This window comes from Aquila chrysaetos, chromosome 14, assembly GCF_900496995.4.
Source record: "Aquila chrysaetos chrysaetos chromosome 14, bAquChr1.4, whole genome shotgun sequence".
Lineage (NCBI taxonomy): Eukaryota > Metazoa > Chordata > Aves > Accipitriformes > Accipitridae > Aquila > Aquila chrysaetos.
The window spans coordinates 11,725,019-11,797,107 of NC_044017.1; the positions used below are offsets into that span (position 1 = coordinate 11,725,019).

Sequence of the window (72,089 nt, forward strand, 5' to 3'; positions counted from 1 at the left end):
CTCACTGATATGAACACAATTTCAGAAAACATTATCACACAATTTATTGATCTGAATAAATACCTTTTTATTTCTTGTCAAAGGAAATAAAATTTACGTAAGATACATGTTGCTTGCTTCCAAGTTATAAAGTTGGGATGCTAAGCATGTGTGAAGTTTTGCATCACAAAACAAACAAAAATTCAATTTTCTGTAAGCTGATATTTCTTTAAACTTCTCCTTTCTTTAAAACTGCTGAGTAGTTTAGCTTATTTCTATATCTTAAAATCACCTGTTCCTTTCATTTTTTAAAGATAAATGAATACTAAAAATTGAGTCAGTCAATGATTTTTTTAAAAAAACTCCTTCTCTTAAAAAAGTCCCCTGCATTGGTCGGTCATACTCTTTTACCATTTCTCTCTGCATTCATCTAATATTTGTCTTTTCTAAATTTTTATCATCAGTTCTTTGGACTGTCCACATCCATCAGTGATTTCTTTGTTTTTCTCAGGAATTATTTCCACACACCTATTCATGCTCTCTTCGGCTTTCACCCTCATCTTCAGAATTGACAGTCCCAAGCAAACAGCTATTGACACACTTTAACTGGTTTATTATCGAGGTAGAATAGATGTCCATGAAATGTAAAGGTAAATACCAAAAGCAGGTTTTTAAGTATCATAATATTTCTGCTTTGGTAAATGATACAACACAAAAAGTTTGGAAGTATGGCAAATAGTTGAAGTTCTTCAGACCTCAAAAGTAGTTGGGATTGCAAAAGAAGATGAAAGTCTGTGTCCTGGTTTGATAAAACCAAAACTGAGAGTAATAATAATTAAATGCTTTTCCTCTCTATAGATAATAAAGTCTTTGAAATGAGCCACAGCAACTGGAATACAAACTCATTAGATTCTTGTGCTGGTTTTGACTGGGATAGTGTTAATTTTCTTCATAGTAGCTAATATGAGGCTATGTTTTGGATTTGTGCTGAAAACAGTGTTGATAACACAGGGATGTTTTTGTTACTGCTGAGCAGGGCTTACACAGAGCCAAGGCCTTTTCTGCTTCTCACCCCACCCCACCAGCGAGCAGGCTGGGGGGGCACAAGGAGTTGGGAGGGGACACAGCTGGGACAGCTGACCCCAACTGACCCAAGGGATATCCCACACCATATGACATCATGCTCAGCATATAAAGCTGGGGGAAGAAGACAGAAAGGGGAATGTTCAGAGTGATGGCATTTGTCTTCCCAAGTCACCTTTACATGTGATGGAGCCCTGCTTTCCTGGAGATGGCTGAACACCTGCCTGCTGATGGGAAGCAGTGAATGAATTCCTTGTTTTGCTTTGCTTGTGCATGCAGCTTTTGCTTTCCCTATTAAACTGTCTTTATCTCAAGCCACAAGTTTTCTCACTTTTACCTTTCTGATTCTCTCCCCCATCCTGCTGGGAGAGAGTGAGTGAGCGGCTGTGTGGGGCTTAACTGCCGGCCACGGTTAAACCACGACAATTTTGTAATTGTGCTCACTACGCTTTGTCCTGGTTCATAGGCAACTCTTTCAAACTGAAATGGCCAATTATAGTTCAAGATCAAGTTTAAAAATATAGCTAGCAGAATGTTACTGATTACATGTATGTGAGTAAAGTTTAAAAGTTGCAGCATATGCACAGAAGTGAAACAGATGAATTATCCTTGCTTATCACAATCACCTTATTTCTGGATTACTCATCAGGACTGTTTGGGGATTTTTCTTCGAAAATCTCTGATATTCAGATGAAAATTAAAAGGCATGTAATCATCCTGAAACGTCCTGAAAAGAAACAGTTTTACTTAAAATTAATAATATGGCATTTTTAATGTATATGCCAGAGAGTTTTATATTTGACATATCTATGGCATCTAAACTTGCAAAATTAATAGACAGCTCCCTTTTTTTTATTGTCTTATTTTGTCAGTGGGGTACTTTTACCTGTAGGAGGATGAATGACTTCTGGCAATGTTTAAACATGAGGTAGCTAGAGATACCAATGACTATATCTGGCTGGGGTAGTTTAAGAAGATGCAGAGATGAAGCACTTTTGTTAAGCTGTACAAGCTGAAGCTGGGAATGTGTCAGCATTTTAGTTCTGAGAACTGAGATTTTGAGGAGTGTCCCCTAACCATCCTCTCTTACTGTGCCTTGCTGCAAATCACATGCATTAGTGCATGTAAGCCAAGTTCCTTTCAGATGAAGCGAAGCGTGAACTCTGTTCCAGCCTGAATCAGGACATCGCAGCAGACCCACAGACTTGTTCTTTGGACAACTTTGAACCAAATGTTCAGGCCACACAGCAGACAAAAACTTACCCAAAGTAAAAACCCTAATCATGCACACTGTAGATGCAGACATCTTATATCAAACTTTTGTGATCTGCTTCTGTTTTAAAATTTTAATTGTTAGTGTATACACAGGCTGAGAATACATCTTCCAGTCAATGAGGATATAGTCCTTCCTGTATTCATATCCCCATTTCATCCACCTGCTCTTATCTACCATGCGTATATTTCTTTATTACAGCTGGCAAACTCTTGGAGGATTACACTATTTCCTAGTATTTCATTTCAACCATTCTGTATTGGTCCTCTGAGGTGACATTAAGCCCTATCATAATAAATAGCAGTAAATAAATAATATTAGTGTTAACAGGAGAAAATAAATCAGATTAGATTACTAATTAAGAGTTTGGGCAATTACTAATCCTGCATGCTTTCTAACAACCAAAAGTTCTGCACTTAATTGACGGAAAAAAATTATGCTTGTTTAACTGAAAAAAATCTGCCAACTTCATTCAAATTTTCAGGAAAGTATACATATATATATATACATATATTATGTACATATAATAGACTAAAGTCACAATAACTGAATAATTGAGAACAAATTGTTTTGCTTATCTAAAGTTGTCTGGAGTATATGGTTTGTTGTATTATTTTCAAGGGTAGGAACAGGATTCACAATATGTACTAGAGTTGTACTTCGAGATATTTTGTAAAATATTCTATTAAAATCCAACCTTTTAATGTAAGACATTTGTAGCATCTGCATATTTCAAAGAAAACCAAACGTTTTCAAGAACGTATTTACTTCTAAGCTGCTGAAATCTACTTAAGCTTGTACACTGCGTAGCATAAAATTACTTCATATCAGTTTTTTGCATACCATGATAAAAGTTTTCATCAACTAGCCTGAAACTGGTACATTTAAATAGACTTTTCACGTACATAGTTCTTTTGTTTGTTTGTTTCACAGTGCAAGGTAGGCATTAGAGATTGGAAACAAGTATTTCTGCTAGTACACAAGGACTGAGAATCTATAATTTAAATTTCACTTACACAAAAAAGTTCTTCCAGGAGTCTCATTTCTATACTATAGTAAGATTATTTATTGATTGGCTTTACTAATTCAGAGGAATAATAATGAGTCTTGTCTTTCTCACTCTCCCTCATTCCCTTTTTAATTGTCACCATAATTTAACAAGATGTTATGCTGTCAGAATTTAATTAAGCCTCTCAACAATGCCATCTGGTGGGGTTAAAAATAAATTATTTAGAGCTCGTATCCTACTCCTGACAACAACAGAGAAGAATTATTCGTAGCAACCTCTTTCAAGGAAAAGGCAAAACAAATAAACAAATTTCATTTGGTCAGCTTTACTAGTTTAGCAATACTAATTACCAAGGTAAGATATGCTAAAATTTGGATTTCTTAGGTCATCTAAACCAGAGCTGATTATATGCATAGCTAGTGCCCAGACTGTGTCTTCCTGTTACCATTACCTTCCTACAGAATGACATCCATCATACCCTCCACTTACAGCAGAAGACACTTATATGTCCCTTCTCCATATTCATATATGGTGGCTTTATGATGTTTATGTGACTGTTGTACTGGATTATTTTAAAGCCCGTGTTGATGCAGCAATATACCTAATTAACTTAACTTCACAGGTCTTCCTGGGGTTGTGGGCTCCTGAACATCCCCACAACAACTGTTTTAGTTCCTCAAGGCCTCTCCTTTGCAGCAAATTAAGTCGTACCCTCCAAATGTCATTTCAGAAACTGCTTCCTAAGTGCTTAATCCAGAAAAATCATCACAGTTGGCTACCTCTAGTCTGTATAGATCTCCAACACCATTCTGGAGACCTTGCACTTCAGACAATCCTGGTTACCTTCGTATCACACACTAACATACACCCTTAGACTCACACTATTTAAGTACTGCTTCTCAGGGCTGGGACACTGATTTCATACCATTTATATTTTTGCACTACCACTCCTCCCCAAAACAAGTATAATAATTATTATAAATTCCACAGATGTACCATGTGGCACCCAGAGAAGCTTATGCCAAGTGCTATGTAGAGTGGACACAGGCAGTCCATCCCAGAGAGAGCAATCTAGCAGTGTAGAAGCAAACCACTCTGGAATACTTGGCAAAATGAAGGGGTCTTAGAGAGAAAAAAATCCCCCATCACTGCAAATGTAGCTTGTAAAGTCCTGTTTCACAGCTACTGAGGAACATGAGGGTACCAGCTTCAAATATAAAATATTTTTATATTTTATATCCAAACTGGTCTTAGAATAAATAGAAAAACATATTATTTCATCAAGTATCTTACCTTATACAAGCTGGATGCAAAGAAGCCTTTAGGGACAGTTCTTCAAGCTCTGAGTCTTGCAGAAGAGCAAGAGTGAATAGTCAAGGAGACAAAGTGTGTGTTAACATCCATACTCCTCTCTGGTTCAAAGACACATGAAAAGTAGTTTGAGATAAAATTTACAGCAACTGAAGTCTTTCAAAAAAACCCCAAACATATTAAAACCCCATTTCTATTACTCTTGTATATCTCTTACATCAAATTCCTGAGAGGGACGTTGGTTCATTCAGTCAGCTGAAGAACAGTAACAGTAAGTGATAAGATACAGAGTGCATTCAAAAGCCAATGCTTCACTGCATTTCTGTAGTGGTAATAAAAAAGTGAAGAAGAAAAAATAGTTAAATTTTACATTATATAAATCAGTGGTTAGTAACTGCTGATACTGTTCCAGTAGTGGTGCAGTAGTCTTCTGCTACACCACTGTTTGCCCACCCCTTCTCTGTATTAGTGACAGAACAAGGCATGGTGGTATTAGAATTGCCCTTCTGTTACCATTTGGAAGGACGAAACATGGTATTAACAAAGTGTGCATGAGCCAAACATGAAAAGGTGTGCCAAGCTGCAAACCTAGGAACTGCATACCAGGAATGCACATCAGGCAGCCATGAGAAAAACAGTGTGAAAGTTGTCTGACATTATCTAAAAAAAAACCAGTATGCTGTTAGATCATAGAAATGAAAGCGCTGAAAAGCAGTGCAGGGCATCAAAAATTCTTACTGTCAAAATATTGAGCAGATCCTAAAGCTTACAGATAAAATGAATACTGACAACACATGGGAATGTCTGGATCCCCTCAGGGAAGGTCTCCTAAATGTAGACAAGTGGCAGAAACTGATTGAGAAGTACAGATTAAACTTCTCACTGAACAAAGTTTCATTAGGATATAATAAACAGCTGCAGTGATGGTGAGTAGCCTGTTTTCACCAATGGGTAGCTTTTTGCTGACATCAGTTGAGAAAGAGCTAACCTGCATACCTGAAGTACAGAATTTACTGTATAAGAGCATATTTGAAACACAATGCTCATTACTCGTGCTTCTAAAACAAGTCCAAAATGCTAGGAGAGTTATGATACAAACCTAACTTGGCCAGACTTAAAAGTTATCCGTCAAAAAATCTGTTGTTGTTGTTGTTATGGAAAGCACCCTCAAAAAGACAAAAAGTGCTTTAAAAAAAGTTGTATTTTAGTATATGGTAGAACAAGTAACTGTAAAAAGTAGACGAAACTCAGAGACAAGAATAAACCAAAAAGGATCTTTTGCCTCTTGTGTTCTTGCAGGCTGATCCTTTGCTCCTAGCTTGATTTCAGCCTGGAAATTCAGTTTCTTTTTCCTACGTTGGGTTTTAGGCAGTCCCTTCTGGTTCCTACAAATTCTTTGTTTCTCACACTTTGACCTTCATCCCTGGGGATGTTAAAATGTTGACAGGACAAGTCCCTCAACAACAGCATCCAGATTTGAAATAGGCCCTGCTTTTAGTGGGGTTTGGGCTGATGATCTCTAGACTTCCCTTCCAACCGGAATTATTTTATGATCCTGTGCTCCTTTAAAGAGCAAGTGAGAGTCAGGTGAGCCTTACCAAATGGGGGAGGCTACCCCTTTCTATTGGGAGCAACTGAGCTTGAGGAGAAGGTTCAAGAAGAGTCAACAGTCTGGAGAAGACAGAACTGACAGACATGCAGCAGATGAGGCTGGCACCTGCATCCCAAACAGAGATGCTGAGAGGATTAACGAGCTGTCAGACAGGCCTCAGTGGTGTGGGAAAGGAAAACTTCCTAGGGCCAAAAGAGGATTTTTGGAGTTGGCTGCTAGCCAGGAAGTGGCTCTTTTCATTGATATGAAGCCTAGAAGCAAGAACCTACCCAAAAGGACACTGCAGGTAGGGAAGAGTCTCACTAATGTTAAGCTAGTAGCTTGGAATTGGTTTCTTTTAAAGAATGAATTTTACAGGCTTAACTTATAAAACATTGTTATTATATTTGTTATAATAAAATAATTACTACAGTACAACGTTTTGGGGTTGTGTTGTTTGGTTTTTTTATTCCTTTCTTTTTTCCTTTTGTTTCCTTGTTTTCTGGTTTGTTTTAAGGAAAAAAAATATAGGAATTTCAAGCAAATTGCTCTGAATGAGTTAGGGTATTATCTCCCATGCTGCAGTGCTTCAAAACTGAAAATCCCTTAAAAAGATTCAGTGAAATTGCAGCGCGGCATAATTGAAACTTACTGCATAATATACTGGACATGGAAAATAACCTAATTTGGACGTTTACAAAGTATTTTTTTGGTTTTGAAAGTATAAGTCTGAAGACATGTTGCACAAAAACAGTTCCTCGGAAAAGTTGACTGAATTTTGTAAGCTAAAATAAAATAAGCTAAAATCAATAAGGATTTTATTTCTCAAGTTGTGTTGGGTTTTTTCCCTCCTCTTAAGATGTGAATAAGACATGACCACTAGAGGGCAGAGGTGGATAGCTTTTTAAATACATTAAGCCGAATTCCTTCTAGAAGTACTTTTTTTTTTTTTGTGACAAGTTAGCAATTTTGGACTGGTAATGAATTCCTGAGCTGGCTACAGACTACAAAGGAATGAAAGACAGATTCAAGTTCAAACGTTCATTTGAATACCATTAATTAAGGTATGCGAGTCAAAATAATTTAAAATAATTACTAAGAACAGAATGTAAAATAATTGAAAAATTACTGATGAGACATGCAATCAGTAACAGAACAAGATGGTGGGAAGAAAAAAATATGAGCATGATAAAATAATTGTGAAAGGAAAAAGTGACACTAAATAGGAAAAAGGGAAAGTAATATTTCCTGATGTCTTGGGGGGGGGGGGGGGGGAAGTATTGCTTCAGATTGCTGTACTTGCTGAAAGAAAATACAGTGTTTTAAATTGAATATTTTATATATGACTTATTTCATAGCTTGTTAACAGAACTTATCCATACTAATTGCATTTATATAGCATATCCTTCCAAATATCTTAGGATGATTTTACTATGTATAAATACAATTAATCTTACAAAAGGTAAATATAGAGAAACTGATGTTCAGTTCATTTAAAATTTTCCAAGGTAATACAGTGAGTATTGGGTTTTTTAAGAACCTAGCATACAGGGTTTCACCTTCTACTCCTATTTACTCCCAAATGCCTAAGTGCATACCGTTATCTCTTGTTGGTTTTGTTAAATTTTCTCAGGTGCTAGATTGGGAAGAATGTGACCTTTTAATTACATTTAAAGATGCACTTACTTATTTTCTACTAGCTCAATGATGTCTTTTATAAAGTGTCTAGAAACATATATGAGACAATGCTAAAACTTATTTTGTCATAGTATACGTGAATATTTTTCTGCACTGCCATATTACTCAGTTATACATAGCTAAACAGTCATTTGTTGGCTGAAATTCAGCTCAGGGTTTAAAACATTAAAATATAGTTGTCTAGCCCCCACTTCAATGGAGAGCTGGGATTCAATTCGGTTACCTAAATGCAAACTGTTAATGTTGTATGAGACAACTTAGACTATCTGGGAAATCCAGAAGGGTTTGACAGCTGTGATGGTCAAACTACATGAAAGCTGCACCTTTTGGAAGCCACCTGGAGCCCACAAAGGATATGCTGGGTCACCATGTACATCTACGCAAGCAACAGGACCAGCCCCAGTGCTACACTCAAAATCTTGTTTTGGGGTAAAGAGGAAAGCACACCTTTCAGATACATACAGTCAAGAATTTATTGTTAATATAAATAAAATCTTAAGAGTCTAATCAGTATGAGTCCATATCTAATTGTTGCAGAAGAATAACAAATAACAATGTAGTTAAAACTGTTATACACTTCTTTTATACCCCTTTTCCTGGTGTTATGCTCACCCTTCCCTTGCTCCTTTAAGTGCTAAGGTTGGTGGCTTCATTCAGGTGGTATGTGGGAGGGCATTACATTTTTCAGCCTCTGGAGTCCTTTGTCAAGAAGAATATGATGTTCATGTTGATGGCTCCTAATTCCTTTCTCTCAGACCCAGTTAGGATCATTCTTACGTGCTTGCTAACACACTTTTACATCCTTGCTCTTTTCTCATTGGTCTGCATTTCTGTATTACTTCCAAATATACTATGTACAGTGCCTTCTACCTATCTTAGATATTATTGCTTTGTTCTTTTTGTTACTCCTAAAACTAGTTTTTTTCCAAATCCTGGTCTGTATTTCTTTAACTGACGACCACTGGTGAGTTGTTAACAGCTGTGGGGTCTCCAGTGCCAAGCCTGTGTTCCATCATGTGCCTGAGCTCCTCTACACCACATCACGTGTCTCTACTTCTGAAGGCCTCTGCCATCACACCAGGCCTGCCTTTCTCTGCACTAATGAGTCATTAATAGCTCATTCTACATAGAAAAACTGCTTGTTACTACTATCTCTACAGAATTATGGTTCTACCACAAAGAGATACACAAAAGTAGAACAAATTAGCCCTAGGCATCTGGTCCATTAGAGAAACTGCTGTCACAGCTAAATTAGGTAAAACAAAGCTGCAAGCAGGTCAACGAAGTTCAGAAAGAGCAGACCTGACAAACCTGAGGCCTTGCAAACTGAGTACAAAGCTTATGGCATGTTACTAGCAACAAGCATACCATCTTGCTGTTCTACATAGTTTCATTAGTCAATAAAATCTAGAAAGCTATGCAGCTTTACAGCTAATTAAATGTAGGACCTCACTTCAGCTGTCTCAAAATTGGTGCCTAATGACATTTTAGATGCCCTTGGGATTGCCACTTAGCTCTAGCTACTGTTCTTGCAGGGTGCAGACCTCCCATAAATCCTCTTCTTACGCACGTGCAGATGTTTTAGAGGCTCTAGGATACCTCAAATACTGGACTGACTGTCCAGGCAACTCAGCCCAGCCCAACTCTGTTTTATGATTTCAGGGTGAATTAACAACTCTCTAGGTTCTGCTGACAGTCCCAACCTGTTGCTGCAGTGGGATTGGAGACACTTGATTCACTTGAGCACAGCCAAAGGCAGCAATCTTAAGCTCTGTGCTGCATACTAGAGTGTATACTTTTTTAAAATTTAATTTTCTAAGAAGAAATTTTGTTTAAGCTTTATAATTTTGTGTGTGTGTGTGTGTGTGTGTGTGAAGCAAGTAATTCTATACTCACAGATAGCAATACATGGTGTGGTTTTATAACTCCTATTTCAATTCTAGTTTATAATATGGATTGGGCTTCCTCTGCAATTTTTCCTTCATGGGTACACAAATAACATCTATCCTCCCCACCCAGATATTTATTCTGATGAAAATTATAGAATATTATTGTCTTTGGTGTTCCCATCTCTCTGTTAAAATTGGTTGTAGTTTCCAGTGGATTCAAAAAATTATCCCGCTCTGAAGGCATTAACAATGAAGAAGGCAGTTACATAAATATAGAACATATACAAAAGATGAATGGGAAAAACAGAGATCATGATTACACTTGTCCATGTCCTTACACTAAATACAACCGTCAGAGATAAGATTTAATGTAATTTAATCAATAAATTCATTTTTTCACACATACACTACCTGTAGCAAAATTTCTATTTCCTGGGCTGGAACTTAGTTTAGCTGGGTGTATTCAAATCCGCAAGGCCTGATGGGATCATCCATGGGTACCAAAAGAGCAAGCTGATGTGATTGCAAAAACAATACAAAATATGGAAAACTCTGGTGACTGGGGGAAGATTCCTGAATGGAAAAAAGATCATATGTTATGTTTATCTTTAACAAGGGTGAGAAGGAATACCTGGGGAAAGGTAAGTCGGTTAGCTGCACCTCAGTACATGTAAACATTATGGAGAATGACCTCTTGGAATTAATTTCCAAAGATGCCAGGTAATGACCACTTAAAAATTCCTATCATTAATTTCACATAAGCTCTTTCAACACTGAAAAGAAAATTCCTTTGTCAGGATCTACTTTGAAAAGCTAGCTGCTCTCTTTCAACTTTTGTGCTTGTGGAAAATTAGGCACATATTGATCCAGATTTTCTGGGTGATGTGCAGTAACACAATGTGTCATTCTATATCAAGATGCCTTGTTACAAAGGGTCTGGTAATTTGAATTCATTCATCCATCACAACAAATTCATTTGATTATCATTTTGGGTCAGTTGATCTGTCCATTAAACAGATGAGGTAGACCACCATTTGGTTAGTGAAAGCAATTCTGCTATAAAGTTTGATCCACCAACCTCAGAAATATTACAGAGGTGCATAGTGAAACTACAGCCTGAAAAAAGGGCACAATCCAAAGATCCTTAGACAAACACAAAGTGAAAATTCACAGATAAAGTCAACCCAAGAAGTCCATCAGCAAGTCAGGAACATCAGGAGACAGAGTTGGTCAGAGGCACAGCGACAGCATAGCCCAGGGCAGTACCGGGTACCCAGGCCTGAGCTGAAATGGAGCGCCTGGGTCCACAGGCAGGGCTTTCATGTGAGGCTGGCCAAAGCCAGTAAAGCTTAATGGTGCCCTCGGGGCCCTGACTATATAATGGAGTGTGTAGTTCAATATGGGAATATACATTACGATATCTACAGGAGTTCTAGGGGGAAAATACCTCTTAAATAAATATGTATGTGCTTTTACAATTTTTAAAAACAGACATAAGGTAAATTTCAGGATGCTGACTAATTTGAAGGAGTCTTCCTCCTGTTTATCATTTCCCTGCAAAGTAATTTTTTCACACACTGAAAAAATAGTTATCAAGTTTACAACAAGTAACAGCAAGGTAAGAATGAAAGAGACCACATGGTCCTCAAGACCGCCAGCCGGTAACCACATTGTAGAATGCAATAAACTGAGATCACTGTTTGCTTATGGTGATTCTGAATGCTTTTCCCAGAATTAGAAGTGAAGCGATAGAAGAACGCATGGTCTGAATGAAGATACTACAGCTACTACAGCATGGACCATATCAAGGTGCAGTCAGGACAAAAAAAGACAATGATTTGTAGACTCAAAGTTCTGAAGCCCAAAGAAAAAGAAATAGTCATAAGGAAAGCAAATTTGTTAGGATAGCCAGCATCTGATTAAATGTCTTCTATGTGTTTTAGTCTGAGAACACACGGCTGATCTAAAAACTCACTAAGACAGCAAGAATGATTTTCTGTTCATCCACATTCTAAATTGAATAAACATGTGTTCATTAATGGAAATAAAATAATTCTGTTTCATGTATGATAGCATCTATTTATGGGATGTTTCAACTTTCAAATAATTCAAGATCTGTACAGATTATTACAACAAATTTAAATATCTAATGTGCTTGATTAGTTTCTAGCAAATATAAGAAAACATACACCACGGTCATCTAAAAATGGAAAAAGGAAGGAAAATTCTTGGTGGATTAGCCTAAACTCAGATTATTCAGCAATGGTGCATATAACAGGATATTTAAAATAAAGCAGTAAAGCTTAAACTGGCATTAATCTACTGTTGTACTTATTTGTCACTGTTATTTTTATTATTGGAAAGAGAAGAGCTAACAGGTCGTCAAAGGCTAATAACTGAAGAAACTTTTCTGAAATGCCAGCATTTGCAATATAATGATATAGGAACAGTTTGGAAAAGGTTAAATCAGTGATAATGAACAACTTAAGACAGGTTTGTATTTCACAATGTTTTTCTTACTGGAGGATAAACACAATGCATTTGAAAGTTTATAACTCTTGGCTTTATATTTCAACAACCAAGTCTTATTTTATCATTTATGCTTTTGTAATATTACATCATGTCATATACCAACATTTCATGACATCTCAATGATTTAAGAGTTCATAGGTATTCAAAAGTACATAATGATCATTTATCTGGCTTTGAGGTTTTTCTGTAACCAGTAGTTTACCATGTTTCATTGTTCATTCCTATATTGGATGTATGAAATGAAAGCTATTAATATGTGGGATATCTTAATCAAGGTTTAAGCTGAAGCAGTCTTTAAAAATACAAATTCCACATTCCTCCAGTAGGTTGAACTTGTAAATCAACCAAAACCCAATTAGATTTTTTTTTAGTGAAGTACGTAGAAATTTCGTCAAAAGTTTCATGGGTTTCTTATCTACGAAAAGGTCATTGTTAAGGACTACAGGGCCAGAAAAGATGCCTGATTATCCTTCTTTATCTCCTATTCTGTTGTTCCTCAAGAAAATCTTGAACCCACTGTCTAAGCAGTGGATTACATCAGATATCCTTTTCATCAACACTGGAAACCTCCTTTACAGTGCAAGAACTTGTAGCTAACATTGGATGGAATTCTCAACGGAAAAAGGAATGCAAAAGATAAATAGGTGTATCACTAGGAAGAAAAAGCTGCAAACCCAAATGCAAACCTTTCCTTAAAACAAAAGTACTGTTTTAAAATCACAGACGAAGAAAAATGTAACTGTATATGGTGTCACTAAATGTTGACTGTGGGTAATTCCTTCCTTCTTTTGAAACCGAATATCCTAATGCATCTACACAGGGCACTTTTCATTGAAGCAACTACCACCTTGCAGATAACCTTACTCCCTCATAAGCCAAAAAGCCTAATAGAAGCAAGGAAAGAACAGATTCAGGTACACAAAACCTTGTTCTCTTCCATGAATTCAAGAAATTTAGATTTTACTGTCCCTGACCAGGAAAACTGTAAACTGACAGTTTAGCAAAATTTGCAGGGAAGTTTTCATTCTAACACTACAGGGAATGCAGAAAAGACATTCATGGTCTGTTTTATTGCTGTTTTTACAGATTAGTTAAATGATCTTGGTATTTATATATGATCATTTCTCTCTTTGGGTGGTCATCTTTCGCAGCCACAGATATAAATAACTATTGATAACATTTGAGCTCATTTTTCCCACTCCACTACTGACACACAAGGCAGAAATGCACTTCCATACTTTTGCTGTTTAATGTAAAAATAAATACAGAGAATAATACAGAGATTGCTTTAATTGTAATCAACTGTAATTTTCATAGTTGTCATGCTAATTCCTAGGTGGGTGGTTTTTAATATTTCAGTTTTGTTATTTAATCTGCAGAAACACAAGTAAAAAAAAAAAAATATATATATATATATGAACACCTGGTAACTGGGTGGAGTATTTCTAGCAAACATTGCCAGACTACTATTTCACTGCATTACTGTAACTCTTAAAAAAAATAATCAAAATATTATGAGCATGAATAAGAACACCAAAACTCAGATATGGAAGAGATAAGCAGAAGCATGCATATTTATATTTGCCAAATGAAACTGCTTATTCAGTGAAGTGAATGGCAAAATATCCAATTATTTCAATGGGGCCAAAATTGAAAACATTCTAAACTGTGCTAGATAGTTGCATACAGATATGTATATATATTTCAACAGTTATGTTATTTCATGAAATATGATTATTACTTAAAATTGTAGAGAGAGTGATAGTAATTTCTGATGTTAGTATCAAGCTCCTATTCACTTAAAGGCTTGTTATTTGGCTGCTGTGAAAAACATGTTGAGCCCTGAAAACAAATTCATCCTTGCCTTTCATGCCAGGGGTCATCTATTTTTGATTTACACATTTACATGCTTATTATTTTTGTAATGACTAAAAAGTAAGATGTTAACAGGAATTGATTCCAGGCGACCTTTACGACACCTCTTCTCTTAGGCTTGTCATGACTGGATAGATTTTATTACCTTTACAGTAGTAGTATATTTCTTCAGATAGCTATTGAAATTTTGCCAAAGACACAGTCAGTATTGGAAACTGATTATGATAGGAAACATGTAAGTGCATAAGAAGATGTTCCAAAGAGCTTATGAGGTAAATAGAGAGAAGGAAAATCTGCTATTCCTCAGCAAAGCATAGATCAATTTGGTAAGCTAAATACATTACTTATTGCTCTCCCCAGCATTTCCAGTGGTATTTTCTTCACTTTTTCACATTATATTTGAACTGAAATAAAATTCTGATCTTTTCTTTGATGATACTTTTTCCTTAACATTTTGGTATCCTGGATTAATCAACAGAGGGAACAAATAACAATTTTTGTAAGTGGTTAAAATATAACAGTGTTAACTAAACACGGGTTGGGAACTGTCTGAAGGCTGATCAAGTTGTACAGACCTTTAAATGAATCTAAAATAGAATAGTTTAAATTCATGGTGAGCACATACTAGGACGTTTAACTCCGGTGGATTACAGTTGTCACAAGAGAAAACAGAGAAGATTTTAATTTTCTTCTTCTCCAGTAAGTTAAGCATATTGTTTAAATTAGTAAAAGTGATGTTCATATTTTAAAAACAATACAAAAAGACTTGTAGAATTTTCAGAACTGTCCATTGATGATATTTTAGTTCAGGCATGCTGCCAGGAGAGGGTGATGTTGAACTATAAATCTAAAGCAATCTCGTCTGCCTTCACTGTTAAGTTCAGTCTTCACTTGAATCTATCTACATTATTTTGTACAAGAAAGATTACCAAACTTTTAATTTTGACAAATACTTGGTTCAAAGAAGACAAGGGCACTGTAAGGTTTTCAAATATACTCTATGTAAATTTTCAGAATGAATAGAGAATGAAAAATACCTCTGTGGAATCCCCATCCTTCCAAGCCCGGGACAAACATTTGTAAATGAGTCATAATAATATGATTGTATATTATCAACATATATGTGTATTAAATAAGAGGACATATAATTAGTACCACAGTTTAAAAAGTCGTAACATTCTTATAACATTTTTTTTTCTTTTCCTGTTGAATCACTTTCCTGATGTAAATTCTTATTCAGTTACAAAGGAATTACAGATTGTGAAGGATAAGTGATGACATTTGCTACAGTGGTATGTAAAATACGATGGAAAATTAGTTATAACAGCTTTTTCATATAAACTGGGAAATAAGAAAGCAGAATTGTTGCTGTGGTTTTTATCAACCCCCCCATTCTTTACTTGGTAAAGCAGTAGTCTGTAATATGAAATCATGGTCACAGCCATAAGACTCCTTTGCCTGTGCCACCACCTGACTCTCAAGTCAACCAGACTGTATTTCAGATCCAGCACCTTCATGCTGAGGATCTGCCAGCAGCCTTGTACAGATCGACCACTATTCTCTTTACTAATGAACAAACAGATTTTTGCAGAATTTACATTTGTTTCTCACTGATCTGTACTTAAAAACTGCTCCTCCATATCTTACCTTTGTGATGCAGAGTAATGAGTAGAAATGCATTACACTGGATGAAGAAAACAAGTTTTACATACTCTGAGTATCTCCTAATATCATTCAGAACATTGGGAGTCAGCATCTTATGATATTTTTTTCTTCCTTGGTAGGTCAAATTTTACAGAATTGAAGATGAAAATTAAATTAAAATTGCAAGTTAATACTGGGAAAGATGTGACCATGTTTAATGGTAACATATTAGCTAATACTAATTGGTCAATTAATGTTTTATATAATACTAACTATTTAAAAAAATCCTGATAAATGGATGTATTTCCAAGAGCTCTATAGGGTCAGCAAAAGCTTTGGTAGAAATTAATGGGTGTTTTTCCTATTTACTTCAGTGTTAGTTTTATTGAGCCTTCAGCAGTTGAATCTTAATCAATGTCACCTGTGAAAAAATGACACACAACAGGACAACAGCAAGCTAACACATAGCCAACACACTCCTTATCTTTAAAATCACATGGACATACCTATGTATACAATAGTCTATATATAGATCTAATTTTTAACTACCCACATTGCATTATTTTGCTCTGCTGCTTAAAGTTCAAATTCAGACATTTATGGTTATTTAGTATAATTTATTTACTATCTATATAAATAATAAATGAATGCATTAGTGTTCATGCTCTTGAACAGTTGATATTTTCACAATTAAAAAAAGACATGCAGCTAAACACCAGCTATGAAATGCAATTAATATTTAGAGAAAATGAAAAAAATTAGCATAATGCTGGCAGTTTCAAAAGAATAAAAAAAGTTAACAGAAACTGAAACAGAAACAGTTAATGTAGAAGTTTGAAAACAAAATGTGGCAGCATTGCAAGGATGGAAAAATACACTGTATTTTTTCCTACTTGCATCCACTGAGACACTAGAGATTGACTGATTCTAATTGTGGTGTTTTAATAGGCAAGTGTAATGCATTTTAATGAAAGCATATCTGTTTGAGCTTGAGATTAGTGATTACTTAAGGAATGTATGTGTTCATGCTGAATGACTGTGAAAGATGATCGATACTTTGATAATCAGTGTACTGGATCAGCCCCTTGATCTTCAGTGTTTGCTTGCTTTGTGTTTTAGACACACTAAATATAATTTTGCTTTAGTATTTTTGAATGATAACTAAATTGACAACTGAATCAATTTGATCAATTTTTGGCAGAAGACCTGTCATCTTCAAGTTAGGTTCTGTATAGATTTATGGTTTGGTCCATATTTTAGCTAGAAGTTCATTGAAAGTGTCCAGTAATTCTAAACTAACATCCATCAATACGAGAAATCTGTTCTTTAAAATAGCTTTAATAATAAAGCATATTTCCAAATTTATATACTAAATGTCTCAGAAGTGAAAGCATTTTTTTTTTAAGAGCATGAACTAATATACTAGCAGCTTTGATTATCTGTTTTGTAGACTGTGTGCTGGTTTGGGCTGGGATAGAGTTAATTTTCTTCACAGTAGCTGGTATGGGGCTATGTTTTGGATTTGTGCTGAAAACAGTGTTGATAACACAGGGATGTTTTAGCTGTTGCTGAGCGGGGCTTACACAGAGCCAAGGCCTTTTCTGCTTTCTACCCCACCCCACCAGCAGGAGGCTGGGGAGGGCACAAGGAGTTGGGAGGGGACACAGCTGGGACAGCTGACCCCAACTGACCCAAGGGATATCCCAGACCATGATCAGCAATAAAACTAGGGGAGAGGTTGGGGGGGGGCCGCTGCTCGGGCACTGGCTGGTCATCGGTCGGTTGGTGGTGAGCAAGTATCTTAATTTGCATCACTTGTCTTTCTTGGGTTTTATTTCTTTCTCTTAGTTATTTTCCTTTTCATTACAGTTTATTATTATTATAATATTTCAATTATGAAACTGTTCTTATCTCAACCCACGAGTTTTCTTACTTTTACCCTTCCAATTTTCTTCCTCCCATCTTGCTGGGCTGGGGAGTGAGCCAGCAGCTGTGTGGTGCTTAGTTGCTAGCTGGGGTTAAACCACGACTGACTGGAAGAAGAAATATCAAGTGAAGTAACATTCATGGCATACATTTTTTTCTTAAAATGATATCTTTCAAAACTGGATTATGTCATTATTTTCAGTTTTGAGAAGATCCCTGTCCGTGTTACCCCAGATCATCCATAAATATTAGGAATAAATCAAAGGTGAGTCTAGGGGTCTGTAAGATTGAAAACGCTAATACTTTTTAACTGAACATTTAGTTATCATAGCTGGCATTAAATAAGCTTCTTAATTTATTGCTATTTCTATAAGTTAACATCACGTGGCTTGTGTACTATAAACTGTATTACTTTAACATGGCATTTCAGAGATATACGCTATGTTTTCAGATAATTAAAGTATTATTTAAATTTCTCTCCATGGTAGAGAAACCATATGACAGTACATGACTTCATATAAGACTAATTACATGCTAATTATTATTTTATGGGATATAGTAATCCAGTTCTGAAGATTATTTTAAAGTGATGTGCCTTAAAATTATGAACCCACCAGATTTTGGATTCCCAAAGCATTTCACAGAATCAGACAGAATCACAGAATCGTTGAAGTTGGAAGGGATCTGCTTAGATCATCTAGTCTACCCTCCCCAGCTCAAGCAGAATCAACTACAGCAGTTTGCCTAGGAACATGTCCAGTTGGGTTTTATATATCTCTAAAGATGGAGACCCTACAAACTCTCTGGCAACCTGCTCCATGGTTCGATGACCCTCATTTCAGTCATTGCACCATCAAAAAGTACTTCGTGAACTGATCTAATCAACTGACGATAAACTGACAACTTCAATTCTAACAAAACCATGATCACTTTTTTGCTTTGTTTGTTCATTTGTTTCTTTCTTAGCTGACTCCAATATTTTTTGGTGTTGAAATTAATTTTCTCATGTTTATATAGCTGACAGGATGAAATAAGTTGTATTTTTTAAGGAGAAAGTATACTTTTAATAATGTAATATTCAATAACTACAAACCAGAGAAATTTTGGAAGAAAAAGACTAAGGATCTTTCTGAAATATTACTAGCTGAATGCAATGGCAAATTAAGAGGTATACTCTGTAGGTATGAATTGAAACATCATGCAAATTCAACTGAAAAAAAAGTGATAAGCTTAGATAGTGATAATGATCAAGCTGATCATATGTCAGAGTTGAACAAGATGATGTTATATTTTGTCTCCTGAACTGAGATTATTTCCTATACAAAGTTGTGAGATTGACAATACTGTCTATGAGAAGGAGGCTATTTTGGGTCTTGAAATTAATGTAGCTCTGACAGAGAACTGTTCTGATAGAACAAGTAGTTTTAGACTGCAGCTGCAGACATTGTCCACACAAATGCCTGTCTCTGACTTTATTTTGTACAGTTCATACCTTCACCCTGATCTTAACAGAAACTATTTCTTATGAAAACCCTGAAAGGAGATTAAAGTAGGGAAGTCATAATTTTGCATACTATCCTTTCATTTTCTCTGACGCAGATAATCAAGATCTCTTTTTGCTCTCTTATAGAAAGAGACACTAATTAGCTTATACCCAAAACTCCTCCTTCAGATGACAATACTTTTCCCCTTCAAAACAGCAACAATTTCAACCTAAGACCTATATACTGCATTCATCTTTGCTTTGACAGCAGATGAAGAAAGGGAACTACACATAATTAATTATACCTATGTACATGTTTGAAAAATGTTTCACACATTTGCTCTTTTGCTACTTCTTTCAGGATATAAAGTCTATGGGAGATCACAGTGCAAGCTATAATTTTGCATTCTTATTATTGATACAATAAGGAACTTATCAAAATCTTAATAGATTCCATTTTTTGTTTTCCATGTGACTTCAAAATGTTCTACAGGCCTTCTCTGAAGTATGGAGAAGAAATTTGTGCTGTGGAAAACTGAGAAGCATCTGAGTGTTTGCTGCCACTCATTTGTTACATGTAGCATGCACATGTCAGTTATGTGCATGGTTATGTGCATGGTAGAGTTCTGAAAGATTTAAAATACCAATGAAAAAAACAAGTTCAGTTTTGGCAAACATATGGTCATGAATTACACAAAAAAGCCTCCAAAAAGGAAAATTATTCTCAGTACTAAATCTAGATATTTAATTTTCTAATTAAGATGGATAATATGCAATAATGGCACTCTAAACTGAATAATATGGTTACTTCTGAGAGTCTTTATCTTATTGTTTCAAAAAAACCAACTGCAACCTGAGAACAGAGGGGAAGGAACAATTTATATTTTTTCAGTAAGGTTACACTGCACATTGCGCAGCACTTTCTATTAATTCACTGTCCATGTTCTTTGTTTTTCATTGGACTGAGATGATGACTACCCTGCTGTAGGTGATTTTGATGAAAAAATCCATCCCTGATGTCATGCAGAATACCAGTCCCTACTACTGACTTAGTAGCTATCCTACAGTGAAGCTCACACCTGCTCATGGTCTGTGACTTGGTGAAATCCATATGGCTGTGCACAGTTGCCAGTAGATGGTCAGCTGTAGTCAGGTAAAGATTTAGGAAAAATAAAGTCAGAAATTAATTTGGAAGCTGCCCTTACTACGGGTTCAAAACAAGGCTGCTTTATCTATAAAAAAACACATGAAAATGATGCTAATTTAATTACAAAGGTTAAGTGTTCATAAAAGACTTTATACATAGTCAAGGTACATAGCAGGTAGTGTGCAGGGCAACAGATTTTTGGAAGCAGAAGTAATGTATATATTCCTGCCTATTGTATCTCAGTGTCACTGAGGAAAGGTAGGGGTGTGCAACAATGTGACCACAGCTTGTGAGATGGACTCTCTCCATAAAGTCACTACTTTACCCTATTCTTACCTTCTTCAGTAGCAGAAAGAACAGCAAGTTTACTCTTCCTGACCTACTTTCTGCTTTTTTCTTTACTGGAAATATTCCCACTCCTGTCCTTATCCCCTGAGGACAATAAATTGAATTTTTCTTTCTTCATCCTAAAGAGGATTTTCTTCCCTTTTATAGAGGGAAAATGTCTGATTTTGCTGTGCTAGTGTTCTTCCTAGTCCATGTAAGACACCCAGATTCACCAGATCTGAACCACAAAGGACATTTCAAGATAAGATGCAGTCTGTTATATACGAATAAAAATTCTTACTCTCACCTCAAAGGTGAACTCAAAGGTTCATTTGGTCTGCACTATCTGACTGCATAAAAACAAAGCAGGAGTCCACATCTGGCTAAATAAATAATTAAAAAAAAATACTAAAGAAAGTTATATAAGCCCATTCTTCTTTTGGAAATAAAACAGAACTTAGCCTAATGAGTCTGATGTTGGAGTCAAAGTTGTGCCATCAAAATTACAAGCTAAGCTATTGATATAGCATGTTGAACTGATCAAAAAGCACCTTTCAATGCTTTTCAACACCTTTTATGCACCTGATACATATTTTTAAGCATAAATCTGACATTCCTTCTGCAAAAATGGGCTTAGAGATAGCTATGCACTTTCTTCAATAGAGACAAATCCCCTAGAAACTCTTAAAATAATATTTTTTTTTAATTCAAGAAATTGTATACTTTTTACTCTGTCCATTGCATTTTTCTTCTACCTAATGTGTTTATTTCTATAGGGACTAACATGACCATCACATTTTTGAAAGTTGCCTCCTAAAAATAAATGGCTATTTGAGAATAGAAGCCAAAAATGAAATCATTGGCAGATATGGGTTTGTGTGTTCTTCCCACTTTGACAGAAAGGCTGAAGTGTGTTCTAAATCTGGTAGATGTAATTTCTTTAATGGGGTCTATTTGCCCTGTGATAATAGTGTGAACAGAAACAAGTAGTATGGCTACGTGGCAGAATGCAAAGCTAAGAAATTTACTCAAGGAAGTAGCTGCTCACAAGAATGTCTGAGGATTTAGATGCAGGGATTAACTGAATAAAGCTGTCCTACTTGGTACATTATTTTCCTTTTTGTCCATTTTTAACCAAAGTATTCCAGGGTGGACAACAGAACACCGATCTGTCACACCTTTCCTGAATTGTATCTGTAGTCAGGTATATTCAGACTTTTTATAGCTTGTGTGCTTCCCATTAGAACCCAATTCTCTTGTAGTCTTTACTCTTCCATACAGCAACTGCATCAGAGAAGGGTGACTTTACCTACAGACTTTGGGGAATTAGGGAAAAGCCAAAATAAGAAGAAATTTTTTCCAGTTCTACCAGTTCCTGAAAAGGCTGACTAGTCAGATATTGTGCAAAAAAGGAACATGGCCCCTATGACTTTAGAGACAGGGAGTTTTATTGTACCTCTGTGTAGTGGGTTAACCCTGTAGGCAGTTAAGCACCACACAGATGCTTGCTCACTCCCCACCCCCAGTGGGACGGGGGAGAGAATAGAAAGAGCAAAAGCAAAAAAACTCATGGGTCAAGACACAGATAGTTAAATAAATGAAGGAAAGAGGGGAAAAAAAGAAAAAAGGTGCAAAGACGATCACTCACCACCTCACACGAGTAGACCAATGCCCATCCTGTCTTCGAGGAATTGCTAATTTCCCAAAAATGGCCCTCCCTCTTTATTGCTGAACATCACACTATATGACACGGAATATCACTTTGGTCAGTTTGGGTCAACTGTCTTGGTTATGTCCCTTCCCAACTTCTCGCCCACCCCCAACCTACCCACAGTGGGGCAGAGGCGGAAGAACAGGAAGCCTTTACACTGAACAAGTACTGCTCAGCAGTAGTCAAAACACTGGTGTGTTATCAATACTGTTTTAGTCACAAATCAAAAACATAGCACCATATAGATTGCTGTGAAGAAAATCAGCTCCATCCCAGCCAGATCCAGTATACAGTGTTAGCTGCCAACCTCAGAAAACTAGGATAGGATTTATCTCAGCCATTGCAGATGCCTCAGAAGTACTTGTCCAAGTCTAAGCTAAGCTCTAGATATCTCAATGAATTACAGGGACTTCCAGAGTAATGCATTCCAAAGACAGGCATCTTAAGGTAAACAAGACAAATTATCCCTGATTTGTCCATACATTTAAAAAAAGGACAATAGGTCTATGAACTTGGACTTAACTAACAAACTTTTAGATTGAAAATTAGCTCACATCAATATTGGGAAGTCAGAGTGGTGAGGGGCAAGTTTCCAGCTGTTGAGATCTACTGCTCTCTAGAACACTACCTATGACTTTACAGATTCAAAGAGTATTCTTTGACCTGTGTGCTCACTTTCTTCAGTTCCTATATTTACATATTTGAAGCTGGAGTGCAGAACACAGGTCAGTGCCTCTGTAAAAGATATGTATTATCAGAAAGAAGACAAAATCATCTTCAAAGCAGAGCTTAAATATTAATTCATTAGCATATTAGCATTGTGTTGGGTCTGTGAATTTTACTGAGTATGTATATAGTATCCTCAAGAGAAACTAATTGAGTGCTATGGCTACTTGCAATGTAGTGATATTCCAAACTTGATTGACTACTGCAGAGTTTACTCTTCAGGTGTTTTTCCAAGTTGTCTCCTATCATCTACGTTAGCTGGATTTCTGTGGAACAACAGTAGCGTGTAATGTACAATTAGGTTAGGCACAGGCGTGCATTATCATGAGCAGGCTTAGGCATAGTCAGCATGTAGAAACTCATTTGTATTTAACAGGATACTAATGTTAAATATCAATGCATTATTCATAGCCAAAAGGAAAGCAAATCATTTTACACAGTAATTTCAGTATTTCATGTTTTCCTATTCAGACTTACTGAAAAAGACTAAGAATAGTAGTTTTTTAACACTGAAAAAATAAATGTAAACATATGTGAATTATGTCATATCTTTTGTTTTGATTATTGATTACTGCACACACAGTGATTATTTTTCCCTTCTTTTCCTTTTCCTTTAAATGGTTTATAACATATTAGCATATCTGCACTTTTGTGTGCTAGAAGTAAACTTTTTAAACAATTGACAGATGAATCTAAAGTTAGCAGTTCATCTGGAACTGTGAACATCTTAGGTTGTAATTTGAAAAAGAACATCGTAAGTACAGTGCAAATTCGTACAGCATGTGTATTTCTCTACTGTCCGTCTTTGGAACAGAAGACCAAGCAATTGTACTTTTAAAATAATGCAGTACAGGAGATAAAATTATTCCATTACTTATTTCAAAAGCTTTACACAATTCTTGTACCTTTGGGTTGCTCCAACTATTGGTATTGAAGTGGTGTTTTTTCAAGGGTCTTATGAGAGCTAGGCATTCAGCTACTGTCAGATGTAAAAGTCAGAAAATCTGACTATACTTCAATTGAAATATTTGTAACTGTAGTGTGAGGCTGACTACTTAGAGGTGCAGCTGATAATTAACTGGCTGACTGTATCATATTGTGAAAATAAGTAAGTAGAACATAACTAGCTTATATAAACTTACAAGGATTTTTTTATTTTAAATTTTATTCAAATATACCTTAAAGGATATTGACTGGAAGTCCAGAGTAATCAGAAAAGAAGTCAAAGACCAAAGAAGTCAAGGCAAATTCTGTTGATTTCACACTGGGTTTTCTCTTCTACATGGACAAAAGGCACTTTACTCCATTTGGCTTTAAAAAAGTTTCAGATGGCTATGTGGTAGTGGAAAGGATCACTTCACTCTAAACCTACAGTAATTTAAGGTCAATGGACAATAATGTTTCTGGGGTTGCAAAAGTTACTAAGAAAAGGGAGTACAGGTAGATTAGTAGAGAAGCTTTTAGGCTGCTAACATGCTGTGTAATGCCAAACCATGACTCAAATTTTTTTTTTTTTTTTTTTTTTTGGTTCTGGGGTCATTGGTAAGCGGAGTACATTTTAAAAAATAGGCACCTGATTCTTCATAACTGAAGACTGCAAGTACTCAGGTGACTTTTTTCTCTACAGACCAGTCATCTCTAGGCATTTTTTTGAACTGACATTCACATATTGCCAAGGTCAGGAGGAGAGGATGGGACAGAAGAATCTACCTGTTCTAAGAGTTGAATCAGATCAAGGGACATCTGTCACTCCAACACCAAAATTTATGAACAAGGTGGATTATCTCAGAATAGGTTAGGAGATTTTAACTTTTATATTAAACTCTTCCTATACTGTGCAGAACCGGGAGTTCTCTGTCAATGAGTAAACAAAACATAGAGAAGATTCAAGATCTATTGCACAGATACTGAAGAAGGAAATAGTGCAAATTAATGTTTACACTTTTACAATAAGCTGAATAATACAGTAAAGCAGGATTACTAAAGAAGAAGTATGCAAGAGAAATCAGCTTGGTTTAATCTGTTTCCAAAATAAAGACTATTTACAGCCACTGCATCATATTTTATTAAACGACTAAGAAGCCACTATCTTGCAAAGAGTCATGGTGCTAAGGATAGTAGGATAAAGTACGTTGTTCACTCCAGCAGGAAATTTGAAGGACCATATGACTTTTTATCTTGAAAAATGAAATATAAAAAACCATTAGCTTCAATGTACCTTTCTTCAAAATACTTTACTTCAGGGAATGTGATTTCTGCATGGTAATGATTATCAATGTATACAATGTTATGTATGTATGTATATGTGTATATTAGGTATGCATATATGGGTCTAAATTCATTTAGTTACTTAGAAGCTGCATTAGGATAATAAAAAGTTGTTCCTTTAACCTGATTGTTCTCTCATAAACTAAAGATCTTTTTCAGCAGATTTTTCAGAGAATGGCCTCTCAATAAGGGTCATATAAAAATTAAAACAAATATTTACTTAGAGAATAGTCACTAGGCTTGCACATCACTTTTAGAGGGGAATCCTGACCTTTGTTTACATAATTGCAATGGGTTCATGACTGCAAAAAGCCACACAGTGTGTTCAGAGCAGAAAAAGATTTTGAGTAAGACCTATCCCAATGCATAGAAAAGGTGCAATAATTCTGTGAAGGAAATAGGTGTTCAGTAGCTGAATGAAATAAATGGATGCCTACAAATTAAAACCCTCTCTTTCCTAATTATTTCTTTCCTGTTCACTTGGCTGTAATGAAACTTACAGTTTAAGAAAAACTTTCCTAATTTCCTTTGTCATGGGAGAGAAAGGCTCTGCATTGGCTTTATAGTAGGCACTGGTAGCTTCCATAATTGTAGCTAGGTTGTATTTTGCCTGTATTTTTGGTTTGTTTTGTTTGTGCGCGTGTGCTATGTTCTCTGACCATACTTAGCCTTGGTGACCGTCTCTCCATATGGAATTTTCACGTATACTATGTATATGAGTTTCAACAGAGTCCCTCAGCCTGCTTTCTCAGGTATGAATGTTCAGATGGTACTTAGCTGTTCCAGAAGAATACTTCTGTTCAGTATAGTATCTTAAACTCTCAGACCAGTAATTATACAGAGTTCAAAGAGCTGGTGTGGCAAGAAATATAGGGGAAGAGTTGCTGATACAGACTAACAGCTTCTTGCAGGCAGGGCAGGATATATCATTTGGCTCATACATCTTGCGTGGAGTCAATGGCTCCTTATGTGCATACTAAGTAGTGGCGACGAGTTGTGAATGAGGGGAGAGGGGAGCTTTACCTTCCACTGAAATAGCAAATGCAGATCCTTATTCCTTCTGTTACTTTTAAATACTGAATTTACAAATAAATAATTAGGGTACCATGAAAATTCACATTTTAAAGACTAATCTGTAAGTTGAAAGCCTAATTTCCACAACTGAAATTAATATCCTTTATATGGAAAACATTCTTCAAAGTAATCTAGAAGCGGTACTAATAAGTTCTGACTGAAAAGGTGTGAGAAAGCTTTCCACTGCTTCTTATGGGTGTCCCTGTAGTCTTCAGAATTTTCCTGAATGGAGGGAATGTATTGCTAAGAAGAAAACAATGGATTCCAGAAGACCCTTCCTTGGCATTTTCTCATCATACCAAAAATTACAAATTATGTAATTCAGGCTCAGGTGTTTCCTCTGAAATGTATACAGTAAAAGAAACTTGCACAGCTTACCATATAACACAGAATTTAATAAAACATTGTACACAATATTAGAACATCATCTTTTAAGGATTTTATACAAGGCCTATATGCTTAATAGCATTAAAATTTCTATCTCTACATATATATATTGATAAGAACGAACACTCACCAGCTGGGGGAGAATTCTACACAATATATGTATAGTTAGAGGGGTATGGTCATTTCTGATCTATGGAGATGCTGTTTTTTGTTAAGAGGTAAAGAGAAATTACATAAAAGCTTAAGGCCTTTTTGGAAGTAAGTAAGCCTGACAGTTTTAGTTTTTATTTATACAGCTTCACAAATTTAAAAATTGTCAGAACAATCGATAAAGGTGAATGTTTAAAGTATAGGATACAAACTCCATGTCAGTTCAACACTGTCCATGCAGATGCACTTGCAGAGTCACATTCTTTATAATAACCTGCTTAATGATTCATAAAATTGTGGTGGGAAAACAAGCATTAGCTGTATTTTTATAAACCTGGTAAATACACAGTTTGTGGAAAGACAACCATTATTGATAACCATTATTGGTGTTTTTTAACTGTCTATGGTTAGGAAATGCTGTTCTATTTTTAGTAGTTGATTTCTGGAAATATTTTTGTGATCAGGTTTTACTCTTGTGGATGTTAACTGAAAAGCAAAGAATGATGTTTTCACTTCTGATATGAGTATCTATATTTACAGATATTCTCCACCTGAAACAATCAACCACAAGTGTGAGCACCTGTAAAATGTTCAGTAAAAATTATAAAGAATCTGACTTACAATCCATAAATTCAAAATTAATAAAGAATATACTGATTTATTTGGCCGGACACAGATAGCTGAGAATCTTTGAACATTAACAGTAAAATGTTTACAAGTCAAGATAGAGTGACAAGGTTCATTAAAAGCAGCAAAATGCAATCAAATAAGTGATGTGTTGAAATGAATGGAAATAAAATTGTTGCTGTTTCTTAGGAATATTTTATCTTTTTTTATTACTTTGCTAAGTTATATATTTTATCTGTAGAAAATTAAGTGCTAAAGAACTCATCCTAATAAGCCAAGGCATATATATGTATGCCTAATATATATAAATATATGTATATATGTGTGTGTATATATATAGAGGACAAGATCTTGATAGCCTTCATCACAGGGAACAGTAGATCACAATACCCCTTCAAAGGCCAATGAGGCCACCTGGAGAGCTTCCAGCACAAATGTTGTTACTGGAATCTGACTGGTGTTGAGGCTGTAGTAAACAATCTGTAAAGTAATCCAAGATACAATAAGAACAAACCAGAAATGGTATGGTGTGCGGGGTAAATATGCTGAAGCACCAGATCTATTGTTGCTCACCAAAAGGTTTAGCGGCTCCGTAGCAGTGGAATGAACAAGGAAGTAGTATTTGCAGCATATAAAACAATCCCATGCAGTGCAGGAGGGATGAGGAAAATCTTCTTTGCATGGAATAAACATTTTCCTGTAGCCTCACTGTACCTGCTAATTACTTGTTTATGAGCACAAAGAAAATAATACCTTAAGCATGATACATGCCTTTAAGAATAGCCGCCCCTCCGACCGTTTTTTAAGAAAGCAATATTTCATGCGAATACAATACAATCTCACATGGATAGATACCAACACACTATGCTAACATCTGTAAAACAGACAATTACAATCAATCCAGTTTTCTTCCTACAGCACAAGATGGGCAGTTTAAAAAGGACTGACGGCAATCATTGTGCAAGCATAACGACTAATATTCCACTTCTTTTTTTCCAGAAATAAAGTATGTACAACTATACATACTCATCCACATACTCATCCCTATCCCAGTCACATTGAGTGGACTGAACTGAGAACTGTACTGTCTCATTTATATATTTGAATAATCCTGCACTTCATTGTGATAGACATATTTTCCAGAGGACAAGGTTTCCCTTGTGGTGTGTTTTGTGGAGGGTATTGGGGCTGGAATGCTTTCAGTTTCTAAAGCAAGCATTTGCAGACATAAACTAAATGCAAGATCTGCCCAAGAGAACAAACTGCAAGAGCTGCAGTGGATGTTTACTGTTTTGCAAAATCAGCCATTAACAGACCTTAAGCAGTCTAGAAGATTTTTAGCTGAATTTAACTTTCCGAGGTTCACTTAGATAAGGGAAAAAGGAGGTGAGAGAAATTGCAGGAGGAGGAGGAGCTGATCTGTCTCAAGGTGGAGCTGTATCTTGTATTAAATGACATTGGCAGATTAAAGCTCTCTGGTGGGGAAGGGCTTAAAGGCTGAGTCAAAAGCCAAGAAGTCTCTTTATTTACGCCTACCTCCCAGCCCCTGGCAATCTGACTAATAACAAACTGAGCTAACAAGAAAGACTAGAAAGAGCAGAGAGAACACAGAAGCAGCCTGGATCTAAAAATCTGACAAACCAAGTGATCAAGTCAAGCTCTGCTGAGCATCTTGTTTGTTTACTGCATCCAAATGCTTGCAAACAGTTAACTATATGCAGAAAAGTCAGCATAGCTGTGAAGTATGCTGTGAATTTTAATTGAGGAAAAAGGACAACTGCTTACAGGATGGTCTAATGTGCACGCTGCCTGGAAGATTTTTTTCAGTCGAACTCTTTGTACTTTGTCTTCTGAACAAGGATTTTAACTTTATGGAGCTGTAGTATTACCAGAGCGTGCAACAAAGTGAAACTCAGAAGAAAGTGTGCATTTTTCACAGGGAAAAATTACATCGCATTGAAACAGCTGCTCCAACTGTGCATTACTGAGCGTTTCAGGGAGTGTTACTGCTGTACAGGTAAGAAAGATTCCAGTTAGTTAATTAGCTTAGCAAATGAGGAAATAATTTCTCAGTTCCAGTTAAATTTATTTTTCTGCATGACTTTGTATAACATTTATGTTATATGATGGCAGTTTATACTGTATTTCAAACAGTCTGCCAGGTACATTTATTCAAACTGCCAACTGTTTAGAATGTGTGTATTAAGGAAACACTGATTTCAGATCCCTTGAGGGGGGAGGAATGGGTGTTTGCTTTTATTTCCTGAAGTGCAAGAATGGTCTGAAATGCATCATCTGACTGTGATTCCCTTCAGAATTTAATAAACAATCCTGAAGGCTTTTAGAAATTACCAATTCTTAGCTTGAGGCTTTGAAATTCTTCAACATGCATTTTTAAATATCTGAATTAAAACAACCAACCAACCAAAACCCCAAGTACAATGAAACAAGCTATTTCAATGTTTTAAAAACACATTGATTATTACTTGTCAAGCATGTGATGCCTTTGCTATAAGGTGACTACTTCTGGAAGTATTCAACTTTGCCTCGTAGAAAGGACTGTGACATTTTTTAGTCTTTTAGAATTCCTCCTGCAAAAAGCTTAGTTAGAGTATGCAGTTAGTAGTGACTTACACGAAAGCAGATAAAATGAACAAACCTAAGTTACCACGTAGAATTTGCTGAAAAACCTCCCCACATGAAACAGAAAAAGGTCAGCTTTGTCAAGTCTTTTAATTAAATTTTATTTTATTCTGAATTCTTTCAGTTAAATGTTGATCATCTGTTACTTGAAAGCAGTTTTTATTTTACAATAGTAGCCCACCGAGAGCTTCATTACATATTCCTAAGTGTTCAGACCAAAAAAAAAAAACCTGGAAAAAGGAAAAAACAGAATACAACTCTCCTATTATTTTTTGTTATGTGTAGATGTGTGTGTGAGAGTTCTGGCAGTGCTGCCCACAGAAGTATGAAGATGATTAAAATGGGAATGTTTTCCAATTGGTTACAAATGTTGTTACTTTTATCTCTGAGAGGAGGGCTTTCATTTTTATAACCTAATTTCTCCGTATGCACTAGAATGCAATATGCTTTTCAGATTTTTTTTTTTTCCCATTTCATTTTGCTCAGGGACTTTATAAGTGCAGTTTGAATTTGGTGCAGATTGAAGCTGGAATTCCTGCAGAAATAAAGTCTAATTAGTCATACAGTAGGTTTGAAGCTGGCATCTGTGTTTAGAGCCTGCATTTTTTACCTTGGGTCACTGGAAAGGATACTGACGCATGTAAAGCAAGAATAACTCTCTAGCGTAATATCATCCTAGAATTATTCTGCACACTTCAGAATAACATCTTGACATGTTGTGTCTTATCCAATACTTCTTGGGAAAACAAACTTAAAGACATACACATTAAGCATAGGCAGCTGGAGTTCAAGGAATATTATATGAGACAACAAAATTATTTGTTCTACTGAAACAAAGATAAAAGGTCATATTTTTAGGGACACTTTTTCTCACACTGTGAATTGCACTTACTACTTCTAAACACATACATCTACTCCCACTTATCAGGAACTACTAATGGAGAAAAACATAATTCACTGTGCACACATTTGCTGTTGCGTTTGTGTGAGTGTGTGTGTAATACTCATACCACAGCACTTAAGTGCTTGCATATATAAATCTTTGCAATCCATTTTAAGGGAAGCCTTGAGAAATGGTGTTGCTTGTAACAAAGGTACAAGATAATTAAAATATGTGTTGATGAGATACCAAGTCATATGACCACACTGTAAGAATGTTCATGCATGTAATTGAATAGATTCTTGTAAAAGGCTCTAATCTTTCAGAAATTAACACTTCAGCTGGTTAATTGTGTAGTGACATTCTGTACTCCATGTTTCACTAGCTTACTCTGAAAGACCAAGTGACATTTATTAGATGGATTATTTAAGAAATGTGCTTAGTTCAGTCCTAGAATAAATAGCGCACCCCAAAAAAGTTCTTGTGTTTTAAATCATCCATTCCATTGTAAGACTTTTTTTTCTTTTAGGAAATGTGGAAATATTTAATTAAAGATTATAAACAGTGATTTCACTCCATCTCATATATCAGAAATTACCATTGTTCTTGCTAATTAGACAGCTTTGACAGAAAGAAACAGAATCTTCAAATGGAGTGTAGCATAAATTAATTCAAACCAATGATAACAAATGCTTGATTTCAACATGTAAATTTTGCTTGTGACTCCATAGTTGCACTGTAATGATGCATTTATCAGGTATCTCAAAGCTCAAGATCAGCTTGACAGATGATAATTTAAATTACGTAACATACGGATGATACTGGTGATCATTTTTAACTCGTAAAGCACAGTTAGTTGAATGTACATTTCAGAATTTTTGTGGTAATTAATGATTATAATAATTGGAAGGAGTCTAATAATTAATCTTAAAAAAAAAGTTTGCCCCTTGCCTACCTGTTTCTTCTGACATGTACTGCATTGTCAGTTCTCTCTTCTATTTTAATTGTATACACAATTATTTTATGTATATTATATACAAACATTACACTACTATGTGCTGTGTTCCCACTGTCACTAAATATCCACAAACTATAACATGTGCATTAAGATTTAAGTAAAGAAAAAGAATTACTTTGTCTACTTCCTTTTCAGTTTGGGGGTGCAAGGATTGCAGAGGAAATATCTTTTGATTTACGTACATAATACAGAACCAAAGGAGAGATTCCTTTTATCCTGGCTGAATGGGCTTTTGCTCACAACACATTGTTGAACCAAACTAAATCTTATTTCTTCTCTTCAGCAGCTGGACACCATTAAGTTGAGCTTAGCAAGGTACTTTTAAAATTTACAGTGTTATATGGTGACACAAAACAACAATCCAAAATATTATATTAGCATTGATAAAAGTTGCTCAGGGCAGTAACTTGTTACTGCTGTCCACTCGCAAAACATTCTATATGGTATATAAAGACAACACACTCTCAGTTATCTCCTACTTTCATGTATCAGCGTGAGAGTACTGAAGCACTCCCCTTACGACTGTTTATTGATTCAGTATATTAAACTAAATCTATTTTTCTCTGCTTAGAAAATCATTCAAATGTTTTACACAATATAATACTGTTTGAAAGGTGAGGTAGCTCAATGACAAGTACTACGAATGGTTATTGCTCCCCCCCACCCCAGAAAAAAAAATCAAATAAAATCAACCTTGTGAAATCATGACTCTATTACTTTTCCTTTTTCCTTTTTTTTCTTTTTTTCTTTTATAGAATCTGCTAGGCAAGATGAAGCTCTGGATTTTTATTCTATATTCAGTTGTGGTTGCATCTGATCCTTTCCAGTCACAGCCTTCTTTTTCTTCAGTGAGAGGATCTTGCCAGAGTTTGTGTTTCTGTGAAGAAAAGGATGAGACCATGATTATAAACTGCGAAGAAAGAGGCATCAAGATGGTATCAGAAATAAATGTCCCACCATCACGGCCTTTCCATCTTAATCTGTTAAACAATGGCCTGACTATGTTACACGTGAATGATTTTGCTGGCCTTGTGAATGCTATCTCTCTACATCTTGGTTTTAATAATATTGCAGATATTGAGCCTGGGGCTTTCAATGGTCTCAGCCTTCTTAAGCAACTTCATATCAATCACAATTCTTTAGAAACACTTAAAGAAGATACATTTAATGGATTGGAAAATTTGGAGTTTCTTCAAGCAGACAACAATTTCATCACAGTGATTGAAGCAAGTGCCTTTAGCAAGCTCAACAGGCTTAAAGTGCTTATTTTGAATGATAATGCCATTGAGTATCTTCCTCCAAACATATTTCGTTTTGTGCCATTGACCCATTTAGATCTTCGCGGAAACCAGTTACAGACACTGCCCTATGTTGGCTTTTTGGAACATATTGGTAGAATACTAGACCTTCAGCTGGAAGACAATAAATGGGCCTGTAACTGTGATTTGCTGCAGCTGAAGATATGGCTAGAAAACATGCCTCCTCAGTCAATAATAGGTGACGTTGTATGCAATAGTCCTCCAGTTATCAAAGGCAGCATCTTAAGCCGGTTGAAAAAAGAATCACTTTGTCCCACTCATCCTGTCAATGAACTTGAAGATCCTTCAGGGTCACTGCCCTTGGTTGTAACGACCTCTATTAGTGTTAGTCACCTATCAACTAAGGTAATTCCTATCCTGAAAGCTCCTACTAAAGAACCAAGATTAACGTTTCATACTTCAAAGCCTACTACTCAGTTTCCAGGAATCTATTGTCCCGTCCCCTGCCACTGCACCAGCCATATGCTCTCAGGAGTTCTCATGCACTGCCAGGAGCGAAATATTGAAAGCTTGTCTGATTTAGGACCCCCTCCTCCAAATCCTAAAAAGCTTATTCTAGCTGGAAACATTATTCAGACATTACTGAAATCAGATCTTGTGGACTATGCCAGCCTGGAAATGCTTCACCTGGGGAACAATCGCATTGAAAACCTCGAGGAAGGATCCTTTATGAATCTGACTAGACTGCAGAAATTATATCTTAATGGCAATCACCTTACAAAGTTAAGTCAAAATCTATTCTTTGGCCTTCAGCACCTTGAATACTTGTACCTTGAATATAATGCTATCAAAGAAGTTTTGCCAGGGACATTTAATGCAATGCCAAAACTTAAGGTCCTCTACTTAAATAACAACCTTCTGCAGACTTTGCCACCCCATATTTTTTCAGGTGTTCCACTAGCCAGATTAAATCTGAAAACAAACCAATTTGCTCATTTGCCTGTGAGCAACGTCTTGGATGAACTGGATATGCTGGTACAAATTGAACTTGAAGACAACCCCTGGGACTGTACCTGTGATTCAGTTGGGCTGCAAAAATGGATACAAAAACTGAGTAAGAATACAATGATGGGTGATATTTTTTGTAAATCTCCAGGACACCTAGCAAAAAAAGAATTGAAATCTCTGAACAGTGAAGTCTTGTGTCCAGGTTTAATAAACAGCCCTGCCCTACCAACTCATGCCAGTTTTGTGGTTGTGACAACTTCTTCTACTACTACCAACACCGCAGACACCATCCTGCGATCCCTTACAGATGCTGTCCCGCTTTCTGTTCTAATATTAGGACTTCTAATTGTGTTTATAACTATTGTATTTTGTGCAGCAGGAATAGTTGTTCTTGTTCTGCATCGCCGACGAAGATGCAAAAAGAAACAAGCGGATGAACAAATGAGGGATAGTAGCCCAGTTCACCTTCAGTACAGCATGTATGGGCATAAGACCACACACCACCACACAATGGAGCGCCCAGCTGCAACTCTCTATGAGCAACGTATGGTTACTCCCTTGGTTCAGGTCTACCGCAGCCCATCCTTCAGCCCCAAGCATACTGAGCAACAGGAGGAGGGAAGTGAGAAGGAAGCTAACGATTCCAAACATCTCCGCCGAAGTCTCCTGGAAAGAGAGAACAGTTCACCTCTTACAGGTTCAAATGTCAAATATAAGGCTACAGATCAATCTGCTGAATTTCTGTCTTTTCAGGATGCCAGCTGCTTGTATAGAAACATTCTTGAAAAAGAGAGAGAACTGCAGCAACTAGGGATCACGGAATACCTAAGAAAAAATATTGTCCAGCTCCAGCCTGACATGGAAGTTCATTATCCTGGAACACATGAGGAGCTGAAGCTAATGGAGACACTCATGTACTCCAGGCCAAGAAAGGTTTTTCTAGAACAAACTAAAAATGAGTATTTTGAACTCAAAGCTAATTTACATGCTGAGCCTGACTACCTGGAAGTCCTGGAGCAGCAAACATGAAGTGATAATAAATTGGGCTGGGGCCGCATTTCTGTAATTCTATTTTAAGTTGGAACCATTGTAAATAAAAGTGCCTTATAATAACATGTCAACAGTCAGAACTTAAGCACAGCAGTAATCCTAGCAAAAAAAACTCAGGGATCACTGTGGGAAGCCATGGGTTTGTGTGCAGGCAATATGTCTCACCCCAAGTTAAACATGAACTTTGTGTGATTGAACTGTGGGAGGAAGATTGCCTATTGCAATGTTCCTCAACATTTTAAAAAGGTGTGTATGGCACTCTCCATTCTGTACCCAACCTATGGAAAAAATATTTGTTACCTTTACTCTTTCTTTTTTCCCTCAGTTTAATTAGATTCCTTTTTAAAAAAAACACCTGTGTTTGTAGTTATAAAGTTAGAGTGTATTGGTTAGGTTAGTACATGCACTGCATACATGACCGTTGTCTACAACTACACCTAACATACCCTTATAATAAATATGAAAGGAATTGAAATGTTGTCATACTAAATGTCAGTTAAAAAAAAAAAAAAAAAAGAAAATATTTTTGTGTATGCACCCAGAGCCTGCAAATATTTAGGAATTTTACACGGAACTTCATCATGTGCATTCTGTATCAGTATGTGGAAGGAAAAATATGTAACTATGTTTACCCAACATCTTCAACGAAGAAAAAAAAAAGCCTTTTGTTACTTTCCCTATCTGATAGCTTTACCTAAGTTTGGACAATCTTTTCTTGAGCTGCTGCTATAAAATATTGTGCATCACTGGTGTTTCAACTCATAATCCTGGGCAATTTGAAAAGCTACTGAGAATCAGCTGTAAATATGTTACTATGTTTAATAAGTTTGATTTTTTTTATCTTTCTCTCTCTCTATATATAAATAACTTCTGTGCTGGCTTTAAATATTCTTGGAGGAAACGAGTTTGCTGTGGCTAGGAACTTCCAAGTGCAAATACAGGTCCTTTCCCACCCTACCCAAAAGCAACTCCCAGACAAAATAACCGCAACAATACACACACATGAGGAAGATTAATAGTATTTAGCTGTTTGTACAAAAAATATGTTATATTTTCTGAAATTAGAAGAAAATAAAGTGTTGTGGGAAAAATAGGTAAAAAAAGTAGAACACTGCAGGTTTATTTTTGCAATGAATTCTAGCTAGATTTATATTTACTATTTATTCTGTATAATTTTGTATTTTTTTTCAACTCACGAGAAAAGAAAAAGCTTATTCCTGGCTGCCTTTCAAGCAAATCAAGGAACTGTTCTCTAACAATGAAAAAGAAAAAAACCAGTTTTTTAAATGTCTTTTTTCTTAAAGGTAACTTTTTAAAGAAGGCAACAAATTCTGCATGCACAAGTTTAGAACTGTTTGGGAATTAAACACAATGCTTCTCACTCTTGTCGTGTGGACAGAAGCATCTTGTCCAGAATGCAGTAAGGCCATTCAATTTCTGTGCATGACTGACATGGTGCCAAAACACAAATTCTGACCTGCATTTATCTTCCTCAAAGAAAATCTTTTGTAAACTGACTATGCATGAACTTTTTTTTTTTCCTAATTTCTATTTCTAGAGTGAAAGATCAGCTTAATTACTACATGTCTACATATGTATGCTAAACTTAGCATTGAAGTCTTGATAAACTCAAAGTAAAAGGATATATTAGTTCAGTTTACTGTTGATGTCTTACCTATTTGTATATACAAATGCAAGCTCTTCATATTCTTTGTACATATGTTTCTGACAGAAAATTTTCCTATACTACATACGAAAGTCAGATTCTCAGTTCTTTCAAATTTGCATAGAGATAATGACATTGATGGTGCTATACTAATTTCTGTAATTTGAGGATCTGACCACATGTCTCTCTTAAAAAATCAACTTCCTTATTAATATTTTTGAGGTGTCATCAGTTTGCTATGGAAGTCAAACTTGTTGACTTCCAAAAATCAAAATGTCAGTTATTAGAGAATAAGTATTATTTCCTCTTTCCATGACTGAGAATAATTTAGTTCAGAAAACCTGTGTATTTAGGAGGATTAGGAAGAGGAAATCTGGTGCGACATATTTGTTTCATTGCTAGTTTTATTCCAGGCAAGTAAAGATAATGCTATGTATTACTTATGCAGGTAAGGGTGAGACGAAAGCCAAAATGCAGCTACATTAACTTTACATTAACTTAGGTATCTAGTATTATTTTAGCTGTTCTTGCATATTCAGGACATGCAAATGGGCTTCATGGACATGCCATAGAACCTATGGAAATCCATGCCCTGATCTGAAGGAGCAACTGAAGCCCAAGTGGGATGGCTTATAGCATCAAAATGACACTAGGTGTCTACATGTAAACAATTTAGTTTCACACACAAAAATACTAAGTAACTTTATTATTTGAAATAATTAAGGTTCAATGAAAATCAAATTCAGTCAATGGAAGTGACAGTAGAAAGCTTTGAATATTGAATCAGACCTGCTATTATTGTTCTTTTTTGAATTCTCAGAGATCTCAAATTGATGTAAAGAAAAGAAACAGAACAAAAATGTACATGGTACTTGATAATAGAGTTTAGTATTTCAGGGTCTTTCATTTCAGTAGTTATTTCCATTAGTAAAAAATGGGTGTAAAAATAATACCCAGCAATTGGCAAGATGCAGGGAAATGATGATTCAGGCCCTCAGGCTTAGATTTAAGAGAAATAGCTTCAGACTACAGACAATTGCCACATGCACAGATGTCACTTTGCTTAGCTGCTAACAGTTGCTTGGCAGAATGTTAAGGACAACTGTATGGCAAAACATTCTTCTTCGTTGCGGTCTCAAAGCATCAGAAAGAAGAGTGAGCTAAATTCATGTCAAAGCAACTCAGTTATACAGCTGTATCAGAGCATTACTCAGCAGAATTAAAGAGAGCTTTAGCTTTTAGCTTTCCCTCAGCAGGGAGATTCACATCATTCATTATATAAGGGCAACTGTACTCTGCGGCAGTCTGTAACGCTGCAAGTGGTTTCGCAGTATCCAGGAATCACTAGAATGTGGCATGTCATCCACTTTCCTATCGTCTGTCCCTACTGGATGCCATGTAGTGATAGTTTGTATGACAAGGAGAGAGGGGGTCTGCCCATAGCCTTACCTCTTAATAACATTCTCAGACAGTGATTTTCCAGCTATGAGGAAACTTTATATTGCCATAACAAAAAGGGAGGAGAATTTGGCCTTATATGTTTATTCTTCAGCTGAAGAATATCGATATCTGCTGATAAAAATAAAATAATGACATAAGGAAGGTATCATGTACAAAGAAAGAAGGATGCAATATCTTTTTCTAAAAGTTCCTTGGAACATTTTCATTATTACAATTAGAAATGTGCACTTAATGTTATTGGTGTTTGCAGAAAGTTGGGAGGGATAGTCAGAATTTTTTTTGTTAAAAGCATATTCTCTTTTTTCTTTTTTTTTTTTTTCCTTCAGTGACAGGCACAGTTAGAGTGGTTTGATACATTTCACTTAGCTAGAATAATGGAGGTTGGAAGGCAAAGTATATTTGACAGTCTGCAACAAAGTGGATCCGTTTTTCTCCTGTCAGCACGATAGTTTAATTGAGTGCGAGAACAGTGCTTCGTCAAGCACACTGGTGTACATGGCAGCTATGTTATTGCTGTTAGGGTACCTCAAGGTAACCAATGCTACCATTTTTCCCCTCACATTTGAGTGAAGAAAATATATTAAATAACACTATAGACCTCTTCCCTGAATAAACAGATATTAAAGCAATTTATTGCACTTTTTTATTTTAAACTGGTTTTCTCCTTTCAACTTCATAAAAGCCAAATGTATTTCTCTTTCTTTTTCTTCCTGCTACAGGTATTTTTCATGCAGACTCAATACTGATACTTGAATATATTACCTGCAGTGAGGCCTCTCCAAGTTTCTGAACAGAAAAATAACAAACCCCCATCCCAAAAACCCCTTCCAACAAAACCTGTAAAATTACACATAAATTGGGGTATTTGCCTATTCAGAAATGGTCCAATATTTTAACACATTCTTCTTCATTAGAATGACAGATCAACCTTTCTGTAACCTAATTCCAGACTGAAAATGAGTTCATACTTTTTGTCAGTGATGTGTCACCAGATTTGAATCCAATGCTTTTTCACCTGCAGTCCTTGTTTCTCTGACTAGAATCTGAGGATCAGGTTTTGGCCCCTCTTTGCATGGCAAAGAAGTCCCCAGTAAGACCCCAAACAGAGGATGTTTACAATGTGCCACTTACTTACTTACCTACATAGAGATTACTAATTGTACAGTATGCTAAACTGAAAAAATAAGTTTGGCTGGGATGGCAAACCATCCTATAAAGATCCATATCTGGTGTGTTAATAAAAAAGGGTATTTACCATAAATAAAACATTAATTCACAGGATAAAGTAATAGTGGCAAGGGAAAAATGGAGACTGAATCTCAAAGTCATCATCAGAAGGGATTCTGGATTATCATTCTGAGGATGCCATTATCTACAGCAATATACTTTATCAGCCACACCAACACAATCTGCAAGTATCACGTAGATGCACTGAAATCATCATGAGGGAAAAAAGCCAATCAAGCACTTGACTTAATTCAAAAGATCAGCTGAGAAACTTTCTTAAGACTGACACATTTCTTTTCTCTTGTGGTCCCCAACACAGAATACCTTCATTTCCATTACTGAATTTCCTGCTCAGCCATAGACAGCCCTCTGGCAGTATAATCTACTGTTGCAATTGAAACCTACTCCTTGGAGAGGTTTTGCAGTGTGTGCATTGCTTTCAGTGGTCAGTTCCTCTGGGGCTTATGTTTGGTGCACCCTGCTGGATTTGAGACAGGGAAGATGGATCTATTACTGGTCTTGTATTATAAGTCAAAAGACCTGTCCCTTTTTGATTGTCTGAAGTTTATGATATCTTGTTCAAGGAGTTGGTATCAAATGCTTTTGTTCCTTGAAACAGAAGTGAACTGTAGCTGGAACCAATACGGGGAAGTTAATTGCCATACTGAAAAGATACAGCATGGTGTTTTCTTTCCTGCACATCCCCTAACAGTCAGCTTTGGCTTTTTGACACAACAGAACAAATTCTTAAAAGCCACAGTCTAATGGAAAACAGCTAACCTTGAGGAAGAAAGTAAAATGCCAGATGCTGTTCAGCTCTATGAAAGCAAGATGTGATGAAGAACTTTTTTTTTATTTATTCAGCTTCACCAAGATGGAGCACAAACACATGTGCATAGCACATTTCATAAAACATTTACCAAAGTTTTGTGTTTTAAGACATTAACTTCAAAATATTCACATTATGTTGCTCCTATTACTACTGGAAGGACTACTTCTACTCCTGCTATTACTTTTAGCTCATACAGTGGAATGATGGAATACAGAAAAGAAGAAACAATTTGGTTTCATATTTCAAGGAGAAGTGTTATTTATTGTAACTTCAGCTGTTTGCCTTTGTAGATAAATTCATCCAGATTATTTCAATTTGAGATAAATTGTTTTACAAGTTAAGATTTTTTAAAATTCTTCCAGTTGTAATTAATTACCAAATAAACTACAGAAGAGTAGATAATTAATTGTTCAAACAGAAAGAAGTCTGAAACCTTATATATATGCAGAAATCCTATGGAATGTTAGCATAAACTTGCACTTTAAAATAAACTATAAAATTGATTTTGTTAGCTCATAAAAGTTATTATTTTTAGCTTTAAATTAAGAGACATCTCAGCATTTTTGCATTTTTTAAAATTGAAAGCCAACGTAACATTTCCATAATGACACATATTTGGGTTAAAAACATATTAAATGGATCCATACTCAGACATATTAAAAAAAATATACTGTCAAATATAATATGCTACTCCCCCCATCTTTCCCTGCTGAAACTGTGTAGTGTGTGGTTCAAAAAACCACACATTTCCTGGGCAAGGAGACCAAACAAGATGAATTCTTTTGTATCTTTGTTATATGCACTTTTGGGGGAGTAGAATATTATGCATTCCCTTCCCTGTGGTACAGTATGTTCACACAGCTCATATGAGATGTAATTATCTAAAAAGTTCAGACTTAAAACAATTAAATGCATGACATTCTTAACAGAAGGGATTGGCCTAACTAGTAGTCTATGCAATCATGTTCTTTTGTAAGTGGAAGGTTGTTGCAACTGCAGTTTTTTAAAAGATCCTGTGTGTCACATATCTTTTGGATATATCTGCTAGATCAGACCCCAAAGATCCTCTCAAATCTTTAGGACACTTGATAAGACACAAGATTCCAGGCTGCCAATTCTGGGCTAATTTATGCGCATCCAGACACCCTGGATCTTTGGGCACTTGAAGGACAGTGAAAAACCTCTAAGGTCACATATGTAGAGGAAGAGTTTTTCAGCAACAGTTAAAGATTTAGATTGCTCTTTTCATCTGGCCCGAACTGTTCAATATCCCACAGCATTGCATCATATGATTTAAGGATGAATGTAAAACATGAATAAATCAGAAATGCAGCATTTAGATGCCACTGTTCACAAAAGGTAAATGATTCCATGAGATATCATGAAATGAAGATTAAGACATGGAGATTTTAACTGCCTCCTGTGTTACGTAAGTGTCTTTAACTAATATATCATTTCAGGAGAGATGGGGGAGAGGTGGCGTGGTCTATTGACCACTCATGCATTCAGATTTCCTGAAGGAAAATGCTGTGCTGAGGATAGCTATCTTCATGCTGCCATACACGATATTATGAAGGCTGAATCATGTTCTATAGATTCTAAAATAATTGTTTATTATAGGCTGAAATCTATCACTGCTCTAAGCACTGAAGTGTCATCTGATGTCAACTGGACTTCTTACAGGCTCAGATTCCATGATTATTTTTATTCATAAAAATGACCACAGAATAAACAGAAAGTTTATTATTTTCTTATATAAAAGCAATCTTGTAAAGAAAATTATGCCTTCTGAATTTTTGATTCATGTCCTGATCCAAGGGCCATTAAAGCTAAGGAATGTCTTTTGGATCTGGAGTTATGCATCATAATCTTAGAAGTCTATGGTTTTGTCTGCACAGATGTATATAGGAAAAAAAAGTGCAAAAACTTCAGGGTGTTGCTGCACCAAGATTTTTTCTGGCCAGCATGAATTGGAAGTAGACAAGACCAGTGGCTGTTGTTAACTATAAGGCCCAACCATATGTTAACCTCACAAAAAATTATTCTGGAGACTCCCATGACACTGTCACCTGAAAAAGTGAAAGGTATGTGTCTGTTTTTTCCCCTCATTTTTTCTAACAGCTAAGTATGTAAAGAACACAACATAGTTTATAAAGGTCAATATCAACAGTTAACACCTAAAAGATATTTGAATAATAGGAAAACCTTCTTCACTAGGAGGTGTAGTGCAGCACTGAAATATGTTATCCAAACTATCTGTGGAACCTTAGTCCCCAGAAGATTTTCAGGACTTTGCTGTACAAAGTCGCAGCTGGTCGAGAGAGCAATAGCCCTGCTCGAAGCAGGAGGTTGGACTAGGCAGCCTCTAGAGGTCCCTTCCAGGCAAAATATCTGCGGTTCTAATATGATTCTGCAAAAGATTTTTTGAGGGCAAAGTAGAAGAGTCTTTCTCTTCTATACATAGGCTTCCTGAAGTTAAGGAAAAAGGCAATACTCACTAAAAACTGTTGTGAAATAAAAGCTTTTCAACTAACTTCTGTAAGATACAGAAAAGCAGTAATATCGATGCTGCATCAGATTAAACAGTACTTCTCTGATGTTGGTCAGAATACATATGACCTGTGTTTGCCTAAGTTTATTGTTAAAAGCTTTTTTTTTTTTTACATGACAAGTGATTTCAAATTTCTAAATAAAATGCTGAAACTATCTGAAACTCTTGAAGAGTGATCCATTTATGTACTAGTTGAATTAATGAACCTTGTTTTCTTGACATACTGGTGTTGTAATTCTTCATACATTTCAAAAGTAATGATACTCTTACTTTTTCAAAGGATCTTCCAGGCTTTAACAGTTCTTACTTTATGTATTCTGTTTGTCTGAAGGCCAAATTATTATGCAGTATATGTTTAATGTACATTTTAAATTAAAAATATTTTTTACATAAAATTCTACTTTGAATCATTTGAATTATGAAGCAGCAGTTGGAGCAAGGTGCTTCTCTAAATGTAACTGATTTAATCAAATCTGGATCTATTTGATATAAATAGATTTTGATTGTTAAAAGTCATATGACAAATTGCTTAGCTCTACAGTCAAGGTTTTGGGGGGGCTGTTTTTTTAATTTGCTTATGATGCTTCTGGCAACAGTAACCTCACAGAGAACTTTTGATACTCCTAAAAAAAAGTACCTAGTATAGTTAAACAGCATTGAGAATCACTGTACCTAACAAATTACCCTAAAAAGATTATCTTTTCAGTTTGTTTGCTCTATTCCCTGTGTGGCATTGGATGTACACTCAGCTTTTATTGTTTACTCAACTTAATTTGCCACTTAGCTAGGATCAGATTTGCAACTGTATCAATGGAATTTTTTAACAATATGAAATGTCTAGGCTTTGATGATTGAAGTAAGCATACTTCTTTCCAATAAACACATCATCACAGATGTGTTTATTGATAATTTATTAAACATTGATTGTCATCACATCTGTTAATTGTCTTGGTTATTACCATCTTCTTTTGGGTCATGAACCACTACAGGTAATACTATCATGCTTCTTGTCTTCAACTTTCAAATCCTATGTTTTCTTAGACTGTGTTGTTAATGAAAAGAAGGTATGAGCAATATTATTGCTTGCTAAGCATTGGAAAGAATATCAGACCTCTCTTTGGTCTAAGTGCAGTGCTTCATTCTAGTGTTAATTAGTAATCAGTCTTTTCACAGTCCTTGTATGGTATGTTAGCTATTACCTGAAACCAGATACTTCCATACAGATTAAGAGAAAAAATGCATGCAATTATGTTTTCCTTTTTCTTAAACTCTTCTCTAGGTATGTACTTTAGTCAGTCTTGGAGACTGGATACTAAGTGGAGCTTTGATTTGACCTAGGATGGCTGTTAGTAAGTTCGTAATATGTACTTGTGTTGGATCACCCTGGAAACCAATTTTCTCAAACATAACTATAACTAGAAGTGTTTTCTTGACTTTTTTTATGGAATCTTTTTTAATAGAAATTCATAATAACGTCCATTTTTATGATAGGTCTGTATTATATTAATCTTGTAAATTAAACCTCTGAAAGGTAGTACAAACCTGGATGTGTTTCTACCAGAGCAATTATTTAGCCACCTGAGGATGAAGTGAAAGATTGAAATTATTAAAATAATCACAGAGAATCATCCAGAAAAAATTAATGAAACAACTGCTACTTTGAGCTTAAACACAGACATAAGACTTCAAAAGTTTTTCAGAAATAAACACAAAAAGGGTCCTTACTCCTACAATTTAAAATTAGAAGAATAGACACCAGTCATGTAATTTTTGGTATTAATGTCAATCAAAAATATGATTCTTTTCTACCTACATGTGACAATGCACTCCCACAAAGATTTGAAAATTTCTTTCCCGCGTAAAAAGTTTTTTCAGACAAGGAATGCCTAAACAGGCTGTGGAAAATAACTGATTTAATGCACAGGTATACATCGTATTCTGTTAGTACTGCAGTGAATCCTCAGTCTCACTTCTAATAGGAAGATCCAAAAGGACTGAAAAACATAAGCAGTGTTTTCATCAAAACAACTGTAAAAACAAACAAACAAACAAACAAACACAAAACCCCCACAAAGAAATAAGTCATTAAGAAGAAAAAAAGAGGGTAAAAAGAGAAGATAAAAACAATTAAAATATTTTTCTGTTGCTCTCTGCATAGCCTAGCATATATTTCTCTTCAACATGTTTTGCTGCTTTTTTCTTTTCTTTCTTTTTTTTTTTTTAATATACGCATAACTTTGTGGCCCAAATAAATTTAAGTTGTGGGGTTTTAGGTGGCTTCTTTCTAGGTGTTTGTTGCTCACCACTGGACAATGGTGCAGTCTCTATCCTGGGCTTTTAAACCAAAACAGATGTCTAAGGTCCTAATAAACTTACTAGTGTATAACTCATTACTTGGGTTCTTTTCTTTTTTGGGGGTAAAAACATCACAATACAAACAAGTAAGGCAATATTTACATGGGGAGGGGTGAAAGAAAAGGAATTACAGCTCAAGCTGGCTGGGAATTTTCCGACAAAGTACAGCTTGATGGAAAAAATGTGTTTTCAAAACCCTCAGTATTTCACACAGGAAGACTTTTTTGCCAGAAATAACACCTAATTTTTTCAGTTGAACACAGTTGTCAATAATTAAATATTTCAGTTTGTCAGACTGTTTTGTTTTGACATTACCCACCTCTAATCTTTCACAAAATCTTATGGAAATTTTAAGAGGTGAGCCTATGATTTTTTTTTTTTTTTTTCTGTTGAAGAAGTTTATTCGTTAAGCAACACCTTCCATTATGTCTTCAGAGTTTTCCATCTAGCTTGATTGCTGGAAGGCCTAGCCACACAAAAATAATAGGAGTTCTGATATGAGTTTCAGTGGCTGTAACAGCCAAAATTGGATCAGGCAAAATTAAATAGAATGTTTCACTTTAGGAATTATAAACTTTTTTTTTTTTTAAGTTCAACATATTTATGAACAAATTTTCATAAATATTTTGCTATTTTACTTTCTTTTTTGGTACAAGCTTGAACAAAGTTGAAGTTCAAACTTTTCTATTTGACCAACTGTGTGTGAAACACAACAAATAATTTGTGCAGTATACTAAGATTATCAGTTCTCATGAACCTAATGTAAGAATACAAATTACTAGGTTTGAGTGCCAGACTCTTAAAATACACACCTGACTAGGATCACCCACACCAACCGACTGCCAAGCCTATGAGCTGCTTCTGTGGCTGCTCTTGGATCAGTAGCAGGTGATTATTCCAACCTCCTAAAAGAGATCACAGAGGAGATGACTTGCAGCATGTACTTAATGCTCACATGAGAGACGAAAGAGCTAGGCCACTGATTCCCACAGCCTCGAACAGCTTCTAGTGGTGGATCAAAATCTTTCACTGCAATTCCCTTCTAACTAGTTTAGAGAAAATTTCATGAGCATAAGAAAAAGAGAGATGGTAACTACTGAGAAATGCCTTTTTTTTTTATTAGGAAAATATAAAGTCAGCCTATGTGTAAGAGCTTTTTCTTCAGCTTTTGGTGGTTTTGGATTTTTTTTTTTTTATTGTCTCCCTTTCAAAGTATCTAAGTCATAAAATCTGTGTAATTTTCCTTGATATGAAGGAATAAGTATCATGACAATTCAATGATTTATCTGTAATTTATTATTGGCTTTTTGTATAAAAATAGTGATTTTAGTTCTTTTCTGCTTAATTTGTGTATTGTACCACAGAAACTTCATTACATTAGAAACACCACGTTACCAGTATACTGTCAGCAGTCCAATTATCAAGGGATTTAAAAACATATAAAAATGGGTGTTCAAGTGGGTATTTCTAAGATCTGAGAGGAAATAATTTAGTAACGTGAAGAAACACTTTGTACTTTAGTACTTGCCTCTTGTAGAGGGTACTAGTACTTTCTACATCACTTAGAAAAGAGAATGGAGAATTACAGAATAAAAACACTGAACTAAACATAGTAACATTTGGATCATCTGATTTTTTAAGAAGAACTGCTGTGGAGCATAAAAGAGGAAGCTGTTTCTTGTATTGTTACATAATTATTTCTTCATTTCCATTTCAACATCATCATCTGGCTGAGTCTTCAGCTTTACCTGTGAGACATTTACTAAAGAGAATTCTTTTTCCTGTTACCACCAACAAAACAGGAAAAAAATCTGAGGGGAAATAAAAAAGCTGCTCTGCTAACATCTATCTGCTGTGGACATATGTGTGTTTCTCTACCTATTTACTTATTAATCTTTCTTAAGCTGTGGGTGTAGTGATGGATCATTTTTTCTACTCCAGCAGCCATTACATGTGTTTGTCAATCATTCCTAATAAACATGCATTGGAATGCACAAGTTGTCTGGCCCAACAGGTTAAACTTCAATTCAGGAAGTTCGATAAGGAGTTCCATCTTTGGTAACAGATTTGGATTGTTTGTGTAAAAGAAACATGTGTAACAGCTATCAAGTATTATCTTCACAGTTGGTAGTGCATGTTAGGTGTATTATCAAAGATGAAATCCCAGCACTACCTAAAATTGTTACAGGGTCTGTGGGACCCTCCCTAGACCCAGAGAGCTATGGCCCTTCCAACTACTGACACAAGGATCCCCCGCTTGCTTTGATAATAAACCTAACTGTGTTATTAGTGAGGATTTTCTGTATTAGATAATTTAGACCTTTGGACAGTTAAAACAGTAATTGGAATAACAATAAATTCTCAGCTCCATGTTTATGATGTGTTGCCTTTTGCCTATTAGAACATTTGAGTAGACACTGAGAAACCTTTCTGGTGAAGTAGACAGCCAGGTAGGCATCAATAGAATTAAGTAGTATATATAATGCAGAAACAAAAATTAACATTTAAGCAGATTGACTTTTATACTATACCTTAACCAATCTCTCATCAGCAAAACTGAGCGAGGGTTCAAAATGCTATAATCAGCACCATCATTTTCATTCAAAGAGCACAATTTACAATAATCTTTCTGCATGAACGTTGGGCCATAAGGCATGCAGCTTTTTTCCTTTTGCATTTTATTTATTTATTTTTATTTATTGTTTCTTTTATTAAAAAATGTGTGTTTGCTACAGTGCTATTTTTTCTTGAACCAATGTTTAATGGTTTCCAATTTTTTTCCAGAGCAACAATCTTTTCCTCATTATATATCCTGCTTCTGAAGTTATCAAGATGATTTTTAAGAAATAAAAAAATCTGTATTTCCCCATAGGTTATACTACTCATCTACATTTTCTCCTAGAACCTCATTTTCCAAACAATGGCAAGTCTGTACGTTGTGTTATTTGAATGAAGAGCTACTTCTATTCATGCATAGAGTGGAGTGCCTCATATATGTTGGAGTATAGCAGAAACAAAGTTAATCCTTCTAAGAGGAGGCTGTGCAAGGGTTAAATCACCAGAAATAAAAAATACCTAAGGGCTCTCTGCTCTGCAAATGTAAGCTTCTAAACAGGGTAAGTTTTAACAAAAATTAAAAAATTACAACACTAATGAGAAATAGCTGAACCTCACCATCTATGAATAGGACTTTTTAATACTATTACTTTTTACTTCCATGTGATTGTCTTCTTAGACATTAAATTATTCTTCCCTGCCCTCTTAAATGTCTGTAAAGCACCCAGAAACCTATGAATGTTCTGTAGTTAGTATAGGATATTAGATGTTAGTGCATAGTGTTATATGTTAGTATATATACACTATACCGATCCAGAAAACCCATAGGGGATAGAACTTGAGCAAGTGCAGGACCAAGGCCTGCCATTTTAATATATTAAAGGAAGTATTACAGTTTTGCTATTCCTGAAGTCGAGTCATTGAGAGTTTAAGTAGTACATTTAATAAATTTCCATGATTATTAATATTTTACTGTAACACTAGTCATATGCTTATTCATTCATACTGGCAAAGGCATTGTAGAGACTGGATATCGCTCTAATAAATAAGTCTTTTACCAAAGGCTTACTTTATGTAAAATGGATTTTTTTAGTATATATGGAATAAAAATGTCCCTGAATTGATAGCGTGAGTCCTTTATTTTCCTTCACCTCTGTATAATGATTGTGTCCACATGAATGTGGGAAAGGGAAATTAATAAAATGTATTTGTCTTTAGCGATTGTTCCTCTTGACTTGCAGAGCTGAATAAGAAAAACAAAGGGGCAATAAACTTACGCTGGGTTCTTCTTTATTTTCCAGGGCCCTTTGATAAAGGTAACCTAAATGACCAAAGCTCTAAAAGCACTGCTCATTCCTTTTTCTAAACGACTCCAGAGAGATTTTCTTACAGCTTGTAGCAAATAGAAGGGAAAAAAAAAAAAAAAAGGAAAAAAAAGAGAAAAAAAGGCTTTTAACTGTCAGCCTTGTTAACTTACTGTGGGATCTGACAGGCAAGTGACATTTTCTTTGGTTTATGGAAAAGATCCCATTATAAAGTTTGAATTCAGAGTTCTAATAACAAGAATTTAACTCACTCTCCCAGAGCTGTGTCAGCTGTGCAGTATCAATGAACAAACTGTAGCTTCATGGTCTTCAGTAATCGTAAGTTCATTATATTACATAAAGGTACATTTGCAAATTGAAAATTGAATTAAATAGCTTAACTCTAGGATGTGACTTCTTATTTATTTCAGTCAAAATTCAGTAATTCCCAAATTTCACTCTTCCTTTGCTTTAAATCTGTATGTTTGTATTTGCCCTGGCACATAACATACTATTTGCATAACTGGTCCTTTGCACATATGAAAGAGAATGAGGTTCATGCTCCATCATAGAACTTGGATTCTTCAGCAATGAATCACAGCCCTTTTTCATTTAAGTTACAGGAAAGCTTAAGGTAGGACAAAGCAGCTGTGCAGTGCTGAACCATTTCTTTGAGTGTGATCACATTTACTCTGTAATAACAATGAAGAACATGTTTTTGTTGTTTGTTTACTTATTTGAAGGAAAACCAACCAGATGTTTGAAAGAAATAGAAGATCATGGACAAAGATCATGGTCTAAAATATATATATGCATGCATATATAGACATGCAGAAGCATCTCTGCATGCATGAAGATTACATATAAATAAAAAAATCCTTGGAACCCCTTGGTAGAGTATCGGGGGTTTTTGGTTGAGGCAGAACAATAAGTTATCCAAATACCAGCAGAACAAAATTATTAGATAGCAATTTTGTAAAAATTGACATTTTCATAGTGGTTCATGTAGTGACCGTGATTAAAGAAGACTACTTTTGCAAAGAAAACAGATGTGCAACAAATAGTAATACTTCCTGTTTATTCAAACCCAGAAAGGCCTCAGCTACATTCCTGTTGTCAGGTTTGTGCACCATACTTTAAGAATGATTTAGAACCAGCTGGAAAAAGACCAGAGGACATAAAAAAGATTATCAGTGTCTAGAAAATATAATCTCTATGAAAAGACTGAATGAACTGGGACTGTTTATCCTAACAAAGAGAAAACCATGGAAGGAGCAAGGTGACATTCTTTTTAATACCTGAAAGTATTGTGTAAAGAGGAAAGGAATAATCTTTAAGGTATGAAAATAATAATGGCCTTAAAATTTAATGGGGATAATTAGGTTAGATGTAGCTAAAAAAAACCCCATGGAACTTTATAATAAAGGAAGCAGAACATTTAAATACACTGAGAGGCTGCTAAATCTCTGTTATGAGGGTCTTTAAATGAAGCTGGACAAGCATCTGTCAAGAACATTGTGAATTCAATTAATGCATCCTTAGAGCAGGGGCTTCACTTCAGCTCTAGGATTCTAAGATCAATGGTGAGATTTTTGTTTTTACATAGCTAGCAGTTATAACCATTGCTGCATTTTAAGACACGCAGGACCAGGAAAAAAAAAGACAAGTTCTTTTTTTCTTATAGTCATTGTGACTAAATGTATGTATATAATACAATTTAAATTCTAGAGTCTGGACAGGGAGACACAGTATCATATGTCAAGTACTATATATGCATAGTACGTTATTACCACCGTTACAGGAGGAGAGAATTCATGTCTTTCTCATGGGAGAAGACTTTTAATCCATGACTCAGGACATTGTTGACTCTTTGAATCACTTCCAAAAGCAAGAGAGAAAATTAATTAGCAGGTGTATTGTACTCCATTTAATGTTACGTTTTCATGGAGCTGTTAAACTAGAGTGTTGTTGATAGTATTCAGTGCTAGCTGGTTTTTTTAAGCCTCAGAATGTCCCCTGACAAATGAGCAGCCGGAGCTAGAACTTGTGCTGCATAGAAACATGTACATGTACATAGAAACATTTTTGTACTATAATTATACTCTTTAATTAAAAACCACCTGTGTCAGAAGTTGTGTCTTTTTATATATAATGACATTCCCTTTATCTACCAGTACTCAGAGTAGTGCTGATTTCTTATCAGACCAGGCATTGTTAATTTGTGCTTCATGAAGAATTCATTGAAATAATCTATTCTAGAAATGGAAATATCAAGGGTAATTCTGAAAAGGTCTAAATCCATAAAAAAGTAACTGAAATTACTTCATTTGAGGTCTTTGTGAGTGTTGGGAATTATCTTTTGGGTATGTAAGTTTTTTTACTTCCAGTCATAGTCATTCCCTGATCACTTTCAAAACATTTTAGAAGCCACAACTGTCAAGTTCAAATACCCCTTCCATACTAATTTTTCTGACATTGAGTTTGTAATGTTTGTGATATTTGGCTTTAATCATTAGATACCTGTGCCGCCATATTAAGAGTTTTTCCTGGAAAGTTATGTTTTTGTAAATGATTCGGTTTTCTGTTATGTATAAATATAAAGGAGTGGTTTATCACCATTAAGGATGCTTGGACTTTGTATCATTAACATATTCTTCTTTGAACGGAAACATATTTAAAAATGATGGATGCTGAAGGTTATGTATTCACTTTAGAAGAAATTTTGTGATAATCAGCACTATTTTGTCCCAAAAGGAAAACTCATACAGAGCATATTTATTGGAATGGAAATATAAAGCTTTGATGTAAGTCTCTTTAGAAAGTGAAAAAGAGGTTAAACAAGACACAATGGTTTGTACAGACTGCGTGTTTCCAAATCTTTTTGACATGCTGTCCAGAAGAATCAACCAGGCAACCAAGGGGATTGAGAGGAGACTTCCTAAGTGATTTTAAAAAGTAATACAGTTTCTTAATTCATCAACTGTTATTAAACTAGTGTGCTCCCTTAACTGTCACCTCGGGTTTCATTCAAACACAATTTTACAGTTATATCTCACCAGAGGGCATGTGTTCACAAAACCATTTAAAATGCATCATTTTTTTGCAGATGTTCTGTGTGTATTGTTCCACACTAGAATTTCTTTGTAACGATTGCAGAACAGCAATACTGTTAAGAAGATAACATTTAATAGCATAAGTTACCTCTTTAGCTTAGAAATTGCCTAGTATATCAAATAGATGGATGTCTTTCTCCTTCAAAGCAAGTGCCGTTATAAGAACTTTGCCTCTGAATGGAAATGAGTGAACAGTACATTTAAAGAAATTTCTGTGTGTGTGTAAAATGTGTAAAATATTCACAAACATTCCTGTGTACATCCATACACATATACATCTGTACAGTGTTTTGTTCCTGATGCCTTTAAAACATACCATGTCTATATCACAGTCCCTACATCTGTTCTCCTTCAGGTCACGTCTGGAAGCCCATTTGCCATTATGCCTCAAAAAGATCTTAAGCCTGTCACTTTTATTTGTGATGAGTAAGTGTCCCATTTTTTTGTGGATTTAAACATTTATATTTTGAAGCAAGTCAGTTAACATACAGGCCACTAGACAAACAAGGCTCTTGCTCTCCTTGTTTCTTTCTCACTCTCAAGAACCAGCCACATGACCTAGGAAACCTTACCAGATAAAAGACGAGAGATTGAATGCTCACATCTACCAGTTCTTCCAGATACTTTACATTCTGACACAATGCAGTGTTCTGTAAATAACATTACTCTATATCCCACATAGGCAAAATTTAGAGATAATTGTTTAAAGAAGAGTTCCTAACTTGAAATTGCCATTAATATCAGCCCTGGCAGCAGAGGAGGACATGGATGGAAACCTGTGTTAACACTACCAGGGATGTTGGGGCTCAGGGGAGGGGGCAACGAGTCTGGCAGCCCCACAGATACGAGGTTGCCACAGCTCCATGCTCCCATGTCAAGCAGTAACAGGGTTGAGCATGTATTCCCAGTAGGCACATGCACACACAGATACACACATACAACCCATAAAACCAAGAAAGGTGGTTAATATTCAAGGATCACCTCCTTCAAGCTAAGGAGCAATACATCCCAACAAAGAGGAAGTCAGGTAAAAACACCAGGAGGCCTGCATGGATGAACAAGCAGCTCCTGGACAAACTCAAACACAAAAAGGAAGCCTACAGAGGGTGGAAGCAAGGACAAGTAGCCTGGGAGGAACACAGAGAAATTGTCCAAGCAGCCAGGGATCAGGTTAGGTAAGCTAAAGCCCTGATAGAATTAAATCTGGCCAGGGACATCAAAGGCAACAAGAAAAGCTTCTATAGGTATGTTGGTGATAAAAGGAAGACTAGGGAAAATGTGGGCCCTCTCTGGAAGGAAACGGGAGACCTGGTTACCTGGGATATGGAGAAGGCTGAGGTACGCAATAACTTTTTGCCTCAGTCTTCACTGGCAAGTGCTTCAGCCACACTGCCTAAAATGCAGAAGACAAAGGCAGGGACTGGGAGAATGAAGAACTGCTCATTGTAGGAGAAGATCAGGTTTGAGACTATCTAGGGAACATGAAGGTGCACAAGTCCATGGGACCTGATAAGATGCATCCATGGGTCCTAAGGGAACTGGCAGATGAATGTACTAAGCCACTATCCATTATATTTGAGAAGTTGTGGCAGTCATTCCCCCCATTTTTAAAAAGGGAAAAAAGGAAGACCTGGGGAACTACAGGCCAGTCAGTCTCACCTCTGTGCCCAGCAAGATCATGGAGCAGATCATCCTGGAAACTGTGCTAAGGCACATGGAAAATAAGGAGGTGATTGGTGACAGTCAACATGGCTTCACTAAGGGCAAATCGTGCCTGACAGATTTGGTGGCCTTCTATGATGGGGTTACAGCCTTGAATAAGCGAAGAGCAACTGACATCATCTACCTGGACTTGTGCAAAGCATTTGACATTGTCCCACATAACATCCTTGTCTCTAAATTGGAGAGACATGGATCTGATGGATGGACCACTCGGTGGAAAAGGGATTGACTGAATGGTCTCACTCAAAGAGTTGCAGTCAATGGCTTGATGTCCAAGTGGAGAAGAGTGATGAGTGGCGCTCCTCGGGAGTACGTAGACAGGCACACACAGCACACAAACAAACACAAACAACACCAGTGGCCTCATCTTGTTTCCCTCTCTGGCTGATTGGTTAGAGGTCTGTTAGTGGGAAATACATATGTGCATGTGTACATATTTGCAACATGGATCTCTCCAGCAGCTGGGATCTGACACTCGGTCTGCTCAGTAGCTGCCCCTGGATCCCAATCTCCCCTGTTTCTGGCACCTGGACATACAAGCCCCTGAGGCCACCACTGGTACAGAACCATACACTTGCCAGATCCCCCAGTAGCTAACCGTGGACACTCAGTCAATCCCATACCTCATGGATCTTCCCCAGGTGCCTCACTCCTACATACACACATACACACACACAAAAGCGTGTCTCCCAGTTGAGCCCCCAGAGTCCAGAGTCTCTCCAGCAGCTGGATGGGACATGACTGGTCCCTCAGACAGACAGCTCATCCTTAGAGACCTGCACACACCCCTGTTTCCCAGGTCACTTCACCTGCTTGCTGGCTAGACCAGCTTGATATTCACTAGTGCTCACACATTCATTTGCACACCTACACTCACTCCAGTTCCTGGCACCACAGACACCAATCTATAAAAATAGGGTATCAGCTTAAAGAAAATTAGACATTCAATAAAAAGCCTGAGCCATTCAGAGAATGGAGAAGAAAAAGTTCATGACCACCTGAGGAACCTGAACATATATAAGTCCATGGGACCTGATGAGATGCATCCCAGAGTCCTGAGGGAATTTGCTGATGTAGTTCCCAAGCCACTGTCCATGAGATTTGAAAAGCCATGGCAGTCAGGTGAAGTCCTGGGTGACTGGAAAAAGGGAAACATTGCACCCATTTTTAAAAAGGGTAGAAAGGAGGACCCCTGGAACTACTGACCTGTCAGCCTTACCTCTGTGCCTGGAAAGATATGGAACAGACCCTCCTAGGAGCTATGCTAAGGCACATAGAGGACAGGGAGGTGATTCAAGACAGCCAGCATGGCTTCACCAAGGGCATGTCCTGCCTGACCAACCTAGTGGCCTCCTATGATGGAGTGACTACATCAGTGGACAAGGGAAGAGCTACAAATATCATCTATCTGGAATTCTGTAAGGCCTTTGACATAGTCCCTCACAACATCCTTCTCTCTAAATTGGAGAGAGATGGATTTGATGGATGGACTGTTCGGTGGATGAGGAACTGGTTGGATGGTTGCATCCAGAGGGTAGTGGTCAATGGCTCAATGTCCAGATGGAGATCAGTGACAAGTGGTGTCCCCTCAGGGGTCTGTACTGGGACCAGTACTGTTCAATATCTTCATCAGTGACACAAACAGTGGGATCAAGTGCACCCTCAGCAAGTTTGCAGACGATACCAAGTTGAGTGGTGTGGTTGACACACCTGAGGGACAGGATGACATCCAGAGGGACCTGGACAAGCTCTAGAAGTGGTCCCATGTGAACCTCATGAGGTTCAACAAGGCCAAGGGCAAGGACCTGCACATGTGTCAGGGCAACCCTTCGTATCTATATAGTCTGGGGGATGAAGGGATTGAGAGCAGCCCTGCTGAGAAGGACTTGGGGTAGTTGGTGGATGAAAAGCTGAACATGAGCCAGCAATGGGCACTCACAGCCCAGAAGGCCAACAGTATCCTGGCCTGCATCAAAAGCAGCATGGCCAGCAGGTCAATTCTACTCCACTCTGGTGAGACCCCACCTGCAGTACTGCATCCAGCTCTGGGGTCCTCAGTACAGGAAACACATGGACTTGTTGGAGCAGGTCCAGAGGAGGGCCACAGAAATGGTCAGAGGGTTGGAACAGCTCTCCTATGAAGAAAGGTCGAGAGAGCTCTGGTCGTTCAGCCTGAAAAAAGAGGAGGCTCCAGGAAGACCTTATTACGGCCTTTCAGTATTTAAAGGGGGCTTATAAGAAAGACGGGGACAGACTTATTAATAGGCCCTGATGCAATATGACAAGGGTTAATGGTTTTAAACTAAAAGAGGGTAGATTTAAACTAGATATAAGGAAGAAATTTTTTACAATGAGGATGGTGGAACACTGGAACAGGTTTCCTGGAGAGGTGGTAGATGCCCCATCCCTGGAAAATTTCAAGGTCAGGTTGGACAGAGCTCTGAGCAACCTCATCTACTTGAAGATGTCCCTGCTCATTGTAGGGAGGGATGGACTAGATGACTTTTAAAGGTCCCTTCCAAGCCAAACTATTCTGATTCTATGATCTTCAGAACTTTACTAATTTCCTGTCATCAGTTTCACAACAAAGAGTAAATTGTTCCCTGTAGATGCTTCCTGAGGTGCCAGGTAAACTGGGTGAATCCAGTATAGTAGTTTCCTTTGCTTCCTTTAAGTATCATTGTTGGTTCACAGGGAATATAAATTTCAATGTAAGAGCACCATGACTTATTTCTCAGAAGGAAGCTAGGAATCTTTTTGTAACTTTGGCTATGCAGCAATGTGTTTCTTTTTACAGGTAAATCTATATATATTACAAGCCATGGGGAAGAATACAGTGTTCAAATCAACTTTTTGTCTCCTAGTGGAAATACAGAGACTAGTCTCCACTGCCTTTGTACAAAGGAAAAAAAATAATGCTTGTAATCTTTTGGTGAAAATGCATGAATCAAACAAAGAAAGAACACATTGTTTTGGTAGTGAACATGAAGCCTATATTGACATCACTTAAAAAAAAAAAGAAATAGACAAATTTCTAATTGAAGATGTGAAGAAATTCAAAGCTGTGTTTTTAATAGCTGAAACAAAGTTCAGCAGTTCTAGGTTAAAGTTGTATTGCATATTGCATATTGCTGGCACTGCAAATTCAAAGTGGAAGAAAAAAAAAAAGAAAAAAGTAATGGCATTGTTGTTCAAGCTTTTTATTTATGTTCCCAGTCTTACTTTTCCTCACCCCATGTTATATCTATAAAAATCTTAGGTTTGCTTATGCATTGTCACAAGTGTTGTAACTTTTGTAACAATAGCATAACATTGAAAACACAAGTCTTAATCCTGCATCTTTACTTTAAATTTATTTGTAGAAGAGCAAAAGCAGATCTGACCTCAGAACACACTTACCTTTGGGATTCAGTTTCAGATTCCTTTTTTTCATGGCCTTATAAATCTGACATTTCTGTCTGTCCTTTTATAAGTGATATAAGTCTTCATGTTCATGGGTAATTCATTAGTGTGTTGATATATCAGAATTATTTTTGATAATTGGATCTATGAATTCTATTTCAATGTCCAGAGGTTAATATTTATCTATAAGCCCTGTGCAACTCACAGTGCTTCAGATTTAAATCTCATTATTCTTGTGAGGAGAAAGGCAGGACTACATTCCTACATTTTACAAATAGCAAAAAAAAGAGATGTAAAATGGGGTTCATCCCAGGCTGGTTTTGTGGTCGAGAGAGAGAGACACATTGTCTCTTCACAAGGTAGAAATTTAAAGTAAATCAGATGAATCTGCTCTAAAAAGAAGGTTTTCTCTATTGATTATAATGGGTGAGCAGGTGATGTAGACACCTTTATCATAGCTGCCTAAAGCTGTATGTGAGGGAACCCTCCCAGAGAGCTGTTAGGACTTTTCCAAGTTCACAGAAGATGTCTTGCAAAGGGAATTCAGTGCAGGTCCCTCAGGTATCATTTGTAGAAATTCTTTCCTGAAAAAAAGAATTGTCTTGATAGTCTATAAATATAGCATTTATAGGATTTGGAGGGAAAAGATTGAGGGTGTATTTCTGGGAAGTAAAAAGGCTTTCTATGGTTTTATGGTCACTTGAATTTATTTGTTTCCTCCATGTAATTATTTTCATACCTCTGATTAGTCATTAAGTCACTGGTTTCCTGATTAATTGATCAAATCTATTTTATTGTTCTTTATATTTAAAGGAAAAATAAAGAGAAAGTACTGGCCTTAAAAATATCCATGAATTAAACTCTTCAAACTTATTTTGAATTTTTTATGTTTCCTATTAATGAATCAGAGTTTCTAGACTTCCCTCTCCTTATTTACCATTGTAAATTTTCCTTTCTATAATAATTATCTGCAAAGTTTACCAGTCGCTCAAACCATTTCCATTTACCGTGTTTCTAAATTATAACTGTAAAACACTGAATGTGAAGATCTCTATTAAGTCTGCATTTGCGTCTCATGATTTTAGTGCCAATAGAGGAAAATAAGCTGTTTAACAAAATCCAAGTGTTTCTTTGGCTTGTTTCTTTGGCTTAATTCTGTACAGCTTTTCATCTAGTGTAATTATTTCTGTGTATGTACACAGAGTACAAAATAATTTTAAACAAATATTTATCATCCAATTTGCATGACTGCATAATGACCTAGAAAACAAAGAATCAGGACTATGATGTTTATGACATTCCTTTCCCAAATATAAAGCATTTTGGAAGACTGGCTTTTTGTATTACTGGGGGTCTGTTTTTCTTTCTAAATACAGTACATGCTGAACGAAAACTTTTAAATATTGTATATAATATTTTACAACTTTTACAAAATAAATTCAGGCAAAATACCTTTTGTGAATACAATATAGCCTATATTACTCCATAATTATAATCTGAATTCAACATTTAAGTCTGGCTCAATGTATAAAGCTCAGCTAAATTATTGAGCTTGTCTTAACTCATGAGTATTGTCTCTTAAGGATAATGAAACCCAATACTTTATATTAAAACTTTCAGTGTCTTAATATCTTCATCCCAAACCGACTACAGCTTTGGAGAGAAGGAATGTGTGTGTATGTATACATATCTGCAAGCTTTTATAGGTACAAATGTATAGATACCGCCAAATTTCTCTTCAGTCTCTCCATAAGCTACATCACTACATTTCAGGTAGCTGTTGTATTACATGTATTAGGCAATATTTGATTCTAGTTTAAGCATTATAAAAAATGGAAAATGGAAAACATAGACCTTTCTATTAAAAAAAAAATATATATTAATGGCAAGAAAAAACCTGTGACACAGAAACAGGATAAATAGTAGCAATGCTACTAAAAAGCCCTGGAACCTAGGACCATATATTTAAATGAATTCTCCATACCAGGAGCACATAAATAACAAATTACTAGAACATATGTGTTTATTAGAAATGGTATACTATTTTCTCCTTTTTGCATATTAATATCCAAACTACCTAGGCAGTGAATGTAATCTATCACATTTGCATAACAGGGCAAATCATGCATTTATACTTACAATGTTGTAACTGCTTTGGGTAATTCAGGAAAGATCAAAAAGCAAAACCACACACAGTTCCCTGGCTAAGGGCAGTTAAGGAAAAGTGAGCGAGCTGAAGCTGAAAGAGAAAAACTATACCAAATGACATATGTACCTGCTCTCAAAGTTGTGACTGATCCACAGGCAAATCATCCCATAGTAATTGACACCAGAAGCTTTATACATTTCTAGTAAATTATCTGAACTTCTTCTCTAAGTGAAAACACAGAGCAAAGACTAGGGGCTGTGAGCCAAGAACAGCAAAGTTGCTAATGCTTCAGTGGCTGAAGGTAAGCTGCAGGGCATGATACAGGGACACTCACTCCACACGTCATAGTGTTGTCTATGCTTCAGTAGGCAGGGCATGTGTAACTTTGAAAAGCAATTTGAGATATTTTGCAATGTTATGTAATGCTATTTAATCTGTAGGCTTTCAGCCTTCAAATCTTTTATTATTTTTGCTTCTTTCATACCTATCAAAATTCCAAGCTCCTTCCTCCAGACTTCACCAGATGCAAGACTTTGTGTCTTATACAAAGAAAATAATCTATTTTATACGAAAGAATAAATCATAATAAGGTGTATTTTTTATCTTTTTATGCAGATCAGATGACTTGAAAGTCAGAACAAGGGAGATACAGATGAACAATAGTGTAGTTAATAAATGTAAAATACCTATATAATCTATTACTGACAACATGGAAATTTGACACACCCCCCCCGGCCTGTGTTTAAAATTTTACCTCCACAATAATTCTGTGCAAGTGTGTCAATTGACAAAATAAATATTTATTCCTCATCTGGAGGAATTTCCAAATACACTCAATGCCGCATAGGTTGTTACATAGTGACAGTGGAGCTAACTTAAAACTATTTTCCTGATCTTTGAAAGAAAGCATGTACTAAGAAAAAACAAGTACAAAATTTCACAGTAATTGTATGTATAGTCCCACCAAATCATTAACCTACTAAGAGCATGTATGATACTCCATTCTATGGATACACACTCACCCTAGGCATACACACAGGGTCACAAATGCAGAGTGGTATTTATGGTATATTCACTTGGGGCTGATACTACTAACAAAGGAAATATTGTAATTAATCCCTACAATTATATGTGTATTGAATCTTCAGTAATCACATATATGTTTTGTACTTCAATTTTCAGTAAAGAGTGTAGAAATATAGAAAACTCTCAATGGCATTGTGACCACAGATTATTCTAAAAAAATAATTTTACGAGGATGTTCCTCCTTTATCTACTTTGTCTCTGTTCCCCTAGTTCCCCATGAATTAATAATTTTATTAGTAGTAGTTTTTATAATCATTGAAGATGGATTCAGCTTTAGACAAGAGAGACACAAATTTAAACGTCTAAATGCAGTTGTCTGTCTAACCACCCCTCAAGGTCAATAAGAATCTAGGTAACAAAGCCTGTGGAGCCCAGACACTAGTCTGTTGATCAAATGTAGGTGCCTACTTTAACATGACATATCTCCCTAGCCTCTATTGCCTGAATTGGCTGACTCTCCCCCAACTGTAAAGTAAGCCTAGAGAGCTCATGGAGGCTGAACATCTTCACTATTAGGTTACTAGTTACAGACTCCCTCTTTCTCTGGTACAATGGATTTCAAATTCTCTTCTGCTCATAGAACAACTTCAGCAGCAAGTGTGGAGACGTTCACTGTGTTATGAAGTTTTAATTAAAAAAAAACCTCACAAAATTTACACAGTTCTTAGGAAGATGAGGAATAATTGTGGAGAGCCTAGAGAAGAGGTCCAGAAGGAGAGATGCAATGACTTGGGCTTGTTTAGGCTGAAGAAAACACTGAAGAGGAAGTATGTTAATAATCCTTAAATAGATCAAGGGATCCTGCAGTGACAAGTAGATCAATATGTCCTCCAAGCTGCTGTGGAGAAAGCAAGAGACAATTGAAGTGAAGCTAGAATAGGCGGTTTAGCTTTAAATTGTTGCTCTGACCAATGGCTTGAATGGCTTGAAGTTAAGCTTAGTATTACCATGAACTTTTAAGCACCTGAATTTGTTGGGATAGGCTGAGTTTTAGTCTCTGCATTGATTACATTTATCTGGAGCTAGATCCCTTACTAAATCTAACTTAAAAGAAAAAAAAAAAAAAAAAAGAGAACAAGAAAAAAGACAAACAAAGAAATAGTGTGCTCCTATGGAATAAGTATTTCTTTCAACAACAGAACCTGAATAACTACTGTCTCTGCTTGAACCTCATACATCCTTAAACCAACAATGTTATGTTGTCATTAAAATTTAAAAACTAACTAAAGTGAGTACAAAACACAAATTACATCTACTGTTTTCTCTCTGTCTGTATGTTTCATCCCTTCTATATTCATAACATCTGTAACAGGATATTCTAGTCAATATGGTTCCCAATGCAGTCAGAACAAATACTTTCCCACAGAATATGGGAATATATGCTATGATCTCACCTGTTTGTCATTGGAATATTCTGATTTGTCACTTGCCTTACATGTTGCTGTTGTTCTGCCCATACAGACACAATCTGTCTCTTGAATTATATAATTTAGAAACAGTTGTTCAATTATTTCAGAGACATTAATATTATTAAATAGGTTTTGTCATCTCATTTACATCATTTTGCATAAACGTTTGCTGTCAAATGCATGCCTAAGATTTTCTGAACCATTCTGTCTTACAGAACAACTGTCAGTATCAACAGAGTTATCTGTGCTAAGATGTAGATGCCCATATTAAGAAGTAAATGCCCTTCTTATTCTGCAGAATATACAAAAAAATTTAAACGCATCTCCCACCTTATTAACATATGGACAGTGATGCATTTTTTCCCAAGAACCACTGCAGTGGTGGTTCTTGTTTAGAAATAAATACTGCATTTTAGTTATGGAAAGGATTTATTCATTACAGTTTTGCATACAGGCACAATAATGATATTTACAGTAGTTTTGCTACAGACTTTAAGAACTTTAACAAATGTTACACCACAATACAGTGAACTTCCAAGTCTAGCTTTTACATAAATTTGTATAATATAACATTCAGTTAGTATGTATTCCACTACATTTATATAAATGCATCTTTTAAATGTTATAGGCTTCATAAATAGCTATATTTGAGGTTCTGGAATACCTAGCAAAGTTACTATTAAACTTCCATTTTAATTAGTGTTAAAGCTAAAACTGAAAACAGAATAGAGCAAAAGGAAATTACATGAGAAAGTATACTTTTTGTGAGCTTTTCACACTGAATGCACTTAAGTAATTCGAATAAAAAGCCATCTAAGGTAAAACTAAAATTCTGAATCTGTACAATAACCTGACTTTGCATTCACATGGATGAACAAAAATATATATGGATTATCTTTGGTTACTAAAATGATGGTCATTATCTGCACTTCATTTTCACTGCAAGATTGTATCTTTTTGTTGCATGCACCATGTAACAAGATTCCCCTACAGGTGTCTCATTCTAATTTCCAAGCTTTCATGTCGTACCTTTCACTGGTGCACTTGAACAAAATGCATAACACATTATATCAAATATCTCTTTAGTGGTAGGCACGACTACACCATTTTTATTTTATAGCTACATGATGTGATTTGCCTAAGGGGCCTCAAAAAGCCAGAGGCCATTCTGCTTTAACAATTACCGGATGATTGAATAAAACAGAAAAAAGTCTAATTATGGATTGAAATTGTGCATTAGAAGTTGAATTAATGCATTCAGAAGATTTCTGCTATGGACTCAGATTTAAAAGGTAAAAAGGCCAAATCATGACAAGGTTGTGTACTTTCTTTGCAGTGCTGACATACTTTACTTAAGAGGAAAGGCTTAACCATCTTGTGGGCATGGACCCATAATTTGAAATGGATTAACTCTCTAAAAGTTAGCTATTTAGCCTACATAAACTTTCCTGGATATTTTCCAAAGTCAATGGAGAGTGATAAGCCCTCTAACACATTCTTTAATGGTGGAAAGAATTACGCCTACATATTATGCCTGGTTCTTGAAGGCTTATATATAGCAAAATGAACCTTACCTTTTTTGATCCACCACTCAGCTGTATACAATTCTCTAGCATACGCTGTGCCAGTTATATGTATTTGTACAGTACCTGTAAAACTATTAGTTAGATTTAAAAAGGAGCATTGGTGCCTCTGTGCTCAGAGGTATCCTTGGAAGGGGATTGAGGACCCTGTGTTAGAACTACACAGTGCACATGGAGAGGAAGAGGCCTGAAAATGAGATCCAGAGGTACCAGCACATTGATGTAGACAGTAGTCAAGTGCTGAGCAGCAGAATGTCTCTTATATCTTATGCCACATTGGAGATAGCTAATTCTAGAGTGACAACAGATACGTGAAACCACTCTTTCAAAAACCACTGGTCCTTTTTGAAAACAACTTGTTAGCTCTGGTCTCATCTGTGTCACAGAAAATCAATGCTGAATTTATCTTACTTGCTATGGGAATTCACATACATATTTGTTATCTTTGTAGAAGTGCCACAGCTCCAAATTTAGAAGGTTTTTATAACTCTAGCACACTTTACTCTCCTGCTGCTTAAGATGGGCTATTAAACAGTAAATAATTGTAAATTACCTGATTAAGAAGAAAACATTCACAAGCCAGCAGGATGTTTTGGGAAAGGGGACTGAAGGAGTTTTATTTGGGGTTGGGTTTTATTTCTTTGCTTACAGTCTTGTTGACAGTTGCTTATATTAAAATTCATTAGAAAATAAAACTAATATAGTAATTTATTGGAACAGGGATAGGAAATCAAGGTTTTTCATGTCTGCTTAAATGTCATAACTCTAAGCTAAAAAGACATGTTTACATTTTTCTTCTTTTCCTGGCCCAGTAAGTCTTGACATATTCTGCTAATACAACAGGTCCTTTAGAGAGAAGGAAAGTGTTACTACCCTTTCTTCTACTGAGCTGACAGCCTCCAGTTTAGTGTTTAAGTGACTGTCATGAGGATGAGAAATGTACATTTGCAATCCTTCATGAATGGAGGGAAACTGAAGCTCAGGTTTTTATTGTACGAATAGATACTTCAACGTGTCAGGTTTGTTTAAAGGCACTTCACAATCTTTCATCAAAAGCATTATAGAAGTATACAGCTGCCCCAACTACATTTTATGTGTTATATTATTTCTTAAGTTGGGTTTTTCAGTAGCAATTGGGCAGATGCTGTTGTTCAGGATTTCTAACTTGGAAAAATTTTGTAATAGTAACTGTAGGGCCTGATTTAGAGTAATCTCCTTTCACTTCAGTGACAGATGAGTAGGCATTACACTTTTAGATTTAGGTACCTACTTTCTGTTTAAATCTTTGTTATCATCTGGCTTTTCTTCCATTTCCAAAGTAAGGGAGATCAAGCCCCAAGAGTAAAGAGAACGCGTGGGTTTATAAGGCTACGTAATTTTACCACTTCACACCAAGGAGGCTTTGCTTTTGAAAACAGCATTCACCAGAGAAGTAAATGATGCTCACATAAAAAATTTAAATACATTTGCTTTTCCATTTGCCTCAGGAAGAGGTGAACAAGGTCTTGATTTTGGTTTGGTTTTGATAGTTGGCAATTTTTTAAAAGGTTGAATTTAACTTTTTGGACAGACATGGGTATTGGAAGCCATTCAAAACTATACTATGCCAGACAGAACTCGGGGAAAGATTGTGCTCCAGGGACAGGTCGGTGAAAGTAGTTGAATTGTGTCACCAGTTCTTGCAGCCTTTGAGCCTGCAGTTCCTTGAAGAACTGCAATTGTAACTGGCTTGGGAGAGAGTCAGAGAAGATCTCTTCCTGGTTGTTCACCTCAACCTATAAAATAGAGACAGGAAATAAGAAAACAGTTTTCCTGAAAGTCAACATATAGAAAGAGAGAGGAAAGCTATTGTGAAAAAAGAAAATCAAGGGTGACAATTTAATGGGAAGGGTTCCAATATACATGAATATGAGCTCTAGATAATTCATGAAGCCAGTACTTAGGAGATTTAAAATACCTTCCCACATATTTGTGACCTTGAGCAAATTACTTAATATTATTACACTTTGAATTCCTATTTGGTAAATGGGGATACTATTAGACCGCTAAGTTTCCTTTCCTTCCCCTTCTAATTCCCCTTTCCTGCTCCTTTTCCTGCTTCCTCTTTCAAATAATTATTTTATCCCTTTCAGGTAGTATGAGTTTGTACAGAATTTATTAAAGAGAGAGATGATCACAGATCTGCTGTAGACCTAGGTGCTACCATAATATGAGTAATATTAATCTTGTTTATAAATACCACAATTCCATCTCATTGGGTGACTATCTGCAAGATTTTCCTGCATTAAAGATCTCTGACTCTTTCTTTTATGTCTTTTAGTTTACCATATAGTAATTAATTTCGTATATATCTTTTAACTGCTTCGGTGTATTCTCTATTTTCTGTGATTTCAAAACACATGTATAAAACACAGACCTTTCCCTAAAACAGTGCTAAAGTTCTCTTCATAGCTTTACAGACCTTTGGTGGAACCTGATTTGAGTTGTTAACAAGACTTTGAAACAGCAAATTCTGAATGATTTTGTTTTGACAATTTAGTAGTGCATTTAGTGACTACAGCAGAATAAAAATTTTTGCAGTCAGCCTGGTGTTATATTCATACATTAGCTACTGATAAACTCTCTAATAATGGTACAAAATGATAAAGTTTGTCAGTGTTAGAGATATCTACATTTTTTAAAAAAATAACACTTTAGATGTACCTGCAAAATGTACAGATATAGTTTTGACATAAGTACATTAAAATAGCATTCAGCACATTCTTTCTTCTGCACACATTTTAAATGAACGTGTCTTTTTCTGATCCGTAAGAATCAGAGAAGATGCAATTGTACTTCTTTCTGACCCCTGCTCAGCTACCACCTTGAGCTGCTTTAACTTCTTCGCATGAGAGACGGGTAGAGCTGTGCAGTTCTGCCTCGGGACCTCCTGGGGCTCAGAAGCCATTTCTGCACTGGCTTGGGCTCCTCACATTCTGACCTCCTGCACAGCAGAACCTGAGAGGTTTCCTGCAAGCAAGGACTTGCTTGCCTGAGGAAAACAGAGATGGAAAAACATGGGCATTTGAGCCTGATCCAAAGCCTGCTGAAGTCAAGTTATCTCTGAAAAATAGACTGTATCTGACTTTGGCTAAGCTGTTACCATTCGATCTTGATCTGACCAGTGTCAGTGATAGGTGTGTCTGTTTCAAAAGACAACTATTCCTTTGTACAGACAACACTGTATGTGCAGAAACTTACTGCTGGTAAAAACAGAGCCAAAGCATAAAGGTAAAAAAAAAAAAAAGATGTGATTATTGTCAACATGCACATACAATTTCTTGTTCTGTACAAAAATAGATTTGCTAAATATCAATAATAAAAATCTTGACTAAAAACATAAAGATAAGCAATAGTTTTATGTGGAAATGCAATGGAAAATGTGAAGCATTTAGCAAAAGAGTATGTTACACATGATTATGAAAATGCTTAAAATTAATGCTCCTGCTTAAAGTTAGGTGCAAATCCTTCTTGGTCTCTTCTGTACTAAAAGATCCTTGAATTGTCTCTGATCTATTCAACAAAATAAAGCAGACTGTGAACACATTAGACAGATCTATTTCTTACCCTAGAAATGTTTAATTAATGTTGACAGTCTTGCTTTGAGTGGTTAGAGCTTGAAAAGTACAGAAAACTACAGAAATTTTGGAATATATCTGCTTTGTGTTTTCAAGATTACCATATTTTCTCAAAGAACTCTTATTTGTTACATTGAAGAGTTGAAATCTTTTGTTACGGAAGGTTTAATGAGAAATCATTAATACAGGTGATTAAATTAAAAGCATATAAACATGTCAGATACCCAACAAAAGCTATTTTTAAGGTCTTGAATATTGTACTGATTACCACATACATCCAAACCTTACTGAGACATTATCATCTAGCTTGTTTTTTCATAGCCAATTTCATAAAATCTTTTTAAGAAAATTGCAGTGATATGATGGAAAAATGGCAATCATTGTGTATCCACAGAGGAACTGAAAACTGACTGAAGATCCAAGCTGGTAACATCTTTTTTTTTTCCTGACGGATATTAAATTTCTCATAAAATGATACAGATTTAACATAACTACCTGGAGACAGAAAAAAAACACATTGGGACCAAGTCCATGATATTAACATTATTTAATGAAAAATAATTTATTGCATCTTTGGAGCAGTTACTGAACTGCCTAAATTCAGGAGGAGGAAGGAGTGGCAAAGACGAACTGTTATGGACTGACCACAAGCCCCATTCCCCATTCCCCTGCACCGCTCATGCTCCTGTCTTTATCTTGACCCATAAGCTTTTTTATCTTATTTTGTCCCCCTGTCCTCTTGAGGAAGGGGTAGTGAGAGAATAGCTGGGTGGGTGAGAGTGGCTGGGTGGAGGTCTGGCAGCCCACCAAGGTCAACCCATCACACAGAGCATGGCTTAAAACTAAAAAAGACAAGACACAACTATGTGTTACACAAGTGCTAGTTTCAATCCAAGGTACTTGAGGGTGAGCCTCTGATATCTCCACATGACTTCTGTATGTTTGATGGCTGAGTGAAGAACTTTGTTTTCCAGGGATGTTGATACAGCATTTTCAATTTTAAAATAGATAAAAATAAAATCACACAATGGTCTTATAGGGTCTTCTGATATATATTCTTATATATATCAGAATAAAAACTGCCTTTCTGGAGCATCTGCTCTAAATGAAGGCATTTAATGTTTAAAACGCAGGCAATGCTGGTTTTACCAGATTCAGAAGTTGAATTCACTTTTATTCCATTCCGTAATGATTCACCACTCCAGAGTGCACTACTACAGAAAAAAATACTATACCAATACTACTAAAACCATTAGATCACTCTATTATTTTTAAAATGTTGATTATGCAGTTTTGAAAGAATATTAGCTTTCTAAGTTCTTGTATTCTTTCTAAGAAAAACAGTTATCTTTGATTCATTATCTAGATGTATATTTAAAATGCTGGAAAGCGTAACAGCCAGGCAGAGAAGAAGTTTTTCTAATTTGGTAACAAGTAGGTTACACCGAACCCGTAAGAAACTCTTGCACCAAGACTCCAGATGGTCATTCATTTTCCATTAGATAATAAAACATTTGAGACTGGAGATAGGTCTTAAAATGCCTGACGTGGCAATTTCTTGTTCTTTCACATATTCTGCCATGTAGTAGAATACATACGCTGTTTTCAGTGCCCAAACTCCTTTCATAGTGCTTGGGGAGAGTTGCAAACCTAAAGTAATCCATGAAGCCAAGCTGCTGAACTAAGCAGAGTAAATTTGCTAGCAGAAAATGCTGAGAAGAGCTGCAGGTCTTACGCCTCATTTCTTAAAGAGAGGCATTTTATTCTGGTCCAGAAAAAAGCTTCTCTCTCCATTTAGGATTCACGATCCATCTCCTGATGTTAAGGACCTTTAGCACGCACACGGAGAAATCTCTCAAAAGTTGTGATACACTTGGTATCCTTGTCCAATACTTCTAGCTTAATGGTTGGAGCGCATATTTTGATGCCATAAGACTTTTGTTGAAATCCTTCTTTTGCCTGAGGGGATTTAACCTGTATAAACTATGAAGTTATAGATAGGATATTTTCTGTCTTTGCTGTTACTATTGTCTAGTTTGGATAACATTTTCATCATTATTGAAAGCAATTAGATTTGAGCTTGAGTGCAAAATATTAGAGTCACTGTCTCTTATTTCAGAGGTCTAGAACAGGCTTCTGTTTCTGTTTGTATTCTGCTACTCTCACATTAAAATAGGTATCCAGTTTATTTCCTCAAAGAATGCATATAAGGAAGAGTGGCTTGTTAATGCAACTGAGTTAATAAGTAATTCTAAACTGATTACGGCACATATTCTTGAGGGGTATATTTTGAAGCTGTTAGATATTTTTGAGTTTTTATAAGTTATTTACGTCAAGTCCACTGTATCTGGTAATGACTAACTAAGGATAGTGAGATTACAGACATGCATAAGTGCTGTTTTTAGAATGCTTTTCAATTTGCAGAATGGGGGCCTTGTAGTACATAAAGACAACTGGCATGATGCCCATGTACTGGAGTGATAAGGGTAAATATGCTAATAATTACCATTGTTAGATACCAATTCACCAAGATACCTTGGCTATATACATACAACTTTCAATATACTTATTTAGCATGCTGATTGGAGATTGCTATTACAAAAAAAAATTCTTATTTTGAAAAATTCTGTCTTAAGAGATACTTGTCTAGAAATTTTGTTAAAAGAAACATGTCTCACATAGTCCAAAGGCTTCTTAACTGAACCAGACTCGTATCTGAAAGTGCTACAAAATGCCTGTCTGATCAGACGTATTCTAAAACAATGTCAGATAATCAAAATAATTCCTTTTTGTTAAGTGAATTTGATTTTTTTAACTTAGTACTATAAACGTCATTTTTTAAAAAACAGAAAATACCACTGTTCACTGGCTGTTCAATTATTTTTTCTAATTAAACACACAAAGTAAAAACTTGAAAAATAATAGTGTATCTAAAGCAAATACAAACATGTAATAAGATCCAGAAATTACGTTTGATGTACTATGTAAGAATCTAAACTCCTAAGGATGTCATGCCATCTGACTTTCTAAGCCAGGCAGGACTAAGTCTATTCAGTATCTAGTAGGGTGTCCTCAGACGGGTGCTTAGGGTAGGTTTCATTTACCCCAATTTTAGAAAACTGACAGCTGAATATCTGATTCTAAGTTGATGCCCAGAGGCTTCCTTTGCAGACAATGAAAAGAGAAAGGCACATTTGGATGGTAACTTTTCTAGTCCTGAAAAAAAGGTGTCTAATATTACCAGAATGATTGCACTCTGCCTTCTTACATGAATGTAATGAAAGCCAGAGATGACTTGACTAGATTTAGTGTCAGGCTGTGAGGTGTCATATATAAGTTCAAAATAATTTCACTCTAATGGCCAAAGAAAATAAAAAATTTAGTATTTTGCCCTCCTGTTAAAATAATCGTAATACATGCACACAAAGACAAGATTTTAATTGCATGGCAAAATCAGTCTGTAAGTGCTCAAAGACAAGATATTTCTCCAAATGCTACTTTTCTTGTAAATATAATGAAAATTAGTAAATGAATTTAAATGTCAGTAAAAATATTTGTGGTTTTAATGGAAAGGAAGGTTCCTTACACTTCAGTTTTGAACTTTTACTATGAAGCAGCAATTATTTTTTCATCCAAACTCTTCTTTCCTCTTATATACAGTTATAGCCTATGATCATGAAATATTTCAGTGATTCTTAAGGGGAATGGAGGAAATTCATCATGGCTGTCACATGGATATGGTATCTATTGAGAAAAGTACCTGTCTAGGGAATCTATCCTAAAGAAGAGTTAAGGAACACAAGCCAGTACGGCCTAATGAGAAAAGCTAATGGTTAATTTTCAGCCTTTATTTTAATTAAAAAGAAAAACATGTCTATAAAAAGGTAATTTTTTCTCAAGAAATTTTCATTTAAAGGAAACAAAAATTATTTCCAAAATGCTGTTTGACAAATAGTTCTTCTTTCAACATTCTTCTGTCATACCTGTCAGAAATGATGATGTGCTGATATTACATACCGTCAAAGAGCAGCTGCCTTTCATCTTTAATGTGTTTGGAATGATCCTGGGATTCATTTTCATAATCTTAAAGATTAGCTTATGGATGAAAGATGATATAGAAAAAACCATTGCAGGTACATAGTTTTCACTACAGAAAATATTACTACATTTAAGATTAACACAGATTTGAAACATGATATATTCTATATTCTGTCTCACAGCAGATGTGACTGTATGTATTTAATTGTGGCATTAGATTAAATTTTCCTTGTTTCAAATTTAAAATAAAAAATTCAGCAAAATACAGTTTATCTAAAATACTATTTTCTAATATCCTATGGTCAAAAAAACCCTTTTGTCTTTTAAATGCCTGTAATGTGGTGTTACTGAAAAATAGCTTTTTGTAATTGTAACTTCACCTGTTGCAATTTCCATAGTGCCTGTTCTGAAAAGTGAGATTTGATCATACTCATGGGTTATTCATACAGC

General features: G+C 35.9%; 1 protein-coding gene across 1 annotated transcript; it reads left to right on the forward strand.

The window, feature by feature from the left end:
- Positions 1–29,188: 29,188 nt before the first annotated feature.
- SLITRK6 (SLIT and NTRK like family member 6) lies at positions 29,189–35,910 on the forward strand. The gene is made up of 2 exons (XM_030036674.1): positions 29,189–29,727; positions 33,007–35,910. Exon 2 carries the CDS (start codon positions 33,022–33,024, stop codon positions 35,545–35,547), a length of 2,526 nt encoding a protein of 841 aa, XP_029892534.1. The 5' UTR covers positions 29,189–29,727; positions 33,007–33,021; the 3' UTR covers positions 35,548–35,910.
- Positions 35,911–72,089: the final 36,179 nt, after the last annotated feature.

Bases quoted from the DNA above. Each gene is read 5' to 3' on its own strand.
- SLITRK6 (XM_030036674.1), top strand. From the start codon at position 33,022: ATGAAGCTCTGGATTTTTATTCTATATTCAGTTGTGGTTGCATCTGAT.